Below are 72,089 nucleotides of genomic sequence, written 5' to 3'. Positions count from 1 at the left end.
AATCAAATTCAAACTTTTTAGCTGAAATTTATTCAACAAAACTGATTAACTTGCTCCAGTGGTGCCGGCTCTTCAAAGTTTGGAAAAAAATTAGAATAGTTTCCACCAAATTTGCCAGCATGGTGCCATAGCTTGATCTATTGTAAATTAGTGAACAACAGTTGAAGGGGGCCACCTCGAGTGCCCCCTGCTGCCCCCTTGCCTCTTAGTGTCCCCCTAGGTAATCCCACCTCCCCCCAGGGGGTGGTACTACCCACTTTGGGAACCACTGATCTAGGGTCAGGGTCTAGGATGATTCAACATGGAACTATAACGGTCTCAGTCCCTATGAGGCTATCATTCTTACCTGTAGCTCTAATATACTGCACATACCAAGAGAAGAAATGGGATTGGGGCGGGGGGGCTTAGGGAATGCCATGTTAGGAACTAATGCCCCTAGGTCTTGATGATGGCAGAACATGGCTACTCAATCAGAACAGCATACAATTAAAAAACCCAAATCCATTTTTCTGCTGCCCAGCAGATGTCCAGGAAATTTATCTGGTTGACATTGAAACATTGGCTGGGTTTGCCCATCACTAATAGGCACTAATAAAATTAATTCCAAACCTGAAATATCATAAATGCTTCCATGCAACTGCTTCTTTGGTCACACGCGACACTGACATATCTCTGCTTTCTTTGTTCAGATGTACATATGTCTGACATTGCTTTCCAACTATTTAAACACTGAACTGGAGCTTGCTAAATTCGCTGCTGACTCATGTAAAGTCAGTCCACATTTAGCAGATATTAAATAGGCATCTAGCCTTTTTTTAAAAAAGAAGAAGCAGACAACAGTTCCTAAATCAGCATCTGCACTAATAGCAATGACATGAAAGGGCTTGTTTGGGCTTATCGTTTCATTGTAAATAAGATCTAAGTGACAAAATTGCTATGGACGGTATATGAAACTGTATGATGACCAGGTGCAGGGATTCTCTTTCGGTGCTAATCCCCTCCCTAACTCCTCGCTGCTTGGCAGTTCAGCATCTCCTGGTGTGCACACTAATAACAGGCAGCTGTCCTGTCAATTCCCTCTGAAAAATGAGATAATAATGCAGGCAAATGATTAGCCTTTTCTGTCCCACATCTATATATTTTCTCCAGTTTTCCTGTAAGATGGTTCAGGTAGGTGGCTGACTCCTGACAACTCCTTCCGGTTTCAGACTGGAGAACCTCATTGTGATAACAAAAAGGACTGTCTTTTAAGCACAGCTTATCTAAAACATGCCGAGTCCCTCTCGGTGCTGTCAAGAATGATACCTGTGATTGCTGAGCATTCCTGCAAAGAAGGATTTTGGCTACATCAATAAGGCTGCCCACTCTAGTCTCCGCCTCCCCATAGAGATTAACAGCTGCCCCTCTGATCTTTTCGCTAAATGACAGATCATTTACAAATTGCACATTTATAGGTGATGCATAAGCAACTCCTGTTCACCAGACCGGCCCTATGATGTAACGTTTGCAACAGGATTTCTGTAAGGTGGGGTCACAGTTCAGGAACACAAAAAATATCCCCCACAGGGCCTCAAAAAGAAATCTCCACAGGATATAGTGGCCATATTGGCAACCAAGAGTCATGGGAAAACTCACTTTCCCAGCATTGCTTGCAATGGGCCCATGCAAAGCAATGGGTAGACCTGGCCTCCCATAGCTTTGCAAAGGCCCACTGCAAGCAATCCATTCTTCATCCGTTCTTCCATTGCTCTCCTTCTTAATAAGATATATACATAAGTAGGGTTGCCAGGTCCCTCCACGCCACTGGTGGGAGCTTCCTGGGGTTGGGGATTCAGGTTCATGGTGCGATGATGTCACTTCCGAGTTTACCCCGGAAACCATAGAGTTTTTTTGGGGGGAGTGCTAGAGTGTCCCCATTGCAATGCAGACACTTCTGGGATAAACCCAGAAGTGATGTCATCACACCATGAACGCAGATCCCTGTCCCCAGAAAGCTCCCGCCAGTGGTGTGAGGGGACCTGGCAATCCTACTTATGTATAAATCTTATTAAGAAGGAGAGCAATGGATGAATGGATGAAAAGAAACTGGGTGCTGGATTAGATGGACCTTTGGAAGCTAAAACATAATAGTTTCAGAGAGGTACATAAGCATAAAAATTCCTTAATACAGCTAGCCACACAGTCTTATTTTCTCACTTGCCACTTAGACCACAATTTCCACAAAGCTTAACTTCTCAACTTGCCACCCAGGCTAATAACTTCAACACAGAATACAGATTTATCTCACAGCACTCTACAGCATCTTACTCAAACTTAGGGTTGCCAGATAACTCCTGGCAACCAGCTGGGGTGGGGTGGGGTGGGCAACTTACTGGCAGCAAACTGAGGCCTAGGTCTGTCAATGGCAACATGGAAACATCACTTCCGGTGTGCACCGGAAGAGACATCCACTTCTTAACATTTCCAACATTTCCCTTTATAGTTTTTATCCATTTTCTCAATAGACTTTGGTGGAATGTACCATTGATAAAACACCTTGTACCAATTTTCTCTCAGTGTTTGGCTCGCTGTAAATTGTAATTCTTTTGTCCATACAGTTTCCCTATGTTGGAGATTCTCTTCCTCAAAATTTTGCATCCTTCTAATCATACATCTTTTGACTTGCTCTTTTTCTGCATCAAATTGAAGTAATAGCTCTATCAGGATTTTCCAATACACAGCAACATTACAATGTGCTACACAGAGGAATTATGAGATGGCTTGGTAGTGGAATTATGTTTTTAAAAAATCAGGGCTTGTGCGTATGGCAAAGCAAATCCACAACAAGCTTTCCTTAGTCCTGGCACAGTTAATGCTAACCTGTAGGCATACGGCCAGGTTTGTGAAGAATGACCCCCTAATTTGCTTGGACACAAAAGGAAAATTCACACTTCTAGAAATAAAATCTTTAAAAGCACATTTCATTCTTCTTTAACCAAGAGCAATGAAATATCACCGTAGTTAACTACAGATGTTCTGAAACCTTACACAGGAGTGAAGAAACGGAAAGGCATCTATAAGAAGCCCAGATGTTGAATTTAAAATATGCATCCTGTCACTGTGGTCTGTTGTAACAGATGAACCCAAACGTTGCTTTCAGCTTCTGAAGCCGATGGCCTTAAAACAGGCCTGTACCATTTCCATCTGTCCAAGCTGAATGCAGCCCACTAACTACACATTTTGACTTGCTAGGTGCACCTCCTTTTTCAGTTCCATATAGGCAGGGGAAAAAATAGAGAAATCATAGAGTTGGAAGGGACCAACAGGGTCATCTAGTCTAACCCACTGCACAATGCAGGAAATTAACAACTACCTCCCCCCACATCCCCAGTGACCCCAACTCTCCCCCCGCCATGCAGGATCCCACAGTCAAAGCACTCCCGACAGATGGCCATCTAGCCTCTGCTTAAAGACCTCCAAAGATGGGGACTCCACCACCCTGCGAGGCAGCACATTCCACCGTCAAACAGCCCTCACTGTCAGAAAGTTCTTCCTAATGTTTAGATGGAATCGCTTTCCTATTCGTTTAAATCCATTACTCCGTGTCCTAGTCTCTGGAGCAACAGAGAACAGGCTAGTTCCCTCATCAACATGACATCGCTTCAAATATTTAAACATGGCTATCATGTCTCCCCTCAACCTTCTCTTCTCCAAACTAAACAAACCCAACTCCTTAAGCCTCTCCTCATAGGGCATGGATTCCAGACCTTTGACCATTCTGGTCGCCCTCCTCTGGACACGCTCCAACTTGTCAACATCCTTCTTAAATTGTGGAGCCCAAAACTGGACACAGTATTCCAAGTGAGGTCTGACCAATGCAGAATATAGTGGTAGTATTACTTCCCTTGAGCTAGACACAATACTCCTATTGATGCAGCCCAGAATTGCATTGGCCTTCTTAGCTGCCATATCACACTGCTGACTCATGTTCAGTTTGTGGTCCACTAAGACTTCCAGATCTCTTTCACATGTACTTTTGTCAAGCCAACTATCCCCCATCCTGTACCTGTGCCTTATGTTGTTTCTGCCTAGGTGAAGTACTTTACACTTCTCCCTATTGAAATCCATTTTATTGCTTATGGCCCAGCTCTCCAGTCTATTGAGGTCATTCTGAACTCTGACCCTACCCTCTGGGGTATTAACTTCCCCTCCTAACTTGGTGTCATCTGCAAATTTGATTAGCATGCTCTCTATTCCATCATCCAAGTCATTTATAAAAATATTATACAGTACCGGTCCCAAGACAGACCCCTGTGGTAACCCACTGGTCACTCCTCTCCAGGATGAAGTTGTGCCATTAATGAGCACCCTTTGGGTTCGGTTGGTCAACCAATTACCAATCCACCTAACAGTAGCAGTGTCCAGCCCACATTTTACTAGCTTTGTTTCAAGAAGATAATGGGGGACTTTATCAAGGGCTTTACTGAAATCAAGGTACACTACATCTACAGCATTCCCTTCATCTACCATACTTGTCACTCTTTCAAAAAAAGATATGAGATTAGTTTGGCATGACCTGTTTTTGAGAAACCCATGTTGACTGTCAGTGATCACGGCATTTCTTTCTAAGTGCTTACAGGTCGTCTGTTTAATTATCTGCTCTAGTATTTTACCTGGTATTGGTGTCAGGCTGACTGGGCGATAATTGTTTGGGATTTCTCCCCCCCCCTTTTTTTAAAGATGGGGACCACATTTGCCCTCCTCCAGTCTGCTGGAACTTCTCCTGTTCTCCATGAATTCTCAAAGATTATTGCCAAAGGAAGCTTAATGGGTTCCTAGCAGATCACCATACAGGGCTGCTTTGGGCTCAGGTGCACAATTTGTTCTGGCCTGACTTACAGCCAAAGTGGACATTATGTGTGTGACACAAATCAGGACACGGGGGACTGAACTGAATTCCCTGTCGCAGGTAAGGACTGGATAACTTACCTTGAAAGTGCTCCATTCAGCTCTGAAGCACTGTATGAAGGGATTGGCTGCTGGCAGCTGTAGTTCACCCAGTGCCGTTCCAGGTGGTGGTGGGAGAAACTTTTTAAGGCGATGCCAACTGCAATGCTCTGTCACTTCTGAGGAAAACCAGGGAGTGATGTGGGGTAGCTCTAGGAATCGCAAGAAACTTAGAGCTACCCTATGTCACTTCCGGGTTTTCCCCAGAAGTGATGTAACAACACACTCAACATTGCGCCCCCCCATGTCCCCACCCCCAACCCTCCCATCGGTTGTCAGGTTCAGTTCCCCATTGGAAACCATAGAGTTTCTGGCAATTCCTAGAGCTACCCTTTGTCACTTCCATGTAGAACCCAATGTCATGCCTACACACCCTATTTCCCTACCCTCAACCCTCCCCTTGGTTGCCAGGAGCCCTATCAATACAGTCTACTCTGACTGGCAATAGCTAGGGTTGCCAGCTCCAGGTTGGGAAATACCTGGATATTTTGGGGGCAGGAGGGGTTTGGAGAGGGGAGGGACTTCAGTGCCATATGGTCCAATTGCCCAAGCAGCCATTTTCTCCAGGGGAACTGATCTCTATCACCTGGAGATCAGTTGAAATAGCGGGAGATCTCCAGCCCCCACCTGGAGGTTTACCAAAAAACCCACAGCAATGATGGCCAAAAGCTATTAAAGAATAATACTCATATACATTATAAGTGTGTATGAATTAAATTGAAAAATAAGAAAATCACCTGGAACAACATAAATGAATGAGCACAAATATCTTCAAATACAATACAACAACCTGAAGGTTCCCAGCTTGGAATATAAAGGTTTGTATTTTTAACACAGTAATTTCTTGTGAAAATATTAATGACTGATGAACTCTCAATAGTCCAAGATCCAGGTGAGTTGATATGAATCTCAAATCAAAGGGAAACAGTAGACAACTGAAGAACATAGAAGAGACGTAGAAGAAGGAAGAGCAGACAGGTATCTTGGACTAATGTATATGAGTATTATTCTTTAATAGCTTTTGGCCATAGTTGCTGTGATTTTTTTGTACATCTTGTAGATTTGCCGCACAAGTCGTTTCTTTAACCCCCAGGAGGTTGACAACCCTAAGGGTCGCAGGTCTTTCATATTACCTACTGCCTGAACTTTTTAACTGGAGATGCCAGGGATTGAACCTGGGACCTTCTACATACAAAGCGGATGATCTACCACTGAGTCATGCACCCTCTCACACACGTAACATGTCGCTGAGCCCGGAAGCTTTCTCTTCCTTTCATCTCATCCCAGTATTATCTACAACTCTTTCTCTCCTTCCATCTTTAGTCATAGTTCAGATAGAATCCTTGGGGTTCTGTGCACACCATCCCTAGAGTTGTCATAGATACAGGTAAATATAAACATCTGTTTAACTGTCTATATAGTGTCTCTACTGCACGGCATACCTTTCCCTAGCAACACTGGAATGGTGTAACTTTTACGAACCTGAACATCTTCCTTGCTCTTAATGGAATTTACCCCTCCTAAATTCCTTACATGGGGAGGGCAAGCCCATTAAAATACCATCTGCACGTACTACCAAGTCTCAAGACTCAGGAGCAAATAGAACAGTAGATTTGCGATAACTCCACTGCAAATGTAATCATCCCTTGTTCTGTTAGGGAATCCTTGGGGCTCAAGTCGTTCGCCTCTCCCTTTCCTTGCAAATGAAAATAAGGAAAAATAGTATTTTTTTTCTAAATCATTTTGCATCTAGGACTGTATTCTGAAGCGACAGCACTTGCCGGCTGGAGCTGGAGGCTGTGTTCAGATGTGAAAGATGCTATCAGCACTGGGAACTTGTAATGTATGGATGACAGAGGAGCGTACAAGTGAAGCCAATGCTGTAGAGACCCTTGGCTGCTCCAGAGTTCCCAGTTACATAGGCATGTAGCTAGGGGGAGCATTTGGGAGCATACCCCCTCTGATATGTCAAGCCCCACTACTAAATTTCCAGCTTTCATTTTTTTTGTTTAAAAAGCAAGTCTCTGAACTTTACTGCTAGGGTTGCCAGGTCCCTCTTTGCCACCAGTGGGAGGTTTTGGGGCGGAGCCTGAGGAGGGCGGGGTTTGGGGAGAGGAGGGACTTCAATGCCATAGAGTCCAATTGCCAAGGCGGCCATTTTCTCCAGGGGAACTGATCTCTATCGGCTGGAGATCAGTTGTAATAGCAGGAGATCTCCAGCTACTACCTGGAGGTTGGCAACCCTATTTACTGTTGAAGAGACAGAAGGGGAAATATGCAAGCAGTTTTTGTCTGATGGCCTAGAAGAAATGTAGGCAGAGAGCTACAAGCTTTTAACAGCAGTTAACCACCTCGTACCAAAATTACTCTTCTGCTGCATTGCCTATTTCTCCCTTTGCTTCTCTCTTGCTGATTTCAGTCATTCACTACCTCTTTAATAAACTAATGCAGAAAGCCTGCATAAATTCTTCAAAGCCAGGACAATTACAGACCTATACAGACAAGAACCAGGAAAGGTCTTAGTTAAGTATTTGTTGCATTGAAGTCAAATAATCTGCCGTGGATTTCGCTGTGTTGCTAAACATGCAATATTGGGTTAGACCAAGTTTTATTACTGTTCTATGCAATACTTTTTGTTCTCTTTTGATGGACACAGTGATATGTGGGACTACTGGGCAGAAAACGGAGCTGAGGTTGATATTATTTCAGGTGTAGGAGGGGCCATGGGCGGGAAGAAGCCAGAAAAATCACTTCCCAGTTTCACAAGCCTGATGTCTGGTTTTTATCATTAAAAATCATGCAAATCATGGTGCTTTAACTTGCCTGGGTAAAGGAATAAACATCTCTCAGTGTGAGCAGAATGCCTTTGGCGCACAAATTTACCTTTCTTCCTTTCCCAAGATGTAATAGCCATTGGCTGTTCATCTACCATTTCACACTTTGCAAAAGGGGACATGAAATTTACATTTTCCTTGACACTATAAAGAGAAAAGTTGCCACATCTCTCACACAATTGACAGATCTACTTGACAGCAGATAACGAAGTATCTGCTTCTCAGAAAGTGTCTTTAGCTGTTTTATCCAGGGTATATTTATTTCGTGCAGTATTATTTTGTGGACAGGCTAAAACAATGTGGACTAGGGAATCTACTTGATCTGGACAAAATGGGCATTTTCGTTCTTCTGCAGAGGACGCACAAATTAATAACTGCTGTCAAGATCCTATTCCTCTCCCCTCCCCAACCTGGGATTAGTGCTAAGGGGATGGAGGCATATGATGCTTAGACAGGTTTAAATTCCAGACACTCTGTCTATGCTGTTCCATGGCTGAATGGACAAAAACATCCATGTATCCTTAAGTCCCAGCATTTCACTACTGAAGTCTTTAGGAAGATCTAAACAACTTTGAGCATCTCTGAATGCTGAGACTGCAAATACTTTGCACATGTGCAGAGTGTTTTTCCTATACTATACACATCTATCTACCTGGTATTAAATTTTAGGTTGGAGTGAGTTGCGGGCATGTGTAATTTAGGAATCTTTCTTTATAGTAATTAAGGCAGTGAGATTAATTGCTATCTCCCCCACCCCATCCCCACACAGTTTTGAATCCTACCCCCACAATCTTATGCCTTACAACATGTCTCTCTCAGCCCCACCTACCTCACAAGGTGTCTGTTGATTCTCATTAACAAGTAGAGAAAGTTGACATATAAAAACCAACGCTTCTTTCTTCTTCTTAACAGAAGAATGTAGGGACACTAGTTGAATCAACAAAGGACTCCTAGTATGATTACAAGCAAATAATTTCCCCCTAGATAGCTGATGACATGCAATATTGCATATGCATGGCTTATATATGTACACCCACTCAAACTGAATCAATCCTAAAAGAAAGCAGTTCTTCTTACATGTCAGTAATTTTCAGCATGCTGCAACCAGGATATTTATTCTAGATTTGCCAATTCTGTGTTATAATGGCAACTTTCCAAAGGCTACTTAGCCTTAGCATCTCCACAATTATGATTTGAATAGCATAATCCACAGACTCCAATAAAGTTCACATTTGATTATGTTTAAGGTCTCACTCATGTAAAGCAGGATAAATAGTGGCTATTAACATAATTGAAAACAGTTCTGGAGAATTTTCAGAATGTATTGGAGTTGTTTGGATTGACCTCTAGTACAGAAGGGTTTGTGTTTAAGGTTGCATTCTAAGCACGCTTACCTGGCAGTAAGCTTATGTTCGTCTTGAAATTTCATTAGGCGACCTGTCAGTGTTTTGCATGACACAGCAAACATGCGATTCTTTTTTCTGATGATGCTGGCTTGGTTATTTAATGGAAGAATGAAATTTGGGGGGGAGAGAGAGATGCTTCTGTTTAAGGGAACATATGTTCATTCATGCTAAAAAAATTCTAAGTTAAAGCTCCCCCTTTAGCGTCTGCACCATGTGAGCACCACAGACATTGCACAGTTTGACACTTTGGGATCACTTACAACTTGCTCTGCTTTTCCTGGCTCTTCAGCTTTGTCCATGTTGGCATGGTGTCAGCGAGGGCATGCAATCGAACCCTGGATAGCGAGCTCCGTGAATTTCTTTTCACCTCTCCTTCCCGTGAGAAAGTCTTCCAGGGAGGAAGAGAGGTGCAATAGCCAGAGGCTCTATAAATTCCCATTTCAAAGTGACTTCCCGATTGTAATTCTGTTCTGATCTCAAGGTGTGAATTCTCTCTCTTGGTGTTGAGGAACCTCTAATGTTTTGCATTTCAAAGCTTTTACTTGTAAACATTTCTAGCTTGTGTACTCTATAAAAATGCCCTCCAAATGATTTTGCGCCATTGTAACGTTATGCCTTCTTAGACTACTGTACTCTCCCTTTTAAATAAATTCTCTTTTAACTCTCTGCAAACGTCTGGAGTAAAGTTGATGATTCTTGAAAGGCAACGGAGTCCTAGAGTCTGACACATGGCAGTCAACAGTGTGGTATAGTGGTATAGAGTGCTGGACTAGGCTTGGGAGACCAAGGCTGGAATCCCCCACTCTGCCATAGAAGCTCACTAGGTGACCTTGGGCCAAGCACATACTCTCAACCTAACCTACCTCACAGAGTTTTTGTGAAGATAAAATGGAGGGGAGAATGCTATAAGCCAGCATGGGGTAGTGCTTAAGAGCGGTGGAGTCTAATCTGGAGAATCAGCTTTGATTCCCCACTCCTCCACTTGAGCAGCAGACTCTAATCTAGTGAATCGGGTTGGTTTCCTCGCTTCTACACATGAAGCCAGCTGGGTGACCTTGGGCTACTCACAGTTCTCTCAAAACTCTCTCAGCCCCACCTATCTCACAAGATATCTGTTGTGGGGAGAAGAAGGGAAGCAGATTGTAAGCCAGTTTGATTCTCCTTAAAAGGTAGAGAAATTTGGCATATAAAAACCAACTCTTCTTCTTCTTCAACTTGAGTTCCCATTGGGGAGAAAAGTTGGGTATAAATGAAGTAAATAAATAAATAAAGAGCCATGTCTTCGAACCAGGGTTGCCAGGGCCCTCTTCACCACCGGCAGGAGATTTTTGGGTCAGAGCCTGAGGAGGGTGGGGTTTGGGGAGGGACTTCAATGCCATAGAGTCCAATTGCCAAAGCAGCTATTTTCTCCAGGTTAACTGATCTCTATCGCCTGGAGATCAGTTCTAATAGCAGGAGATCTCCAGCGAGTACCTGGAGGTTGGCACCTTACTTCGAACCCTACTTTTGCCATGAAACCAAATTATTAAACTTTGCATAGTATTGGCCTCCTATTCATTGATGCATTTCCCAAACCGTAGAGGAAGAGAGTTGGGACAAAGGGAACGAGGGCAAATGTAGCCGTGTGTGTGTGTGTTAAGTGCCATCAAGTCACTTCCGACTTCATGGCGACCCTATGAATGAAAGTCCTCCAAAATGTCCTATGTTTGACACCCTTGCTCAGATCTTGCAAATTGAAGGCCGTGGCTTCCTTTATTGAGTCAATCCATCTCTTGTTGGGTCTTCTTCTTTTCCTGCTGCCCTCAACTTTTCCTTGCATGACTGTCTTTTCCAGTGACTCTTGTCATCTCATGACGTGACCAAAATACGACAGCCTCAGTTGAGTCATTTTAGCTTCTAAGGTCAGTTCAGGCTTGATTTGATCTATAACCCACTGATTTGTTTTTTTGGCAGTCCACGGAATCCGTAACACTCTCCTCCAACACCACATTTCAAAGGAATCTATTTTCTTCCTATCAGCCGTAGGCAAGGACAAAATGTCCAACTGTACAATGCCTATGTGGCTTGCTTGGAGTGCCTTAACTTACAAGCTCCGTGTTTTTGGGGGAACATGAAGTGATGGCAAAGAGCCTTAACTCATCTCTTAAATGTAAGGTTCGGATGTTAGAATGAAAATATAGCTCAATGAAATAAGATGCAGGATTTTCTTGACAGGAAAAGCGAACAGGTTAAAGCAGGGGTCCCCAGCCTTTTTGAGCCTGCAAGCATATTTGGAATTCTGACATGGCATGGAGGGCGCAGCAACAAAATGGCTACCGCAGGAGGAGGAGCCAGCCACAAAGCGACCGCCACAGCTTAACTTCAGTAACACATTGCAGATCCTTGCACTGTGGGGGCAGCTGCTGCGAAAGCAACAGTTTAAAAAATCTGCACTGCCAATTAAATCTCCAATAGTCAATCAGAAGCCTTGCTGGGCAAAATCCCTACCTGGCCCCACCAACTTCCTAAAAACACTTGTCGAGCATGAGAAAAGGTGTTGGCGGACGCCTGGGTTAAAGAATAAAATTGCTGCATCAGGAGAAATCAGGGGAAGGTGTTTTATTGCAAGCATCCCACCTTTTAAAATGTCACTTTAAAGAGCCTTCGCCCGCCCATGATGGAGTACAAGGATTCTGAACACCTCAATTATAAAAATCCAGAGGAAGAGGAGAGAACAGTGGAATCTATTAGTAGGAAGCCTAAGGTAGGCAGTATATGAGTAGTCATTTAGACAAATTCCAGCCTATTTGAAATGTATCAAGCATTCTCTGCAGTCCCATGGGATTTATTATCAATCTTGAGTAAATACACTCTGCCCGAGCTCAAAAAGACTGACATTTTGAAATCTCAAAGTGCTCAGATCTCTAAGCCTTCAAGACTTTTCTTCTTTAAAGAAAGATAAAGCAAAAGAAGCAATTTGTCAAAACAAATATAGGTATCGGAAGAACTCTGACAAGAATACCATACATTATCTCTTTGGGAAGGAGCAACTTATTCTGGGCTTTTATTTTGTACAGGTACTCTTTATCCAAGGAACAAAATCTAGCATAGGAATTAGGTACATCTCTTGAAATTGTAGCATCACTAAGGAGCCCCTGAATCTTATTCTTAGATCTTAGCTTCTCTCTCTCTCTCTCTCTCTCGTTTAAATGGTATTCAAAGTTGCCTTCAAAAGGTCCTGTCTGGTCTTTTGGTTGCCATGGGCTCTCGCTAGGGTTACCAGGTCCGTCTTTGCCACTGGCGGGAGGTTTTTGGGGCAGAGCCTGAGGAGGGAGGGGTTTGGGGAGGGGACTTCAATGCCATAAAGTCCAATTGCCAAAGCAGCCATTTTCTCCAGGGGAACTGATCTCTATTGGCTGGAGATCAGTTGTAATAGCAAGAGATCTCCAGCTATTACCTGGAGGTTGGCAACCCTAGTGAAAAGTAATTCAGGTTTTCAGCTAGCAGAAGTTTGGGAAACGTTGTGTTTATGTGCTGTGCTGTCCTTTCCTGGTGGGTGGTGCTTCCCTGCTTGTAGAACATACACTCGGGGACTGTGTGAACCAGCCCAAAGTGAAGATGGCTGTTGTTCAAAAGAATGAAGAGAAACAAGCATATTTTGTGGAAAAAAATATGAAAGGAAAACCAAACCGCCCAGAACATGCAAAGCAAAGAGAAAACATTTGAGAAGAGAAAGCTTTAAAACCATCTTGTATTGTTTAAGACAAAAAACCACCAAGCTCTTGAGTCTTTGTTACAGAGCGTATTAAATCCTACACAGAACTGGCTCTGAAGTAGTTCAGTCTGCCATGGGAATCTTCAGCTCTTTGACTGGTAGAATGCCAAGCTTTTCAGATGGTTTTGTGGCACTATCACAACGGCTCCCTTGAGCCTTGGTGGGGAAGTCTGACGTTAAACAGCGAAATAATAATGAATTCACATTGCGGAAGCAGGAGAAGGCCTTGGGTCCAGTTGTCAGCAGGTTTACTTTGGCCTCTCCTGCTCACTCCCCACCACTTCAGTGTTCCATACATGCCAAAAAAAGAATCCCATTGATGAAGTGTGACAATGTTAACTGGCCTGCTCTGAGCATATACCGCAAATCATTGTGTGATTTCCACACACGATTTCAGATGGGAGGATGCCACTTAGAAGAAGCTAACTATGTGATGAGAGCCACTGTCCTGCCTTACCCCGAAACCAGGAACTTTTTGGAGTGCTGTTGCAACACAGCTAAGGATTTTGAAAGCAGACTTAGAAACACAGAGCTGGAAGGGACCTCAAGGGCGGGGTTTGGAGAGGGACTTCAATGCCATAGAGTCCAATTGCCAATGCGGCCATTTTCTCCAGGGGAACTGATCTCTATCGGCTGGAGATCAGTTGTAATAGCAGGAGATCTCCAGCTAGTACCTGGAGGTTGGCAACCCTAGGGGTCAAGCCCAATAAAGTTGAGGAGAGGCTTCATGGTCTCTTCATCAAAAGCCTGATGCACACACACACAAACAGTGAGCATCGGTCAGTCCCACAAATAAAGTCCATCAGTATGATAACCACTGGTTTTCCTGCCTTTACAATATTTCTTCTCAGTATTCCCATGACAGAAACAATATGAATTTCAAGGCCCTAACTTGGCTGAGCATATATAACAAGGCAATGGCACTGATTAAACTTGAATCCAGGCCTCCATAACTAGGGTTGCCAGGTCCCTCTTCACCACCGGCGGGAGGTTTTTTGGGGCGGAACCTGAGGAGGGTGGGGTTTGGGGAGGGACTTCAATGCCATAGAGTCCAATTGCCAAAGCGGCTATTTTTCTCCAGGTGAACTGATCTCTATTGGCTAGAGATCAGTTTTAATAGCAGGCGATCTCCAGCCACTACCTGGAGGTTGGCAACCCTACTCCAGGGGGACTGATCTCTATCAGCTGGAGATCAGTTGTAATAGCAGGAGATCTCCAGCTAGTACCTGGAGGGTGGCAACCCTATCCATAATCCAAATAAACTCACTGTCCCCTGATCATTATTTAGAGCATTTTTTAAAAACACCAACTGTGTATCTTTCAAGGCTCATAACCTAGCCCTCCCTGAGGTGGTAAAACGAAGTTTGGGCTATATCACTTGACGCTGTGTAGGGTTGCCAACAGCAGAAGGGTTGGGGGCAGGGACATGGTGTGTGTATGGGGGGGTATGTGGCATGACTACATCACTTCTAGGCTGTACCCACAATGGGTACAGAGTTTCTGGCGATTCCTAGAACTACTCACTATCACTTCTAGGTTGTACCTGGAAGTGACCTACTGGTGCAGAGGCTGGCAGTGATTTCCCCCCCTTTATTTTTCAGAGACAATCAGTGGGAAGCCTCCTGCCGTAGCAGAAGTCCTGGCAACCCTACCAATTCTGGGTTGGGAAATTCCTGGCGAGTTTGGGGTGGAGCCCAGGGTACCAGCTGGCTATAATGCCATATAATTCTCCCTCCCCCCCGAAGCAGCCATAAAATTGATCTCTGCAGTTTGGAGATCAGTTGTAATGTCAGGAGATCTCCAGTCTCCACCTGGAGGTAAATGTACAGCAATTTGAAACTCTGACCAGAAACTAAATTTTATGACTGCTTCATTCCCATAGTCTGGACTGACAACAGGCATGCCTCAGGGAGCTGGGCTTGGCTTGGGGGCCTTGAACAGTTGATCTTTGCTCTAAAATTTCTCCAAAAATGAAGAATTTTTTTTAAAAAAAAAAACTTCAGCAGAAACCCATTCCCAAACTCACTCACTAGTCCCCTATTGATAGCTGTAATGAAGCCACAAAGGTAATAATGTGCAAGCAATATTGTGACTGCAGAATCAGGCCCATTCCGGAGCGTGCCAAGCAAGTTACATCTTCAAAGCATGTGAGAGCCTTCATTTCATGTACTTTGAGAGCCCTTCAGAAAGATTATCCTGGCATATGGAAGCAAAGGACTTCAATTAAAGCAATCATCACGCTAATGCAAAGTGGCGGGATAAAGGCTGTGAATAAAAGCTAATGGTAAAATTATGTTGGCAATGGTTTTTAATGGAACATTTACCGCCTTGACTCATTTAAAACGACTACTTTCGCAAATTACAATATGTATATACGGTTGAACTATTGGTATTATGACTGTTCCTAATTTCACAAAGCCAAGAAGTGTTCTACTTACTGTTGGGAAGGTTCTTGCTGGAGACTTTGGTATCAAAAATACTATGCGAGGAGGAATGTTCTGCTGTACCTTGGAACAAGACTTCAAGAACTGTAGCAGCCCTGACCGAATGACAAACTTTGAACAGTGGAACAAGGCTTTGCCCACCATCAAGCCAGAGTAGGGTTGCCAACCTCCAGGTCCTAGCTGGATATTTCCTGCTATTGCAACTGATCTCCAGCCGATAGAGATCAGTTCGCCTGGAGAAAATGGCCGCTTTGGCAATTGGACTCTATGGCACTGAAGTCCCTCCCCTTCCCAAACCTGGTGGCGAAGAGGGACCTGGCAACCGCCAAAGAGGCTCTTACACAGTTAGAGCTGCCGCATGGGACATTTTAAAGTGGGCATCTGTTTCTACTGTGTCGTTTCCCTGGCAACGAAATTCATTCCTGTTTTCAGGAAATGGAAAGAGAATGTATAATATTACACTACATCATTCTTGCCTGAGGAAGCACAGGGGATTATAATATAATAAACACAAATACAGATGAAATCGAAAAACCAGCAGCAGAAAAACAAAACAGTGCCCAGCGCCAATCATAAGCATGGGAAAAATCCAAGTGTTTTAGCCATTGTTTCACACATTGTGATTGACATGCCCTGGGAACCTCCTCTGAGAAAGCTGGGACTTGCTGCGGTGCCCACTGCAGATGGGTACTGGAGCCTGCTGCCACACCACAGACTCTGGTGCTGCCCCCACCCACCAATTAAAGGCTGGTAACTACTGTGCTTAAACAAAGTCATGTGAAAGGAAGATTAGAAAGAGAGACTTCTGAATTGCAACTAATAATGAAGCTCAAGACTAGGCATTCTCCAGGACTTAATAGAGATCTGGGATTCCTGTCTCATTACCAATGCTGATTTCTCCACGCCTGTTACCCCTCTGCATATCACACCTAATCCAATCACGCCTGCGAATGTCATTTACTTGCTTTTGACATTTACATTGCCGTTGTGTGTCTAATTCACTCATCTCTATTTAAGGATAGATGGACTCACGTTCTAGCTGTATCTGAAGAAGTGAGCTGTGCCTTACGAAAGCTCATACCCCGTCAGAAATTGTGTTAGTCTTTAAGGTGCTACTGGACTCTTGCTCTTTTCTACTGCTAACATGGCTACCCATCGCCATCGCAAGTCACGCGAGTTTGCTTGAACTGCTAAAGTTTGCAAAAGCAAAGGATTCCGTAAAATGGTTTCCTGGAGGAATTTTTTTTTTTTTTTAACAGTTATGACGTTCAGCAAAAATCCTGAACTTTGTGGGCTGGATTCAGACTCACACTGCACAAGCAGAAGGACTGTTCTCACATAAAGGGGGGGCAATTTCAGCCTCTTCCTGCTGCAGCAACCATTTTCTGCAGATGAACTGATCTCTGTCGGCTGGCGATCAGTTGTAATAGCAGGAGATCTCCAGCTAGTACCTGGAAGTTCACAACCCTACATCTCAGTGGTCAGAAAATGTGCAAAGCTATGTCTTGTGGATTCAATGGTCCCTTGCCTGGGTGCCAAGGTCTGCATTTACATAAGATTGCTTCAGTATATTACAGGTAGAGTATCCCTTATCCGGAAATCCCATATCCAAACTGATCCGAAAACTGGACCCTTCGAGCTGAAATGCAGGCACATCTGTGCTGCCTGCTTTCAATGTTTCCTCTCACCTACAAAAAAATACAGTGTACACTGCATCGTAGGTGGAAACTGAAAACCTCCCGTTGTTAGTTTGTTGTTTCTCTTGTTTAACAGCTGGTACAGGTATTCTGGGGAGATAGTTACATCTTTGCTTTCTGATGGTTCAACGTACACAAAATTATTTAAAATATTGTTTAAAATTACATTCAGGCAATGTGTATAAAGTGTATATATGAGAAGGCAATTTCCTAGTTTCAAGCGTAGACACTTGGCTCCTAAACTGTAGGCTAGTGGGCTCATGTCCACAAAAGCTTGTGGTGGAATACAACGCTGTTAGTATTTGAGGTGCCACAAGACTCTTCCATTGTCTAAACACAGGAGTGACTGCATGGTGCAACATCTGCATGCCTTCGGGTTGCCAACCTCCAGGTGCTAGCTGGAGATCTCCTGCTATTACAACTGATCCCCAGCCGATAGAGATCAGTTCACCTGGAGAAAATGGTCGCTTTGGCAACAGGACACTATGGCATTGAAGTTCCCCCCTCCCCAAACCCCGCCCTCCAGGCTCCACCCCAAAATCCTCCCACCAGTGGCAAAGAGGGACCTGGCAACCCTAGCATGCCTGCTATCTTTCTCTATCTGCTTACTTTTTCTGGAAGGTATACTTGAGCCCTCACAAAGTCTGTGCCAATGGGGCATTCAGTTCTAAGTTGAAAAACATCCAATGTATGAAGCACCCCTTAAATAACCAACAGAAACAGCCACAATATTCTTAACTATTTCTTTTAGGCTCTGATTTAGGGATCTAAACGCCGCCTTCCCATCCAACACGTACTTAGGCACCGAGCCATTAACAAATCTCACTCATTTCACTGAAACTTTCCAAAATACGTTGCGCTTCTCTTGTGTTCCTTGAAGTTGACAGACTTCAAAAGAAAGGGCATGACTTGAAACTGCTACGTTCTAACAGACTACATTTTGGCGCTCATTAATTTTATGCTAATCGCCAGCCTTACAGACCAGTGAGAAAGAGTTAGGAAACGACTATCCTGTTTGATTTTTAAAAGGGCATTCAAACAGCAGTCCTGCTTCCCGCTCTCTCCCACATGCACACACAACTCACCGTTTAGAAATGGTCATATATAGAGATGGAGGGGGGGAAAGAGAAGAATCAGACCCAACCTGGAAAACAGAAGCTGGGTACCCAAGGTTGGGTGGGATAAATAAAATAAATAGATAAAGAAAATATAACTTATTTAAGGCCCTATGTCAGGATAAAAATTATTTTAAAGTATCATTAAAACAGCACCATGGCATATCCTAGGTTGATATACTGTAACCACATGCCAGGTGCATTTGGGCCTGTTTGGCCTTCCTCAGGCCGAAACGCTTCTGGCATGTGGTTACAATATATCAACCTAGGATATGCCATTGTGCTGTTTTAACAATATTTTAAAATAATTTTAATCCTGACATAGCGCCTTAAATAAATTATATTTTCTTTATTTTATTTATCCCACCCAACCTTGGGTACCCAGATATATAGATGCCCACAGAATGATTTTTTTCTGCCTCCAGTATTCATGAACATTTATAAATTAGGCTGCTTTCTGATCTGCATTTGGTTGGTATTTCCTCACATTTACAAAAGTTATTTTCAAGCAAACAGTAAAAATGGAATAACTTTTTGCATCGTTGCCTTTGCAAATTTAGTAGGGTTGCCAGCCTCCAGGTACTAGCGGGAGATCTCACATGAACACATGAAGCTGCCTTATACTGAATCAGACCCTTGGTCCATCAAAGTCAGTATTGTCTACCCAGACTGGCAACGGCTCTCCAGGGTCTCAGGCAGAGGTCTTTCACATCACCTACTTGCCTGGTTCCTTTAACTGGAGATGCCAGGGATTGAACCTGGGACCTTCTGCATGCCAAGCAGATGCTCTACCACTGAGCCACAGCCCCTCCCCTGCTATTACGACTGATCTCTAGCCGATAGAGATCAGTTCACTGGGAGAAAATGGCCACTTTGGCAATTGGACTCTATGCCATTGAAGTCCCTCCCCTCCCCAATCCCCACCCTCCTCAGGCTCAGCCCAAAAAATCTCCCGCCAATGGCGAAGAGGGACCTGGCAACCCTAAAATTTAGGCATATTACCTAAAGCACTTCTCCAGCAACTTGCCTACACACTGGGCATTACATCCAACCCCCTTCCTGGCTCTGAAATGGAAGCATAAGACATGAGTATTCTTGATGTGCTCTTGGGCACCAATACATTACCACCCCATGCTGTGCTCTTTGGTTAGGCACTGGGTGTTTCTTGAAGGAAAAGCTCAAGTGCTTGCTGGATCCAGCATGTGATTTGCTATTAACACTAAGTGGGACAGCTCTTACAGTCACATACTGCGACAGAGCAGCCTTGTGTTTCCTCATTCAGGCACATGCCTTTTTACACAGGCCAGCTCAGGACAAGCAAGGGGTCAAATACAAGGCTATGAGCCCTTGAGATACAGGACTCAGAAGCCCAGAGGGCAATCTTCCCCCGCAGAGAAGTCATGTAATGTACTGGTTAAGAGCGGTGGTTTGGAGTGGTGGAGTCTGATCTGGAGAACCGGGTTTGATTCCTCACTCCTCTACATGAGAGGCGGAGGCTAATCTGGTGAACCGGGTTGGTTTCCCCACTCCTATATGTGAAGCCAGCTGGGTAATCTTGGGCAAGTTACAGCTCTGCTAGAGCTCTCTGAGCCCCACCTACCTCACATGGGCCGTGACTCAGTGGTAGAGCATCTGCTTGGCATGCAGAAGGTCCCAGGTTCAATCCCTGGCATCTCCAGTTAAAGGGACTAGGCAAGTAGGTGATGTGAAAGACCTCTGCTTGAAACCCTGGAGAGCCACTCCCAGTCTGAGTAGACAATACTGACTTGGATGGACCCAGGGTCTGATTCAGTATAAGGCAGCTTCATGTGTTCATTTGTCTGTTGCGGGGAAGGGAAGGTGATTGTAAGCTGATTTGAGTCTCCCTTAAGTGGTAGAGAAAGTCAGCATATAAAAACCAACTCTTCTCCTTCTTCTAACCTTGAGAATTATCTTTTACAGGATCCATAGAAATTCCTTTTTTCGGGGTGGGGGGACCCCTCTGCCTTTAATGCCCAGCCCAGTTTGTGCAAATTAAGCCTTTGAACAGAAGAGCAGCATAAATATCTTCCCCACCCCCCATGCACGTAAATTCTATAATGTACAGCACAGACAGCTGATGTGCACAATCTCCCTTTCCCCCCGAAGCACAGGAATTGCAAGAACTGCAAATCAGATGAAGGGTCTGATTCAGTATAAGGCAGCTTCATGTGTTCAAGAAGCAGCAGCCAAGGCCACTTTAGGGAGGGCGGCCAGGTCCCTCTTCACCACCGGTGGAAGGTTTTTGGGGTGCAACCTGAGGAGGGCAGGGTTTGGGGAGGGGAGGGACTTCAACGCCATAGAGTCCAATTGCCGAAGCGGCCATCGAAGAGAAAGGTTGGACACAAGCGAAGTAAATAATAATTTGAAGGCTATTTCATTGATCCATCTATGCAAAAAACACACACCCAACAGCGATACATTTTAAACTGCCAGCCTTACATTCTTAGTAGCAGAAGATTAGTTACTGTCCCAGTTCTGCAAGAGGACCTCCATGCTCCCCTGCAAATAGTTTGGATCCCTTAACGACAGCAGACCAGGGTTTGGAAAGCGGTCGGAGGAAAGAGTACGGGGCCCTTTAGAGAAAGTGGCTGCTTCCCTATCTTTCTCCAGAGACTTCGCTCCCTATTCGATGGGTGCTTTGTGATTTGCCTGTATTAATCAGTGAGGTAATCCACGGAGAGCCCGGGTTGCAGAAAGTGGGTGGTCTTTGCGGATGGAGGCGCTCTCTCCTCGCCCACGGGGCCCGCCTCTCTCCCGTTGGTCCAAGCCAGCTCCTGCAGCTGGAGCCAAGGCAGGCCGCAGACTGTCCCCAGCCCATCTCTTCATTTCTCACTTGAGTGCCCTTCCTTTGGTTGCTTTTCAACTGCCCACTTTATATCGCCTTCATTACACCACCGCTCCGTTTGTCATGTAAATGGAGAAACTCGGGGAAGTTTTTCTTTTGGCCTTGTCTGCGGAAGAATACCGAGAGGTATTCAAAACGTATTAACACAAATCAATGGCACCAATAAAAGCAGGATCTCCTTAGCAACATAATCTTGATGGCAAAGGGAGAACTGAGAGCATTTAGCAAAACAGAGGTCCGCATGGAATACGCATTTGTCTGGAAGAATGCGGCACAAAGCCTAAAAGAGGGATGCTGAAGAAATCCAAAATTAACTCACACTGAACAGTTACTCTTTTTTTCAGAGGCGCACAATTGGCTACATTAAATCCATCATGGGCTTTTCTGCACAGCAACATTGTATCATACTGCTTTGCAAACTGAAATTACTACACCCTCCATGCTTCTGAGCAGCTCCAGGGGTGTTTTTTTTTTAATTATACATATAAAGAGGCTGTTAGGGATTTTTTTTTTAAAAAAGAAAGTAACTAAAAGGAGCCCTAAAGGGGGAATGCATTGCACAAAGATAGAAGTAGGCTGTTTAAATTCAAGACCCGGCTTATAGTACAGGGCAGCGCTGGTGGGTATTACGCGTTACGGCCCCAGGTTATGGGACATGATTGAAACGGAGGGAATAAAGAGAACTATCTAAAGGTTTAAAAACACTTTAAAGATAGCTTTGCCTATGCACTTACAGTTATAATGATGTGAACTGAAAATAAAATGTAGGGGCTATTACTCGCACCCTCTCCCTGTGGCCACAGCTTACATCTGAATATATATTAAATTCCACCTTCCTTTTGCAGCCAGTAAAGGCTAGGCCTGGGTATAGCTAGAGCTTAACTAAGAGGCAACTCCGAATTGTTAAGCTATGAGGGGAACAAACATTTAAGACCATTTACTGCTGACCCAATAGGGATCACAACAGGTGTAGCAGTTGCATGTGTGGGAGTTGTCTAAAGGATAGTGGACAAGATAAACCAGCCTTTGTCAAGGCAAAGATTATGGATTGCAGATCTGATTTCATTTTTAGACTGATCTTTCTAAACTTTTACTTTAGAAACAGCCTAAAATATGGTCATATATAACGTACATTTCTGTGATTGTTTTCTTAATATAAATTATAAAGACATTCCAACCTTTGTAAGCACACCTGTGGAAAGCTATGTTTTAACATATGGAATTCATTTTTTTAATGTATGTTTTCTATTTAAAAATTCTCATCAAAATTTACACCCTGCCTCTAACTTTACACAAACAAATCCGGTAAGAGGTTTTATTTAAAAAAAAAACCCGGAGGATTATGCCATCATTCTCAAGTTCCAAATTTGTTTTTCCTTTTTAAAAGATTTAATTATGAAAGCATTACAGTTAAACTATTGTGACCACAATAAATAAATTAATAAGAGCACATGACTGTCGGAATGGAAAGAAAAACAAATCTGGGTAAAACTGCTTCACAATTTTTATTGAGTTTGCTTCACATACAACCAGAAATTCTCTGAAGAGGTTTCTAAGTGGATTACATTCTAATGCTAGGTCAGGTCAAGGGCAAAAAACTCAAATGGCTGATGTTTAGAAAAATTTGTGGGATCCTGTTCAATGAATTTGTTCAGCAGTTACAACCCCCCCCCCCAATCATGCTTAAATATGCATACTTGATTTTTAAAAAATTATTCATCTTCCCCCTTGTCTGCTTATAAACATCTAACTACGCTTAGTGACCTTAAGGTATTTTTCAGGGGGGAAATGCCATACCCATGCGCATAGTTACTGAGATACCTGCAGCTGATGTTTTCACTGTGGGTGAAAACGCACGGTCGCTTTAGCCTCCTTTATTCCCTGTTTCAACCAGGATTCAGCCAGGATCGAACGCAGGTTCGGCGAAACGCATGCGTTCGATCCTGGCTGAATCGTGGATGAAACAGGGAATAAAGGAGGCTAAAGCGACCGTGCATTTTCGCCCTGTGCTTACATATAGCAGTAAAACTAAAACATATCTGTAGTCAATCCAAAAAAACACCCCTTAGTGGCCACCTCAGCTACTCATTGATGCCGCATAATTATCCAGGTATGCTGAGCAGATGCAGTTATTTCATATCCGCTTTCTGATGCACTACGCCTTAGAACAGACTAACAGGATTTCCGCAAATACATGTCAAATGCACCCTGTGTGCAGGTCATGTAGAAAAATCAACTCAATCATATACAATGACAACTCAGAAGGCCACCAGTGCACAGGGCTTCCATTGGCTAGAAATGAAAAAAAGGCTGAGCACCGTGGCTGAGATCCAAAGGCATGATTGTGTTTCACTCCCTGCCCTCCCTTTCAAACAACAACCCACCAGACCGTATGACAAGTTTCTTTTGAATCTTCCTTCCATCTCAAAAGTTGTTTGCCGTTCAGCCTGGGCAGCGGCTGCCCAAGAAACATGTCGGGCACATGGAACAAATCATCGAGTTCTTTGCATCCTGACCCATAAATGTACTCTTTCTTTTCATAACTGACAATATGAACAAACCGGTCTTCCATTGGCCCCGTCCAGAGAAATTTAGATGCACTTAAGTCTCGCTCCAAATCTGAAGCTTATAAGTACAGGCCAAATCAGTTAACAGCCCCATGCCACAATTTCTTTGTTCAGAAGAAAGACGCATTTCAGTGGCACTTGCTCCAAAGGAATAATGCCTGAGATGGCAGCCTAAAGCTCAACATAATTTACTCTAGAGTAAATAACTCAACAGCTCTTTGCATGTATTTCTCTGACCTATAGCCATTTATGAGACTATTGGAAGAGGGAAATCTATGCACTCACACAATTTAACCAGGGAATACACTCCACTTTCAAAATTCAGCCTTGTTGCCAATATTTGTGCAGTCTGGTTTTTCTCCTTTTGTACAATTCATACAACTGTCCATACTCTCTGTAGTCGCCCCCCTTTGGTAGTAGCTTGTCCAGTGCCACGAACTGCACCATCTGTGTGCATTCCAATAAACCTGAACATTTACAATCCTATACAGAATAAGAACATTGGAGTGGAAAAGTTGACTGGGAGAACTGGTGGGGACAGAGATCATGTAATATGGAACAGCCTTGCACTCTGATCTGGAACTTTCATCTCAGCGACACACACAGCTTTTCATGTTACAACCATGAGGACACCCTGTTTAAGGCAACTCAGCTGACCAATGACTTACACACTGGGGTGATGAGCATTGTTGCAAGTTTCTGACCCACTGGCCTTATCACTGAATGCAATATAGCATGAGTTGGGGGGCGAAAACGCACGGTTGCTCTAGCCTCCTTTATTCCCTGTTTCAGCCAGGATTCAGCCAGGATCGAACGCATGCGTTTCGCCAAATGTGCGTTCAATCCTGGCTGAATCCTGGTTGAAACAGGGAATAAAGGAGGCTAAAGCAACCGTGCGTTTTCGCCTGGGGTCACCATGTAGCAAGCCTCCCTGCCCCAACTCACATAGAACAAGTACTGCAGCAGCAGAAGCAGCAGAAGAGTTGGTTTTTATATGCCAACTTTCTCTGCCACTTAAGGGAGAATCAAACTGGCTTACAAATACTTTCCCTTCCCCTCCCCACAACAGACACCTTGTGAGGTAGGTGAGGCTGAGAGAGTATGACTTGCCCACGGTGACCCAGCTGGCTTCACGTGTAGGAGTGGGGAAACAAATCCAGTTCACCAGATTAGCCTCCGCCGCTCGTGTGGAGGAGTGGGGAATCAAACACAGATCTCCAGATCAGACTCCACCGCTCCAAACCACCGTTCTTAACCACCACACCATGCTGGCTCTCAGTAGATGGCCAGGGAGTAGAAAACCCAGGCAGTATCTTGACAAGGTCTGCATAAAATCATGCACTGCTTCCTTTTGGACCAAAGGTAATCAATTGACAAGTAACAGTTGACTGGTACCTCAAACCTGACATCTCATCCTAACCATCTGCACCAACTCATTAGTGTTTGGCACCAAGGTCACATCTCCACCATGCTACTGAAATGTCATGCTCTATCAGACTGAACTAGTTGTAGGCACAACCCACTAAACTGCGGCATGCTGGTTACCAACTCCTGCAGTTAAGCTGTTGGGTCATACTTTAAAGGGGTGACTTTAGCAGAAACACACACATTGGTAGCATACTCTAATGACAAAGCCCAATATGTTTGTATCAAAACATGACAACAATCCAGAAATGTAAGACTTCGAAGTGCACTTTAAGCCCATTAGTGCAGGCAGCCTAAAACACAAATCTGTGTTCCCATGTTTTAGGGTTACTCTGTGCCAGGGTGTTTGATTAAAAAGTGTATATCAAACTGCCAAAGACATTTTAAACTGTGTTGTTGCTTTTTAAATTAAAATAAGGTATAGTTGAGAGAGCTTTTCTGAATTTAAATGTTCAAGCACAACTGGATGGTTTAACACCCAGGTGGGGAAAAATGGGGAAAATTAAGAGCACATAGCACACCATGTTATTCCTTCCACCTAAGACAAAGAAACTTTCCCTGGCCAGCTGGTCTTCAATTGAATCTTATATTTAGATCTCATATGTGACACAAATAACCTGGAAAAAGCTGGGAACCATGATCAGATGGTCAGCATGGTGTTGAGAAAGGAGAGTGGTTTGGAATTTAGAGCTCATCACATTTGCCATATTTTTGTTCAAATTTCCAGCTAGAAATACCCTGCTACAAAGACACCAGCTCATTTTAATGGGCAATCTCTTTATCTTTGGTTACATACAGGAACACATATGAAGCTGCCTTATAATGAATCAGACGATTGCTCCATCAAGGTTGTATTGTCCTCTCAGACTGGCAGCAGCTCTCCATGATCTCAGGCAGAGGTCTTTCACACCCCGTTCTGCCTGAACTCTTTTAACTGGAGATGCTGGGGATTGAACCTGGGACCTTCTTAATACAAAGCAGAGGTTCTTCTGCTGAGCCACATCCCCCCCCCCCTGACAGCAACATAAAGATTAATGTCAAATGTAGCCAAGAACCAAAATACAGGAGCGTTAACACATAGCTGTGGCTCAATGGTACAGCATCTGCTTGGCATGCAGAAGGTCCTAGGTTCAATCCCTGGCATCTCCAGTTAAAGGGACTAGGCAAGTAGGTGATATGAAAGACCTCTGCCTGAGACCCTGGAGAGCCACTGCTGGTCTCAGCAGACAATATTAACTTTGATGGACCAAGGGTCTGGTTCATTATAAGGCAGCTTCACGTGTTCATGTGCTGGCCAATGCCGCCGGGACAGATTCAGCTAATCTAGAGGTGATTTCCTCTCATAGGGAAGGCAGGAAATTCAGGTGAGCAGAGTTTTGTAAGTTGTAGAATAATTGCAGTGGGGAACAGGTGTTTTCTTACTATCAAATGTTTAAGCTCTCCTGGATAGTACAGTCTCTGTAAATGGACAGGCATTATGTCAGCCATAAAGGCACATGCCTTGTCTACACTCTTTGTGACCCACCAAGCCAAACGCAGCTTTCCCCAATCACTATGGCAGGTTACTAAGACTTCTATAAATCTCTGGGTTTTGTTGCCTGCCAGTGACTGCAAAAAAAGAAAGGGTTGTTGTCAAGCATCGTTTGGGCTCTGGTCATCTTGCTGGATGCCAAGATATAAAAGCAAAAGTTGCTCAGTGAACAAGTTGTACGCCAGTCACAGAAACCTCATCAGTAGCCCACTATTGGCTTATTTGTTTGAACCATTTTGGAACTATATACCGAACTGGGAGAGGCCAACTAAGAGAAACATTTATCAGAAGTTCATTTTCCTGAACAACAAAGGCTGTTACATTTAGGTCATTTACACATGGGTACTTTCACTCACATTCGCCCCTGGTCTGCATCGGTTGTTCCTTAGAGTTCTGCATGAGTTTCCCGTCCATTGGAGATGACCTCATGCCCAGCCCTCACAATGTCTGGGTCTTCCCATTCCTCCGTTAACTCGGCTCTTCCATCTTCCCTGAGCAAAGCCAGGGGATTAAGTGCTGGGCACGCAAGCTTGGTTTCGCTCACAGCCAATTACAAAACAGCACGGACAGAGTTGGGGACTAAATTACTTCCAGCTTCCTGGGAGCTCTTTCTCAGCAAAAGCTTTTAAAAAACGAGGCTTGGATTTCTCCCCACCCCCTTTTCAGATTGCTGTTTTTGTTGTTGTTCTTAAAATGCTTTTTTATGCAGCACTTGGGTTGGGAGACAGGATTTTCTCCCACAGTAAGCTCCACAAAGTAACCCAATTGCAAAGCAGCATTTCAAGGGGCGTGGATTCCAATACTTCCTGATTTGAGCTTGGAGACTGCTGGTGCATAGATTCCCAACAGGAAGGTGTGGGTCCGGCGAGCAATGAACCTCAGGTAAAACGCCCATCCATAAATGACCATCGTGTACATACTGTGCTTATTTTCTTAACTAAATGTTAGAGCCCCTGAAATGATGTCCATATGAATTTGGGGGCTTTATTTGCCTCATTGGTACTGGTTTTCCCAGCTGCATTTTTTCTGCTTGCCTTGTAAACTACATTGAGTCTCTCCCTACATGCAAAGAGAGAATTTAGAAGCTGTCCTTTAAAGTATACATGCCTAGAGAGTTCTTACTCAAATTCTGTGCTTGTGGATCCTCTGGTGTCCCGTCCCCCACCCCTTCAGTGGCTAGAAAAGGTCTTTTGGTAAGCACAGTGTATACATAAATGGGAGGGAGTCCTCACCATTTAAGCAGAGATCACTGAAATGTGCAACATTACATTTTTACAAAACTGTGATGCTGGTTAAAAGTGTTGGTAGATTTAGAGCCTCTTCAGAAGACATCAGCTGGCTGCCTCATGCAGCCCAAGTAGGCAATTTTGGGTGCAGGTTAAAAATCAGAGGAGAGGTCTTTTGTGAGACCATCACTCCTACTCTGCAACTTGAAACCCTGAATATGATCTTGTATGCAGAGGAAGGACAATCTCATGCAAGATCACTCCTCTGATGTTACACTGCCCGAGCAAATTGAACACTTATTTGAACTGTTTGTCTAACCCAGCTCTTAAGTATAAAAGGGTTAGCTATCAAGCCCAAACTATTATTATATATGAGACTGGACCTTTAGAGAACACAGAAGACAATGTCACATGAACACATGAAGCTGCCTTATACTGAATCAGACCCTCATTCCATCAAAGTCAGTATTGTCTACTTAGACTGGCAGCGGCTCTCCAGGGTCTCAAGCTGAGGTCTTTCACGTCACTTAGTTGCCTAGTCCCTTTAACTGGAGATGCCAGGGATTGAACCAGGGATCTTCTGCATGCCAAGCAGATGCTCTATCACTGAGCCACAGCCCCTCTCCTAATGTCAACAATTCTTGTTTCTCCTGTGAAGGTTAGATGGACCAGAAGTTTGGTGAATGAAGGACCAATAACCAAAGGAATTTTCGTGAATAATATCAGTGGCCCCAAGATCAATAGCTTGCTTATACAGGACCTCCAACATGCAGACAACTGTATATGCAAGTCCTTACCCATTTACTTCAATAGAAGCAGCAACTCAATGTGAGCAAAGAATTTCAGAGGAAGATTAAATGGAGAAACTTGCGGCCCAGAATTCTGGACAAGGGTCAATGTCTACGCAGGCTCGGTGAGTCCAGCCATGCTGGTGAAGTATCTAGCTGGTTTTGTCATTTGTTTACCGATTAAGGTCACAACCCAACACAGATGCAGCCAACCAAAATAAGTTTGTTGGATCCTACAAATGGAGTTAACAGAAGAGATCTGTCTTTTCTCAGTACACACACCCGCATGCACTCACGCAGCTGCTTCTGAAGGTTGGGAGACTCTCAGGGACAGCGTGGGATGATACACGCAGGGCTGCAAGTAAGAGTGAACTGGCAGAAACCATTCCATTCATGGTAGGGTTGGATCCAGCCCAGTGACTTAAACAGCAACACTGTGTTGGGTCATGGCCTACCTCTTTATAATAAAGATGTGTCCAAAACATGAATATTTTAAGCATTTCACAGAATGTTCAGTTTTAAAAATTGCTTTATGCTCTCTTCCACCCTCTCTGCCGGGAAAAGCAGATAATTATCGCAGTGGTGGTGGTAAGTGCTGTAAAGTCAAAGCTGACTTATGGCAAACTTGTAGGGTTTTCAAGGCAAGAGACATTCAGAGGTGGTCTGCCACTGCCTGCCTCTGCGTGGGCTGAGAGAACTGTGACTGGCTCAAGGTTGCCCAGCAGGTTTCGTGTGAAGGAGTGGGGAATCAAGCCCGGTTCTCTAGATTAGAGTTGGCCACTCTTGAACATACACATGAACACATGAAGCTGCCTTATACTGAATCAGACCCTTGGCCCATCAAAGTCAGTATTGTCTACTCAGACCCACAGCAGCTCTCCAGGGTCTCAGGCCGAGGTCTTTCACATCACCGACTTGCTTAGTTCCTTTAACTGGAGATGCTGGGGATTGAACCTGGGACCTTCTGCATGCCAAGCAGATGCTCTACCACTGAGCCACAACCCCTCCCCTCTTAACCACTACACCATGCTGGCTCTCAAAGATTTGTGAAGGGGGCACCCGGATTTGAACCGGGCACCTCTTGAACTAGGGCAAATGTTCTACCACTGTTTAAAGCCCTTATACCATTAAAAAAATCCAGGCAATTCCCCCACGCCCCCAGTAAGGAACAACTAGTGTGGTCCAGCAAAAGCAAGTCCTATTGTTTTCAGCAGGAGACAAGTTAGGCATCTCCTTAATTGTTTGCCACAGAAATAACTGGGATTTCAAAATGGCTAGCTTTAGCTGGTTTGTGTCTAAGAATCCACGGATGAAAGCAAAGTAGTGGAAGAACTGTATTTTGTGACATGCAGAGTGCCTAGACAAAAGTTGACTCAAAATACGTTTCTAGAACATTCTTGCTACCACAGCCACAAAGGATATGCAACCTGCTAAAATCGGCGAACGAATGGCAAACACCAAACAAATATGAAGTCAACGTGTTCGATTAATGACAATAATGTGAAACTTGTATTTAAACAATTTAAAAGAAAAAACGGTATCCTTGCAGAGGGTAAACTTGTCATTAATACAAATATTAAGCGGGATGCATCTGTTGACTATTCACATTATTGCTCTGCTACAGGATGAATAGGCCCTTAACATATGTGATAGCTCGGGTATGTTAAAATCAAAAAAGAACACATTTTGAGAAATAACATTCATTATGTAGGCATTAGACATAATACATGAAGATATGCACAGCCAAGAAAGATGGACAGAAACTAAAAACTGGCCTGACCAAAGCATACTATCACATATCCATATTTTTTAAATGTTTTGTGCAAAAAAATAAAAAGCTTAACTTGTAAACTAGAAAAAAAAAAAGAACTCAGGATGTAGTATTTACCCAATACATTCTGTAAGCTATTAGTCAAATAACCCATTTTTGATTTATACATCTGGCGGACAGATGTAGAAGTCAAGACACAAACTTGTGGCACAACATTCCCAGTGATTTAAATACAGACGCCCCAACCCAAGGGAGAGTTTAAAAATAAAAAGTTAGTTGTACTCGCAAGTCCCACTGAAATTACCACATTGTTTTAAATAGGAATTGAGAGCCACTGACTTTCAATGGACTGGGGTCAAACACTAACATTTAAAAACCTCATTCCAAAGTAAATATTTTAAGAAATACATTTCTAACAGCCTTGCATTCTTATGTACTATTAGCTCTGGTAAACGATAAAAACAGTAAAGCTGTTAATATGGCATTAGCCACAATTAGGGTTGCCATGTTCCTGTTGGGGGCCGGGGATCTCCTGCCTCCAGCAGGCCCTTCCCACCGACGTTTAGCTGGGTTACAGGGAAAAAATGGGGGGAAATTGGGGGGTGGGGGCAACCACCAGCATACTGACATGCTGGCATCACTTACAGCACAACCAGAAATGACATCAGCATACCAGTGACAGTCTAGCATTCAGTCAAAACTCTATGGTTAAGCAATAAAATTTTGGCCAAATGCTAGAGTGTTGCTGATGACATCATTATGTTGCTGATGAGCCTTCCCTCCCCCCAACAACGGTGAGTCTCCTGCTGGCTGCCAGTCTTGTGCTAGTAACCCGAGTCAACAACACATACACATTCACCCTTTCAGCCATTGCAGATCTAGCCTTGGTCTATTTCTTTTAAACCTGTGCTTAAAAGGCTAGGAGGAGACGTGCTTTGTGCCATTCCCTCTTGATCTCTTAGCAAAAGTTAAGAGACCGACCAACGTTACATCTGCACCACCTGCTATGAAATACTAGCGATATTTTTTAATGATCCTGAGCAGTATTTAACCATTGGAGACACAAATCTATGACCAATCTTTCTAGTGGAACAACAGCGACCCAATTTCAAGAGTCTTGGTGGACGAACATTTTCAGTGCAGACAGGATTTTCTTCATGGAATGGAGAACTGATGTCTGGATACCAACCAGCGCTGCCGCAGATCACCTCCCAGGTAGTTGCTTGATGTTCCAGAATGGAGGAAGAAGAACTGATACGGACAGATATGTCGGCAAAACATGGAAATATCGAAGAGATGATGCAGGTGCATAGGTCAGAGTGATTGCCAATTCTCACAACTTACAGATGTGTATCTTGGGGCTAAAATATCTTCTCACTTATAGCTATTTTTTTGGTTGTGTATTTATAGCTATATATGTGTGTGTATACACACACACACAAACACATAAACACATATATGTATATATAAAGACTAAAAATCAGGATATATGGGCAACAGAGGAGGGACAGATAATAACTTAAATATCTATGACATTGCATGAAATGATTTTTGCAATATTTGACAAAATGCACTTTAAACATGCTGTTATAAAAAAACCACAAAGAATGAAAAACACCACAAGAGGCTGTAGAACCAACGCTTGTATCACCACCAGTAGAGCACCAAGCAAGGCACCATTGGAAAGACAACATACTTGGGAAAGTCTCTAAGTAAAGCAAATGCTAATCTGGTCGGAAAATTGGTGTCTTTGGTAAAAATTCTATAAGGATGACCTGTGTGAAAAAAGAAAACACATACACACATTTAGTGAATTATTGACAGCCTTGCTGATTTTAATTTTTAAATATCTCAGCAACTTCTGTATGTTTCTGGCGTATGTTCCTGATTTCTGGGATCCAAACAGCTACTTAAGGCATAAGTTTTCTTTTCTTTTCTTTTTGTTCTAATCTTTGAATACAGAGCCCCAAAAACCTGAGAAACTGCTTTTGAAGTTTATCCCAGCAAGACAAACTGGCTTGCCCTGCAACATGGAAAGAAATGCCAGGAGGTGATGACCCCCCACCCAAAAAACCACATGGCAAGCCTTTTCTGAAACCGAGTAAAATCTCAGCAGGTAGTCTGTGTTATGACTCAGTGGCTTGTTATGGGGGGGGGGGTTTACCAGACAAACCCAAAAGCCCTTCGGTGCCCCAGAAATAACTACGGCCAGTATCTAAAAGCTAGACATATAAGAGGAGGAGGCAATTTTACCAATGAAAAGGAACAGCTCCACGAATAACTCAACTGGAACAAGATCAACTTGAACAGAAATAAACCAACCTTACAATTGCAACAGTACAAAAGAGTCAGAGTCCAGTAGCACCTTTAAAGACTAACAAAATTTCTGGCAGGGTACGAGCTTTCGTGAGCCACAGCTCACGAAATTTCTGGAAAGAGTACGAGCTTTCGTGAGCTACAGCTCACGAAAGCTCATACCCTGCCAGAAATTTTGTTAGTCTTTAAAGGTGCAACTGGACTCCGACTCTTTTCTACTGCTAGTGACAGACTAACACAGCAACCCATCGTGATCTAATTGCAAGTGTTTTTCATTTCCCTCACTCAGGTATTTAAGAGCTACATGCTCCACAGTAATACATTTCTTATCAAAGAAAAGCTTCTTCCAAGTTTACCCGTGAACAGAAAGGATGACTGCCCTCTGGATTTATTTTAACAGGAAGAGGAAAGGTTAGCAATACTACTTATTCAACTATCTACAAAGAAATTTCTATTCCCAAGCCTTGGGGGGTCGGGGGTGGGGGTAAGAGTGCTGTTAACTACTTGCTCTCATAGATTAGTCTATCTTACGGACTTTTGTTCAAACAACAATTTGAAAAATTGCGTATTAGCGAAAGACAAGCCTTGGCAATTCAAGTCGAACCTGAGATACCGCATCAGAGCAAGAGAACTGTATTCCTGAGTTCAGAACTGGAGAAGATAAAAAGATACACCCACTCCACCTTCCCCAGAGACATGTGGAAAACCGGAAACACCAACATTTGTACTTTGTGACAGCAATTCTCCTGCAAATAGCTTGTGTGACCAAAATGTTTCCTATGCTGTGAGATATTGTGCCCGGTTAATATATAGTTAGCTTTGAAGGTACAAACATTTCAACTTTTTGGCCAATATGACAATGCTTAAACTGTGTACTTGAGAGTCATCTGCAGGAGAAATATATGGTCAAATATATAACGTGGGGAGTGACTCCACTGTAACTCTCCGTGGTGGAACCAGAAGGCTATAATACATACAGGATCAAAGAATTTAAAACAAAATCCTATGTGTGTGTGTGTGTGTGTGTGTGTGTGTGTGTGTGTGTGTGTGTGTGTTAAGTGCTGTCAAGTTGCTTCCGGCTCATGGTGACCCTATGAATCAGTGTTCTCCAAAATGTCCTATCTTTGACAGCCTTGCTCAGGTCTTGCAAATTGAGGGCTGTGGCTTCCTTTGAGTCAATCCATCTCTTGTTGGGTCTTCCTCTTTTCCTGCTGCCCTCAACTTTTCCTAGCATGACTGTCTTTTCTAGTGACTCTTGCCTTCTCATAATGTGACCAAAATACGATAGCCTCAGTTTAGTCATTTTAGCTCCTAGGGTCAGTTCAGGTTTGATTTGATCTATATCTCACTGATTTGTTTTTTTGGAAGTCCATGGTATCAGTAACACTCTCCTCCAACACCACATTTCAAAGGAGTCTTTCTTTTTGTCAGTTTTCTTCATTGTCCAGCTTTCACACCCATACATGGTAATAGGGAATATGATGGCATGAATTAACCTAATCTTGGTGGCCAGTGACACATCCTTACACTTCAGAATCTTTTCTAGCTCCTTCATGGCTGCCCTTCCCAGTCTCAATCTCCTTCTGATGAAAGTTTACTCAGAAGTAAATCCCACTGAACACACTTTGGATTTTCTCTCAAGTATGCACATTGAGAGTGTCTAGTCAAATATTAAACATACTGGGTTGCATCGAACTGGCTTTTCAGTAGTGAATGTGTAGGATGCGTATCCTCTGACTACCCAAAAAGGCAAGGATCACAGCACCTGTGTGGACAAAAGCCAAATGGGGCAGGAGTTGCAGTAAGGAGGAGAGCTCGGTGAGATGGGAATGAAAAAGCTGGCTGCATCCAACCCATTAGGCTGAATCCAAACACTGTTTACCCACTTATAAGAAGCATTTTCAGTAGTGGAACAGAAATGTCTGGCCTCCCTTCTCTAAGAAGAACAAATTAAAACTTGCTTGTGGCCTTTTCAGTTCTTGTACATTTTCCGAAGCCCTGAAGTATTCTGTAATTGAAATCTTCACACAGGCCAGCCTCAAAAACCTGTGTCAAATTTCCTTTCTTGTCTCCAATTACTGCAAAGTTATCATGCAGTCTCCGATCATAAATTAACATGTTCACTATAATAGACGATAATAAATTAACATGTTCAGTATAATAGATATTAAAAAGAAACAGTTTGTTGAATAGAGCTACTTGCAAAAAAAATGCATTTTGGGGAATCTTTTATGTTTTAGACTAGGAATAGGCCTTAGTATTTCCCCTTTCTTCACCGTGCTAACAGAAGAGATGATTTTAAGATAATTTCTAACTATTTAAACACCGTTTTAAATCAATCTTTTAACATACTGCCTGTAATGCATGCATTGTGTTAAAGAATAGACAAGATATATAATTAAAAGGCATGGATGTATTAGAAACAGCTAACGCTAAGAGGCTTTTGGATGGTTAGTCATTTAATTGTTAACCCCTACTTGGATCTTTTTAATTCTTCTGTGGTCTATTAGTGAATGTCACAATGGTTATTTTTTTTAAAGTAGACAAATATGACCTTCCCTTTTCCTGGAAGGATTTAAAACGAGCAGTAAAGTAAAATGATGTAAGATTACAAGAGGTGATTGCTGGGCGTGTGTGTGTGGGGGGTGGGTGGGGGAGAGAATGAGTATGCAACATATCAAGTCTTTTTTTCAAGCAAACTCCTGAATTCTATACAGAAGATGAACGCCCAGGGAATAAGAGCCCACACCAACACATTTCCTCCCCTACGAAAGCTGACTTTTAGAAACGCAGGAGCAAAGCTAGTAAAAGTTCGAGCCGCTTTCAAAAGTGCTGAGGTATGGGGGCAGTTAAAATCTACAAAGTCTAAAGGTTCCCTAAGCTCCAGCAGCTTAGTTGAAAGGTCTCTTTCCATACACCAAGACTTGATTAGCATTATATTGCACAGCCCACATCTAACTCACTGTGTAACCAAAGCTGCAGTTATTTCTTTTTATACAGCAACTGAAAATTTCACACTCCATCAACACACATTCAAGCTATTTTATCTTGGCAATTAATTTATTATTTTTTCCAGGACACAGTGAAGCCTTGTTTTCAAGTCATTCATAACTTTATAAATCAGCCCTGTGCATGAAACCATACATCTGTGAACCGTAGAAAATCCTCGCCACTCAGGCGATTAAGCCCTTGACACCTTTGCTGATTAATAATCATGGAAAGAATAAGATCAGAAGCAAAATAAATGATCATTTAATAGAGAAACGCACAAAACAGCCCTTTAACTTACATATTCCATCATGTTATTCGATTCACATTTCCTTTTGCTCAGCCTCCAATGCAAGCACAGCTAGACAACGGGGAGAAAAAGGAGGAAGAAAAATGAGCTGTATTTTATCGCCAGCACAGAGACTAGCCCATTTGTCCACCTTTCATAATTTCGTGTTCAACAAAAGCATCTGTTTCCATACTGTGCAATTCAGGCCCCAGCAGTACGAAGCTGCTCCCCGCGGCACTCACCTTGTGGTATAACCTATTGTTTTCCCATTCTAATAACTTCTCAATCGATCTTCGTGTCTGGAAGACAAATGAGAAAGAATTTTATTCTTGAGTAGGTTCAGAAAAAAGTTTGTTTTGCAGCTGCTTTTGTGGGGGGGAAAGGTGGGGAGGGGAAGAGAGGTACCCAGGACACTGACTGAATACAGGGTGGTCCGCTGTGCTAGAGTTTCCTGGTGTAGCTAAGATAGAAATGGCATATTTGCTTTAACAAAGGGCATTATTGATACAATAATACTTAAATGGCTAGCTGGCAAATTAACGTATCTATAAACGGGAAGGTAGTACTGGTACTTTAACATGGGTTTCACATAACTCGTGGAACCTCCTATCTGGCAGACATTACAACCTATAGCCTTAGAGCAGCCTTTACATCGCTGAGCTTCCAAACTATGCCCACAGAACTTCTTGCAGGTTGTTGCTCAAAACAAACAAACAAAGAAAAAAAAAAACCTGGCTCAATGTATTTGCCTATGTGGTGGGGCTGTAGATCTCCCCCATTATGTTTTGGGCCATTATGTTTTGGCCTGCCCTTTATACATCGAACCCCGAAATAAGTTTTTGGCAAACATTCTATTTGCATTACAATCACTATCTGATGCTGATAAATTCATCTATTTGTTATCAGATACGGATCCCTGTATTTCCCAAAAAATGGCACTTTATGGCCTGGTGGCCAAGAAAATGAGAGATAAGCAAATATAAATTGTGAAAAGCTGGATAGAATTGTACAGGCGCATTTTTTTTAATGATACTGGATTTTAAATTGTTGTTATATTGCTTTTATATTGTAATGGCCTATGGTCTTATACAATAAATCCTACTACTACTACTACACTACATAACTCGTAAAAACACTTTTACAGACATAGTCAAAGCAGTGCTTTTAAGGCACCTCAAACCCAATTATCCTGTAACAAATCAGTATGGGACAGCTTCTACATACGGTTTATAAAAAATACCGAACAGTATTCCAACCTTAATTTATATAAACACAGTGTCACTGATTCACAGATCAAGCTCCAAGGGTCTGTATGTATACTTTTGCATCTGAATTGCCACACAAATGCACTCTGGAATAGTTTGAAATCCATCGGTTTCTTGAATCTAAACTCTGCCGTTTTAATGGAAACATTTAAACCATCTCGCAACTAAGCCTGCCTCTTGGAGACATAGCCAGTATACCCCTATTTAGCTGTATTAACATGCTGGAACTGTACCCTGCTGTTTATGGTCACTTGACTGCCGTATCATCGGACGCTCCCCAGTGAAACGGGGATTTACTGGTCCTTGTGAACGAGGGGATAAATCAAGACACCAGGTGTTGCGATGAGACCGGAGCTGCAGGTGCAAAGGCATGGATCACTGAGCCTTGTGGAAAATTCAACTCCGTACAGCTGCAGCTCCCTTACAAGGCAAAGAAAAGTCGGGGGGGGGGAGGAGGGGGGAGAAGAGGGGGGTGGGAAGCATCTTGCCCTTCCAACTTCTGCTACACAAGTGGTGCTGCGAACGGCATGTCAAGGGAGGGAAGCAAGCCAGCTCGCTGGACTTGAGAAAGACTGCTACTTAAAAGTATTCCGCTTTGCCTATGTTCAGAAGGCAAATTATATATATATATATACACACACACACACGGATAAATCTATTCTTGGCACCATTAAAAAAAACCTTTTCCATTATACTTCTGAAACAGAAGAGACTCCTAAAAAACTTTGAAGCAGCTCTTAACAGCAACCTCTAAATTATCACATTGTACTTTAAAAGTTCTGTTCCTTCTCTCTCTCCCTTTCTTTAAGCGCTAAAGACAGTGCCTGCCCTCTAACAATGATCGGCAGACCTCACTTGTTTCTTTATAAAGATAGCCTTTTCGAGTCTGCTCTCCTTTTAAATGAAAATAGGGCAGCAGTTATGGTCACACTTTTGTTAATTTAGTTGCCAGTCAGCCCCAAATCAAAAGAAAAATAAGGCTGCAGAGTGTAATTAACATTCAGTTCAGTCCGTTTTCCGTCCCTTGTCTAGCCCCCCAAGCTTTGTTAAAATTGCCATCTGAATGCTGAAGGCTGTAGGGAAATCGATTTGATTCTAATCGCACCATGAAAAGAACATGATCTAACTGCTTTCAGCCCTCCGTAAATCTGTACTAGGTCTTTAGCACAATGCAACTTCCAATTTAAAAAGCACTGAATGTCTCGTCAATGACTTTGTGAAGGGGGGAAAAAAAGAACAAGGGGGCAGACATAAAAATTCCAATAGTTGTTTAAGCATTAAAGCTCATTTGCATCACAGCAAACCTGAAAAGGGCTGACCTCTCAAACCGCCTCTCAGGTCTATGAAGTTGTAGCCTTGACAAGCTCACATTGACAGAGCTCATTGACTCTGAAAGGCTACTCTATCAATGGTGAAAAATGGGCAATAGGTTCTACTCCGAGCAGGCATCTGCCTGCCCACCCGCTGCTAGACCAATGGCAAAGCGGATTCAAAAAGAAACGTGAAGCTACCTTGTAATCTTCCTCCCCGAGAGCCTTTTAAATAATAGATTAAGGCGGCTGTACAATTTAAATTTCATTGCTTTCATGGAGGGGGAGGAAGGGGGGGAGAAATACGATGGAAAAGAAACCAGCTTCCTAAATACTGGAAGAATTAAAATACTTTACAGGCCGAACAAGGCAGAGGACATGTAATGTGACTCCCCAGAGGCGGCATTCTTTTTGGTTGTTGTGGTTGAAATAAACATTTAATTACAGTTACTCTTAGGGGGGGGGGACTTAAATATGAAGCTGGATATGCTACTTATTTTTACGTCAACATTTGCTGTCTTTTTTCCAAAAAGGGGGATTAATATTAAACAGGAAGCATTCAAGTAGAAGACAATTTGTCTCCTTTCCTCAAAGTAAGATTGTTACCCATACTGCCTCCACAAAGTCTAGTGTTGGCAACATTGATAATGCAACTCAATCCCCCCTACCACCATGAATACCATAATTTTGTAAACCATGGTTTGTTGACACAGCTTACAACATTAAAAAAAAATCCTCAACATCTGCTGTACAAAATGTGAACGAAAGTTTAAATAAACCATCAGTGAGCACCTCTCAGCCGAGTGGGGGAGGGGGGGTTGAATTAAAGAGTGTCCCCGGTTCTATACCCCAAGCTTCCTTGCCCCCCACTTGACAGGTGAAAAAAAAAGGACTTGCACGTGGAACTTAATTAATCACCGCACTTGAAGTCTCAATGATTTACAGTGTGCAGCAGGTGAGAACAATCAAAACCTGACTCTCGATCTGAGTGCACCGTTTCCAGCACAACCAGGACGACAACCCTGCAGATTCTATCGAGAGCATGCAGCGAGCCTATCGAGGGTCTTGTTTGTTCAGAAAAAAAAGCAAAGCTCAAGTGGAATAGAGCTTATTAGGAGGATTTAAAACTCGCCATGGTAGTCGTTACTTCTTTCAAACCAACATTTAGCCAAAATTAAATTTCAATATTAACACGTACATACACATGTAGGGAATTAAGCTTGATTATAAAGACCACCTCGAAAAGTGGAAGAACATGATAAAGTAGCTACACATAGGTATGATACACATGTAAGCCTATGAATGTTTACACAAAAGTAATCTGAAGAAACTAGTCCCAAGCATGTATTTACAGACTTGAGTCCTCCTCACCACCATTTATACTCTTGTGTGAAAAGAAGAGAATGCTTAATGAGAAACCAAGGGAAATGAAATTGCAGAAGCTAAAAACGAAATGTTTAAATCCAAACCCACAGTTCTATAGTGAAGGTAATCTTAAATTAATGCAAAAGGTTTAAATCAGATCACAAGACGTACAGCCAAAGATCTGTCTATTAAAATCCTCTTTGCAAGGGTCAGTTTGAGCTGGCAACTGTTTTCAAATTTGGTACAATTCATCCTTAGGATGCAGGTGGGTAATCATTCAACTGTGTCAGCTGCCACCGTTGAACATATATTCAATGTCAAGTGTGTTAGGACAAGCCAAATGTGGCATGCTCCATTCCCTAAGGCTTCCTATAGAATAGTCATGCTGTTTTGTTTGTTCATTTGTAATGTTTCTGTCCCACCTTTCAAGAGCACTCAAAGCGGCTTACCATAATAGAAATGAATACAGTTAAAACTATAAGATCAATAATCATAATTACAAATATAATCATTAGAACTAGAAGGACCAAAATAGTTGAAAACAGCTAAGAAAGAATATTAAGAGCCCCGCAGTGCAGAGTAGTAAGCTGCAGTACTGCAGTCCAAGCTCTGCTCACGACCTGGGTTCAAGCCCAACGGAAATCGGTTTCAGGTAGCCAGCTCAAGGTTGACTCAGCCTTCCATCTTTCTGAGGTTGGTAAAATGAGTACCCAGCTTGCTGGGGGAGGGGGGTAAAGTGTAGATGACTGGGGAAGGCAATGGCCAACCACCCTGTAAACATAGTCTTCCTAGTAAATATCGGGATGTGACGTCCCCCCATGGGTCAGGAATGACCTGGTGCTTGCAGGTAAAAACCTTAACCTTTAAGAAAGAATAGTAAACAATGCACTAGGAATAACAATGAATCCATGATAAAAAGCCCTCTGGAATAAGCACACAACTTTCAGTGGTAAGTAAAAGCAATGGGTCTAAGTGTACATCCAGGAACCCAGGGTTCCACACCTGGGGAAGGGGACTGTAAAAGTTGTATCCCAAATACCCACCAACAGGTTCTGAGTAGGTAGGCAGGTAGGTATCATGGGGGGCTGGCATAGAGCTTAGGTGGATTCCTTCCTTCACGTACTTTGGAACAAAGTCATTTAGGGCTTTTAAGTTGAAAGACAACACTTAGAATTGAGCCCAGAAACCAATTGGCAACCAGTGCCATTGACTAAGCACTGGTCTTATATGTTAATCATGACAGATATCAGGTTCAGCTCCTGTCATCAAAAGCCAGGCGGAATCAAGAGGCCTTGCAAAAGATGTTCAGAGACACTTTAGACATTATGCATTTCCTACAGGGAAAGCATTGTTGGTTAAGAAAAGGTATGATTTGGAAGGCTTTGATAACAGATATGGATGGCATGGTTACTTATGGTATGATAAATTAAAAATTCATAAGACCTTTCAGCATCATGTTGTTAAATCTTCATTAATTAAAATTTGGCTAAAATATAAACATCTTTTGGAACCCAAAACACCACTATGGATCTCTACGCAAGAGATGTTGACACTGAGACCATTGAGACCAGTACAATTATCTAACAAGATTTATTGGTATGGAAGGATAATAAATGTGCTCTAAAAGAACATGGAGAATTGAAGGAATATATCACTTGGTTTCAATATCATCATCATACAGTCTGTATTTATACAAGATATGAAGTTAGGTTTTACTAAAGATAAACCACTTTTTCAACAAATGCTGTTAGACAATAATGAACATTTAATATCAAAAATGTATAAGATGCTATTGACTTTGTATACGGAACAAGATCTTGTTAAACCAACGATGATAACTTGGGCACAAACCTTGGGACATGATATCCATATGCATAAATGGGAAAGACTCTGGTCAAAAGATATGAAACATATGTGTTCACAATCACTGAGAGAGAATATATACAAAATGATCTATAGATGGTATTTAACACCAAAGCAATTAGCCAAAATGTATGGAAATACATCACCAAAATGCTGGAAATGTCAGGAAGAAGTGGGTTCTTTTCATCATACTTGGTGGCTATGTAAGAAGGGAAAGAACTTCTGGGATATGATTTACAATGAATTAAGGTTGATGTTACAACAAAATATCCCCAAAACACTGGAGATGATGCTGTTAAGTATAATACCAGATACCATAGTGACTCAGAGATCGTTTTTGATGTATGCCACTATAGCCGCTAGATTGGTATATGCTAAGAGATGGAAAATGACTGAGATACCAAACAAGACTGAGTGGATAGAAAAAATGATGGAACTAGCTGAAATGGCAAAACTTACAGCATTAAATCAAAAAGAAGAAATTGAATTTGTGACAGAATGGGAGGCATGGACAAAATACTGTATGAATGAATTTAATTGTGATATTAAGGGATATATTTTGATCTAATTCAGACTTGTTGAAGTAGATATGGGTGATTTATTATACAGAATTAGACAATAAATACAAAGAGAGTAAATAATGACAATAAAGAGACAGAGGAGGGGAGAGCGGAAGTTAAAGAAGCATATATTAGATATGGTAAGAAAACGTTGTTATATTATATAATTGGTTAATGGATAAATGTAATTGAATATGAATGAATTTGAAAAAAATATTAAAAAAGAAAAAGAAAAAGTATGAAGGTAGGGCGATTGGCAACAGGGGAGGTTTGACGTAGCAGCATCCAAACGATACCATACTATTCTCCGGATTACACTGCAACTATGCACAACATTCTTCCACTGATATATAAAAAAAATCCTGTCTTCCAGGAGCAGCGGTAATTCTCAATTCAATTAAACAGAACAAGCGAACATATATTTGCCCCTACAAGACCAGTTAAGATCATTTGGTACAAGTCAGGACTTTGGGTACGTTGAAAGATATGGCAAGCTGATGAGCGAAGTTGACATTCAAGCAATGAGAATGTTTTAGGTAGCAAGATGTGAAACTCTCATGTAGATAGGCAATAATGGCACGTTTCCATCCACTACATGTACTTTTCCTAGGAAGCTGTGACTGACAAAACTTATCCTCTACACATACATGCATAAAAACCTATATACGTATAAGCATCCCAGGTAGCTTTAAGTCGTTTCCTACAATGGAAGCATTTCTGTGTATAGGGAAGAACACGGCATGTGAGAAAGTCATCAGTCTTGTAGATCTGCCAAAGAGAACACTTCTCTATGAAAAAGATGAACGGCTTGGTTACCGGAACTTAGTCAACTGCAAGGAGATATGGAGAAGTGGCAGGTAACCCTCTGAGAAGGTGAAGTCCATCAAGTAGGGTTTGCGATGAAACAAATGTTGAGAACGAGCCGAAAATTATATTTATAGAAACTAAGAACATAATAGCATAGGAAGCAAACAAACTTCATGCTGCAATTTTGTATCTGTTCACAGCTGCCAGAATTCAGATGCTATGAAATGACGAGAAAAGTCATGCGGGCTATGAAGTTCATGAAAGATACAAGACTGGAGTATAGAGGTTTAGTTTTACATTCCAGGAGTTCCCTGGTGCATGTAATGGTAACATGCACTTAAGCTTAGCTAACCACATCTGAGGGAATTACAGAAGGATCCTAATCAGTGCTCATAGTTATAGGAAGGGGAACCAACAACAAAAAAATTAACTCCCAACAACTCATGCCAGTATTCATTCTCATTTCAACATATTACGGCAATATATCCCCTCTGATGGCTGTGTTTTTCAAACGTTTAAAAGCTTGAATGTTGTAAGGTATTTACAATGGAGTTCATGAGGGAAGACAAAGAAGAATTAGTTTTTATATGCTGACTTTCTCCACCACTTAAGGAAGAATCAAACTGGCTTACAAGCGCCTTCCCTTCCCCTCCCCACAACAGACACCCTGTGAGGTAGGTGGAGCTGTGAGGTCTAAGGGAGCTGTGACTAGCCCAAGGTCACCCAGCTGGCTTCATGTGTAGGAGTGGGGAAACAAATCTAGCTCACCAGATTAGCCTCCACCGCTCATGTGGAGAAGAATCACACCCTGTTCTCGGGATCAGACTTCACCGCTCCAAACCACTACACCACGCTAGCTCCAAGTATCCTCTAGAACAGGGGTGTTGAACACAATTGTTATGAGGGCCAAATATGACATAAATGTTACTTGGCCAGGCCAGGCCATGCCTTGCCAGCCCACATCGAGAGCGAGGGGGCGGCTGCCTCAGCTGGCTCGCAGGCCAGGTAAGAACTCTCAAGGGGCTGAATCTGGCCCACAGGCCTTATGTCTGACAACCCTGCTCTAGAAGATTTACTGGATATTATGCACTCCCTGTCCTCTGCAACACACACTTTGGCTCTTCACTATGCCACAAAACTGCTTTGGACAAGACTGGAGAGAGCCAAAGAGCAGAGAGGCGCTTCTGCACTGTTGGTCACCTCACTAAGACCAGCCATAATGTCATTCTGCACCACTTATGGTGTTTGTCTATGGCAGCACACTCCTTTCAGTGATCCTGCATATCAGTGTCTGCAGACATTGACACATTCTGGGGTAGCCTAACTATCCCTTTGAATATAACCTTGAAGTTCATTTCCGTTATTCTACCAGCTCGGCAAGTCTTTGCTGAAAAGTGCATGCTCTCGTGTTGCAAAACACTCTCCCTGGCAATAACATTGAGACTCAAAGGCATAACAAGCTGCTTGATTGCGGCAACTCATCCGTCAAGCTACTTTCCTCTGTTTTTCTGCTGACTACGCTTTAAGGGACAGGTAAAGACGGTCTCGTTTTCCCGTTGTCGACAGTATGGGTTGTTTCCTATGCTACTGTTTTAACTTGGCATTTTTACCGGATTTCTGATTATACTGAATTGTGAGCCACTTTAAGAACTATATTTTAAGGCAGCACACAAGTAAGTAAAAGGAGATTTCATCTGTTGGTAAATTTCATCTGTTGGTAAGCAAAAAAAAACTTTTGAGACAGATAAATTAAGATGGAGCTAGGAGGCAATCCTAGGGTTCCAAATGCCATAGGCTGGATCTAAATGGGACTGCTCCATTAATGATAGTGCTTTTCTCCTGTGCAAGAAGTCTTTCCCTGATTCAGGAGACCTGAATATGGAAATAGCACACTTGCAGAGGGAATCTGCAGACAGGAGACTATACGTAACCATTCTGCCACAGATTAAACCCAACACAGACTCCACAGCATTTTATGCATTTTGTCTCAGCCGGACTCAGAGGCAGGAAGTAAGCCAAACTAGAAGAACGGGGCCAGTGGGGAAGAGGTTGATTTGTTCATGGAAATAACAGACACAGAATTGGTTAAGCAAGCTCTACCTAAGGATTCTGTCCTACAAATGTCCCTTTGTTCCTGGACATGGGGGGGACTGGGAACACACATTTGCCAATCTCTTAAAAAAAAAAAACAAAAAAAAAAAACACAGCAACTATAATGCATATACTCTGAAAATAAAATTATGCAACAAAATTCTTTCAAATTACTGCATTACAATAAGATGGCACATAAGGACTGTAGTACTTTAAAACAGAACATTTAAGAATGGGAATTTTGTATAACATTTTTATAACACTTGTGCACAGTGCGAAGTATTTCACAATGAAAACCAATTTGTTTTCACAATGCTGAAAGATGGTCCCTGAGGAAGAGCCAATGGGGATCAAAATGTATTTTTTGCATTAAATATTTTCCCCCAGGAATGTTTGCATTTTTTGTTGTGGTATAAAGCTGTAAATTTCTGGGAGCTATTTGCAGTCTAGTATCCAGAAAAACAACAAAAGAGGGGGGGAAACCAAATGGAACTCAACCAGAGTACTGATTCCAGACCGAAGAGGTTGAGCTGAAAAATGCTAAAATTACAAATATATAAATTTTAATAAGGTGCACATTAAAGTTAAAAACATAGGCCTCTAGCATAGGTAGAACGTTTACATTTGATGTATACAAACATGAACACCTGCGATGTACAATCTTATATTGACCAAAGTAGGATCCAAAAAAGGACCAGATGCATTTCGGCCTAAGAAGGTCTTCCTCAGTGGTCAGTAATATAGTTATAGTTTAGCACACATCCTGATAATATAATTATATCATAAAAAACAGTAAAAAATGTATAAAAGCCCTTCTAGTATAGTGAAGCTCCCTGTATGTCTTATTTATTTCTTATATACTAGAACGTGGCTTCCATGTCTCACCTTCTGTTGCATGTCGGGCTCTTAAGGATGTGTATACATCAAGCAGTGTAATAGCTATTTGCATTCTAGTATCCAACCACAAGCCAACAGCAATCACAACGCGCCAGCACCTTGTATTACAGTAGGAGGCTTTTAACATCAGCAGTTGTAGAAAACCTTTGGGCATTGGATCAACAAAGTACAGAAGCCAGTAGTGAACTTGCAAGGTTTAAATGGCGAGCCACATAACAATAAGCGCAGTCTCACTTACTCTTTTACTGAGGCAAATCACTGGCCACATACTACAACCTAGAGTGCAGCAGCAGCAAAGGCAGCCACAGAGTAGCCATCGTACGTTAACTGGAAGATTCTTCTTAAGACAGCTGTTCACTCTGCTGATGCTGGCTTTAAATTCCTCAGGTGCAACCTGTAAAAAAAGAAAAAAAGAACAAGTCATGGAGCAGTGATAACTATACTTCTAATGTTTGATGAACATTAAATGCTTTTTTTTTTGCCTCTACAAAGCAAAATAAGCTGACTAAACTATACATTTTGCCAGCTTGAACAGATTTGATTTCACAGCTACTTACTTTTCCTGTTAACGATGAAGGAAATTCTGCTTCAAATTTGTTGCTCAGCCCAAAACTAGACAAAATAAAATGAACACGTGTTATCAGACTACCTGAAGCAAGAAAGAGATTTTCATATTTTAGGTGGCAATCACATATGCTGTAGTACGATTCCTTCATGTGTAAACTGGACACGGCAGGAAGCTGCATTCATGGTTCCACTGCAAGAATTCACAAGCACTGGAGAGTTTGGATGGTACCCTACCACTATGTGCAGCTAATGGAGGTGCATTCCATTGGCATACACATGTTCCATGGAAAAGCCACTGACCAGTGTTAACACAGAACCCTTAGCTGTGACAACGATTGGATATAACCCTTTGTCTCTTTTTCACGCTCAAAATCTTTATTTCAGTGAACACCAGCACAGCCAAAAGAGGACAGATGTACGAACTTTGTGAAGTGGCTCTAAATGGAACACAGTTACTGACCCATTTGAAAATGGGACTATCAGACTGGAGAAGGAGTGTATATCTTAAAGTTCTCTTAATTTGCATGGGTTATTGGGGTGAATTTTGAAACTCGAGAAACTGCAAGCAAAGATTCCAAGAGAACAATTGCTTCTCTTTTGCAGGCTCCATATACATCCCACCCAACCCCCAATATTAGTTGGTCTATTAGATTCCGGACTTTTATTCATTTCCATTGCACGAGATGCTGCACCTACAACAAGCATAACTGCCAGGCTCTCCCCGTACACTCTGCCAACCACAAAGAATCCCACCCTAAGTGCAGTAAAAGGAAGGACAGCTCATGATCCCGTTATTCAGCTCATTGCATTTCTATTGCTTAGAAATGGGTGGGGAAGCCTCCAGAGATGTGCAATTATCTGCCAGTGTGGTGCAAGAAGGCAGATTATTTGCACTATGCCCTTCCGTGTGCAACATCTGAAGGGGAAACATGCTCCAGCATACATACAACAGGGAACAGGAGTCAACAGCAACTCAATAATACATGTTTACTGCCCACCTGTGCTTTCATAGGCAGCATTCTCCACCTTGAAACAAGGAACACTGTGTGTGTTTGTGTGTGTTAAATCACAAGCAAAAAAACACACCTTACTATGCACAATATGATGTAGTCAAAAATCACATAGAACAGCCTCTAATACAATTATACAATACAACCGTGGTTCAAAAATGTTATCAAAGGTGTATTAATATAAAGAAACCTGAGTGTATCACATATGAAATATCTACTACACTACTATTTAAGATGTCTTCGTACATAAGATTCAATCATGACAGGTGCCAATTATAGTCCATAAAGTTTGTACAGAGTCAAGCACCTCAAACCAAGGCAACCTCATTAATCCTGGGTGGATAAATTCCAGACATAGGCACAATACAATGTATATGCAGAGCAAAATGTTCAGAACGAAATAGGGTACAATCCTCCAGAGGCAATCCAGCCGTTTCGTAATAAATACTTCAACAGTTTCCTTTTATCCGTATCTTCTGCCTTCTGTTGTATACATATCACGTCATAAAATGTAGCACACCGCTTACAAGGATCTAATGTGTTTCCATATTCACATCGGAAGCCCTTAAGAAGCCCTGGTCTATGGTAGTATCATAGTCTTTGAAATACTCTCTCAAGACACTCCATGCTCATCTCTCCTTACCTTAGGAAGCAATTTACGGTATCCTGCTTAGTCTGATTCTGAGCTGCTTTTCTGATTACCTTTGTTGTTAATGTTGTCGTTCTACTATGCTTTGTGTTGTTTTACTTTTATGATTTGATGTTACTGAGTTTTATTGTAAATGCCTTAAGGTGGTTACGTTCAGAAGTGCAAGCAGTATATTCTAGTATAAATAAAATCATCCTTATGGGTAGACACAATGTGGGAAATGAACTGCACTCATACACTTAGCCTGAAAGGCACCAGCAATGATGAACACAGCCTAATAAGAATATTCTAAAGAGTCCTCCAACCATTCTACTATACGTATACTCTAGAAGGCTTACTAAAGAAAACTGGCAGCTGGAGACACGACTTCTTTTAAAAAAAATAAAGTTCTAGAAAGTTCTAGGTTCTTTGGTATATGCACACCTATAAGCATATAAGTGGATGGTTACATAACATCTCAAGAATGCAGAGATCTCTAAAAACTAGGCAATGAACACCTAGACTAGACTATTCTTACAACATACCAAATGATAGGAAACAGAGTTACTGTATGCATACCCATTTCCCCCTGTTGTTTCCCTACCCCCTCCCCAGGTTCTATCAATTGGGCTATATCCCTCAGTCACACCCACATTGTTAATGAGGCTAGGAACAGAACATCTGAAGAAGCAGGCCAAGGAGCTTCAGCACAAGCTCTGGAAGTAATCATGTCATCCTTAACCATAAGTGACTCTGCAAGGTCAAGCAGCTGCCTTCAAAATATCTTAAGCTCTTAGGGCATGTGTTATTCTCTCATCTTGACCTCCCCTCTTTCTGGTAGTCAAAAAACTCTGACCTTTTGCTCCCAAGAACACAATTAACTGTGGAGAAGAGATTATACCATAAAAAAGAATCATAATGAACCATGATGGCCTGATAATTAGCCACTAATAACTCCCATGCAGAGAATAGGAACACAGGAATTCCAGACTAGCACTCTAAAAGAGTGTTAATATATTTGTGCAAGACTTCAGGAACTGATGACACTTTCCAAATTTAGTTGTCCTATCAAATCCAGAATGACTGCACAGAACTTTATGACGTTAGAAGGAAGCTTATTATGCAGCTCAGAACACTTTAGCTAAAAAAGATGCTTAGGGGTCCTCTCATTACTTACAGGGATGTACGTGTCTTAAGGTAATTCCATAACATCAACCAATATAAAAGATGAAAAACAGTTTCGAAAAATAAAATTAAAACTGGTCCTATGAAACCGAGATGTCATTTTAAAACTTGCTTTTTTAAAAAAAAAAGCAATCTTTGATATTATTTCTTTGTTTTTAAATGGCACATCTCAAAACTAAGTCATGGCCTTCTAAAGATAAGTTTTTAAAAGTACAGGGAAAGGTGTTTTACTTTTCAGAGCAAGCATTTATTGTTGCAGCAATTTTGAATATTTAGAACTATTGACGCAAGAACAAGGAAAGGGAGCCCTTCATAGACAAAATGCACTACAATATGAGAGGTGGCAACAAGGAGAATAAGGCAACATCACCTCCTCTTTCCACTAGCAGCTTATGCCTGGGAAAAAAGAGGTGGCTTTCCCTGGTCCTTCCTTACCACAGCCCCTTCTACCATGATACATCTTGCCCACTGGCGTGCCCATGGAAAATTTCCTGCCCCACATCACCGGGACACTTGCTGTTACCAGCGATTCCAACAATCCCAAGAGATGCTGTGATACAGGTGCAAGGCAGGAGAATACACATACAATTTAAATGTTTATTTGGTGACCAGGCAACTCAAGAGGATCAACCCTTTGAGGGGAAATCAAGGAATGCCTTAAAGGTCACAGGCCCCTCCTTTGTGCACTGCCATTCCTACTTCAAGGCAGTCTCTTAATTTGATAGCTAAAATGAGTCTGTACTCGCAAACACTATTAATACAATTTGGAAAAAAAATTACCTTTTAGGTATCTTTCAAGTTTTATGGGAGGAAACGTTTCACAAAAAATGAATAATGGATAGTAATGTACACAACTGACTATGGTGGTGAAGGAAGTTTTCCCCATTCTCTTCTCCTAAGTAAGGTGAACAGGTTAGTTCCAAAGAGGGAAAACGCTAGTCATTTCCCCCCTTATTACAGGATGTCCTGAAAATCCCATATGGGTAAATTCAACAAGGAATTCAGTCTTGCAAAACTTTCAGGTGTCATCCCTCGCACCCTTAGGAATTTGATCATGAGGGGACCGAATAACTGAACATATAGCTGGCTCCTTCACAAGACCCAAGTCCAGAAAAAAAAATTCTGCAGGAAGATAGCGAGCAAAACTCTGGTGGGTAGAATTAGCTATAAGGCTGGCTTCCAGTAACAAGGCTGTTACCAGCAGTACCTCTAAAGGTTAATACTTCGATAAAATGTGTAACATGGAGCGGTCATATACTAACCTGATCAGATACAGGGAATTCCCCTTCTGTTTGCAAGGCCCACCTGTTTTGTGAGCAGTTATGTTGGCAGGGTATGAGCCCCATGGCGCAGAGTGGTAAGCTGCAGTACTGCAGTCCAAGCTCTGCTCACGACCTGCTCCATTTCAACCCCAATGGAAGTCGGTTTCAGGTAGCCGGCTCAAGGTTGACTCAGCCTTCCATCCTTCCAAGGTTGGTAAAATGAGGACCCAGCTTGCTGGGGGTAAAGGGAAGATGACTGGGGAAGGCACTGGCAAACCACCCCGTAAACACAGTCTGCCTAGTAAACATCGGGATGTGACATCACCCCATGGGTCAGGAATGATCCGGTGCTTGCACAGAGGACCTTTACCTTTATGTTGACAGGGTATATAACCCACAGCTTTTACAACTGTATTGCAGAACCACTCCTATAAACAAAACTTTAAATCAATAAAAAAAAAATTGACCATACCAAAGCTGACATAAAATCAGTCTCAATGCTGATTTAGAGACCGCGATAATTGGCCTTGGTAATGTTACTTTTCAAAATTATAATAAACTTATTGTCTTACAATACAAGCATTTAAAAATGGATAGTTTTAAACAATTACTTCAAGAGGTTTCGTATTCAAATAAATTAATTTATTCTAATATTTGAAAATATGGATCACATTAGACAAAACACTATTAAATACTGCAGTGTTACAGAATGACAGTTGGGAGTTTTTTATTGAATTCGGAAACAGAGTGACAATCAATTCCAGACTGCGAGAAAAGAAACTGATGCAACCAATTCCAAACTATGATATAACCAATCAAAAATTAGTGCGTAAGTCTAACAAAACATATTTACAAAGTACTGTTTCAACTGTAGGTAAAGGTAGTCCCCTGTACAAGCACCGGGTCATTACTGACCCATGGGGTGACATCACATCCTGAAGTTTATTAGGCAGACTATGTTTATGGGGTGGTTTGCCACTGCCTGCCCCCAATCGGCTACACTTTACCTCCAGCAAGCTGGGTACTCATTTTACCATTCTTGGAAGGATAGAAGGCTGAGTCAACCTTGAGCTGGCTACCCAAAACCAACTTCTGTCGGGATCGAACTCAGGTTGTATCCAGCTGTACCCAGCAAAATTTTGTAAAAGAAAGCTGTAATTCTTATAGGTCAGATCTGAATGCTGAAGCATGGAAAGTATGAACCAGGGTACAGATGAAGCTTTAAAACTTGGTCTCTTCATTCTATCCAAGATTCATGTTGCTACCCATTTTTACCCTAAAGACAAACTAATGTTTTCCACCAGCAGAATCCCTTTAGTTTTACCTAGATAAACCTGTTGCAGAATCTGACAAGATATCAAGAATTAACATGAGCACACAAGGAGTATCAATATCAGCTCCACATTTCACTGTGGTGTATAGTCACCCCTAGACCATTATAATGGCTGCATCAAATATTACAAATGGTTTGTACACAATGGGCTTGATGACCCCAGTTGGTCATGCTTGTATGCTGCCTATCTTTCCCTTTTCTCGCAATGCATGACTGAAGAACTTCTGATCTTTGACTTAGTCAATCTAACACAAGCTTGTTGTAAGGGTCAAATCGCAGGTGCCTAGACAGAGTGCAGTCTGTTTCTTTCCCCAACTACAATTTCTTCAGGTTTCTACATTTGGCCCTCACAATGAATTGGAGTTGGTACCAAAACCAGGAAGATGCACAGAGAGGTGCAAAAGCATAACAAAGCAGATTTCAACACATCACAACAAACCTGTTTGTTGATGACAACTGAATAGACCCTCAGTAGAATCCCTGTATCTCCAGACACTTCTAGCTACTCCCATCAATTTCTTCAAGAGAACTTATTAGAAAGTATACTTCATGCAAAAATTCATATTCTATAAACCATTGTTTTCCAACCCTTACAAGCCCAGAACTCACCTTTAACCCACAGACAGCAGAAGGAGACCCACTGAGCTGCAAACACATAACATCACCATCACATGACACACAGGCGTTGCCAGAATTATGATCTCCCTAATGCAAAGCCAGGACCAAAAGGACTAAGAACAGGAAGCACAAACACAAGCACCACTTCCTCTGGGTACAGCTCTAGGGCAAATAATTACTTATTTGTAAATTTATTCAAGAATTCATGCAACATCTTCATAGAGTAGATTAATGTGGGCCAAAATAGTATATCACTTCCCCAAGATTACACTTTTAAATGCATCTGTTTGGGGTTTGGAGAAAACACAGAAAAGGCATGATGGAAAGAGGAAGGCAAGAAAGAAACGTGAATATAGTTACACTCAACATGCATATCAATCTTATTCTTAGACTGTTCAGAAGAAGGTGGTGGTTTTTATGCCCGGCTTTTCTCTACCTTTTAAGGAGTCTCAAAGCGGGTTACAATCACCTTCCCTTCCCCTCCTCACAACAGGAGCCTTGTGAGATAGGTGGGGCTGAGAAAGCTCTGAGAGAACTGTGACTAGCCCAAGGTCACCCAGCAGGCTTCATGTGGAGGAATGGGGAAACCAACCCGGTTCTCCAGATTACAGTTTGCCACTCTTAACCACTAGACCATGCTGGCTCTCGTTCATCCAAAAATAAGCCTCTTGGCATTTTAAGAGGGCTTACTCTTTAGTATGTGTGAGACTGCAGCCTTGAGGGTCAGAACTTTGTAGACTGCCTGAGGGATTATACAGGACCCCTCCTCTCTGAATTGCCTACCCCACCACCACCCCAGTCCATCCACGCCCCCTGCAGTCCTCCAGTGCATTGCACGCACTTGTGGAGCAGAGTTTCCCCTCCCCAGGAAAGCTCTCCCTTGCCACCTGCCCTTTCTCCCACCTGGCCAGTTCAGTGGTCCGCAGTCACCCTTGCCACATGGAGTCCTCCAATCCACAGAAAGGGCCTTCTCATTAGCAGCACTATATCTTGGAGATGTCCTGTCCTTGTAAGGAGAATCCATCTGATAACTGTTCTCCACAAGTTGTTGAAAGCAGTCTTCTTTCAGAGGGCCTCAGCATGCATGTCTGAATGTCTGTTCTTTGATACATACTTTTGTTTTAATCTGCTGGAGTTTGTTAGCATTGGTGTTCTATGTTGACTGGCTGGTTTCTTTTAGATACCGTATTTTTCACTCCATAAGATGCACCTGACCATAAGATGCCCCCCCCCAGCTGGCCATCGGATCCCTACGCGTCGAGCGGGCTCTGTGCAGCCCGCCTCCCAGCTGGCCGTCGGGGAGGGGAACGCTGGCTCACGCCATCCCTACGCCCTCAGCTCTGTGCGCCCCACCCGCCTCCCAGCGCACCCTCCTGACGCGCCCAGCTCTGTGCGCCCCGCCTGCCTCCCAGCTGGCCGTCGGGGCACGCTGGCTCGCACCGTCCCCACGCGTCCAGCTCTGTGTGCCCCGCCTGCCTCCCAGCACGCTGTCCTGACGCACCCAGCTCTGTGCGCCCCGCCCGCCTCCCAGCTGGCCGTCAGGGCGGGGAACGCCGGCTCGTGTTGTTCCGGCGTGCCCAGCTGGCTGGCGGGAGGGGCGGGGGTCCCTCCACCCGGCTCTGGGAGTCCCGGATGGACCGGGCTAGGGTCCATAAGACGCACATTCACTCCATAAGACACACACATTTCCCCTTACTTTTGAGGAGGAAAAAAGTGCGTCTTATGGAGCGAAAAATACGGTATTTATTGTGGGTTGGTATTGTCTTGTAACCTACCGAGATCCACTGGAATCAAAGTATAGGCTAGAAATGTTTCTAATAAATAAATTGGTGTCCCTGTCCTTATTGAAGTGCTTAAAATATGCATTGAAAACTGTAAACAATTATACAAGATAGTGCCAGAGGTCTCCAGGGTGGCTTGTTTTGGAGGTTGCTGTTAATGTAGAATACTGCTTTTGTCTCTGGAGGAAGAATGATCTCTGGACATAGTGCTGCAATATTCTACTAGCGGTTGATGCAGATTACCAAAGAGTTGTATTTATTTCTTCACCAAAGTATCTTCTGGGATTTTATTCTCGATGTACAAAGTGTGCTTCACATAGTACTTAGTATTCCTCACACCTGTGTAGAGATGTGATGGCCTGGAAAACTTCAGGAAAAAACTGTTTTTTTCCCCCTGTTTTTATCAGAGGCCCTTTTTTCCAGTTTTTCTAGCAGAAAAATTGGAGATTTTGGGGAGCACTAAAAATAAACACCTCCTATGAAATATTCTCTCTTTTAGAATGAGTTAAATGCTTTTAAAGACATGGTGGGCATGCTGTAGACACACATCTCTTAAACCCAAGATGCATTTCTGCACCTAGGATACCTAATCTTCATGAAGGGAGCATGCATGGCTTTCATTGCTTCTCGACAGTTGCCTGCCTTCTGTTGTCCTTTTGACCTGATGTGGTGGGCTTTGTCACCTCTCCCCTCAAACCACTGTGACACATTTACCCACAGACTAGGTAATGAGTAGCTTATTGCCCTATCTTGCAGGAGGGAGAGAAAAAAGTCAGAAGGAGCTGGGGCAGAAACAGCACCAAAGCCTTAGCAGGGTGGCTGTGGGCCAGTCAACACATGCTCAGCCTCGACCCTGGCAAGTATTTGGATGGGAGATCTCCAAGGAATACCAGGGGCGTGATATGGAGGCAGGCAATGGCAGTCCACCTCTGAACACCTCTTGCCTCGAAAACACTATAGGGTCGCCTTAAGTCAGCTGTGACTCGATGGCAAAAAAAACCCCAAACCCCTCTTGTGTTAATCTTTTATTTTCCTAGGCCTCTCATAAGAAGGCTGAGGCTTGGCTTTGAAATTACCTGCATTTTCTAGTGAGGTTGACTGGTTTATAGAGCCCCAATGCAAAAACATTCCATTTTAAAAAAAATTGGTTGTTAAGATTCTGGTAGTTGAGGTTTTTCCAGCTTACTGTTTCATAGGATATGGACACTGTGCTGAATTTAAATGGACATATAAATATGCAAGTGTAAAACGTCTGGGCATGACTAGAGTCATGCCCAGACTTGGCCCTTGGCTTTTACCCTGAGGCTTGCAAGCTGGAGCCTACGGCAGCTGATCCAGAAAATAAGGATCTGCCCAGGATGCATGTGCATGTTTGCTATTTTGCTTGTATAAATTATATTGAGTAGTTTGGCTTGTTTTGGACGTTTTGATAAGCTGCTTTAGGATCCCGTTGGGGGAGATAAGAAGCATAGAAATACTTAAATAAATAAAACGTACAAAAAGAAAATTCATTCTAATGGTCAATACGTGGGTAAGTAAAAAAGTCTAGTATTGCTTTCAGCAAATGCTCAGGCCTGAGTTTTGGCAATCCTCAGGGAAGGTAATACCAAAGTAGGGAGCAGTAATTGAAAAGGCTTCTCTTGGTGCTCTAGGCATTTGTATCTGACAGAAGGGTAATATGAAGAGCATCTCATAATGCTGAGGGGTGCATTCTCTTTATTGTGTGTGTGTGTGTGTGTTCACAAATTATTAAAAGCTATTAGAGTAAAATAGTACCACTTAATATAAAACAGCTTAAGAACTCAAAGGGTTCTCAAATGAACAGCAGGTTCAAGGTCACTCAACTGTCAGCATGTGCATGGTGACATCAGTGAATTTATTTTCCTCCAAAGGTCAAGGAGGAGGTAGCAGAGTTCTGTAAGAAGGGAGTTCCAAAGAGCCAATGCCACAACTGGAAGGCCCAGCCATATGCAGTGGGCTCCCATACTGCCTGAATAGTTGAGATGGGAATTAGGCCTCCCCAGAGGAGCTTGATCATTTTTAGGTTTCATAGAGGCAGATGTGTCCACTGCATAGACAGGAATGCAAGTCATCTGGTGTTTTGAAGATAATAGCTGCCTGAATTGGGAGCCTTCAAAGACAGAATGGGGAACTTTCTGTAAAGAATGGCATGAAACATTTCCTTATGGAGATTTGTATGCGGTCTGTGGTCTCTGAGTTCCTTGGGCTAGTCACACTCTCTCAGCCTCACCCTACCTCACAGGGTGTCTGTTGTGGGGAGGGGAAGGGAAGGTGATTGTAAGCCAGTTTGGTTCTCCCTTAAGTGGTAGAGAAAGTCGGCATATAAAAACCAACTCTTCCTCTTCTGGGTTGCAAGCCCCTATAGAGCTGCTGTGTTTTTTAGCTGTTTTTTGGAAGAACTTGCTTCCAGTGCCCATATCTAAAGGGCCATCTCTCCCCATGTGTGGTAGCATGCTGGACATGGACCAGAGCTCATGCTTTTTTCATTTGAGCTTCCAGCCTGAGGTACCGGCTGGCTCGGTGAGGGAAGTGCTTGTAGCATCACTGTGGAAGAACCCCTTGAGGAGGAGTGGCGGATGGTGTTGTCAGGTAACTTCATCTTGGCTTAGGGCGTATTGGCAGCCAGGTTCTATCAAAGTGGCTTCAGGATCACTCCCTCCTAATAAGGGAGTGTCAGATGCGTGCCCTGGAACCTAACTCAGCATGATTGCCAGGTGATGCTCATACTGGGAGGCTGCACCTAAGCAGGCTGTAGAGTATAAAAGAGGAAGCAATGGCAGGGGGGCTTCACTGGAGACCCCTTGCTGCAGGAAGTCCCCCCCCCCACAGCAGCTAAAGGCATCTAAGAAACTGACTTCAGGTATATTGTGGCTTGTTCTCTTCCCTGAAATTAAAATGTATTTGTGTTGCCATTGGTACCTCGCCTCACTGAGCTTCTTTTGGCCACCCGAATCTATTAAAAAGAGCCCTTGCCTCAGGCAAGAAAACAGCCTCTGGAAAAACAGTGGACGAAATCGCACAGGAGGTTTTGCCTTGGATTTGCCGCTCTCTAGATGCACTTTTCCCCCATTTGAATTCTCAAAACTCTGCATGGAGGCTTATTTTTAATTTGGCTGGGGAAAATGTGCATTGAGAGTGCGGCAAATCCAAGGCAAAACCTCCCATGCGTTTTTGCCCAGAACTGTCTCCAGAGGTCATTAGAAGGTGCCGCAGGGTTGTTTTGTTTGCTGAGCCTTTTGATAGGGTACAAGCCACCAACATTGCTAAGGGCCAGGGAGAGGGTTATTTTGGTTTTTAGTTGTGTTTTTGAATTAAATTTGAATTTGTAAGGTGTCTTGAGCCATGGGGAAAGGCAGAATATAAATGCTTTAAAAGAACTATTGAGAGCAAGGGCACCTTGTCTCCTGTCTCTGTTTACATGCCCGCTAAGAGGAACAGCAGGATACCGAGGGGAGGAATTCCTGGCAAGGCTTCCATTTTGGTGCTCTAATCCTAAAACAGCCCTACCTTGCCCTCTCCCCTCACCTGCCACAGCCTGGCCCAGCCGTCCCTACCTCACCAGTTGGTCTTCTAATGTTTTCTGTGCTTGTGCCATTGAGTCTCCCCTCCTTATGGATGCCTTTCCTGCCTTCTCTCTTTCTCCTCCTGCCTGGCACACCCGCCGTCCATACCTCCAGTGCTCCATCCGAGTGCTTGTGGTGCACAGCCCCCCCTCCACAGAACTGCTCTTCTCTTATGACCATCTTACTTCAGCCACTGAACGTACGTGCAGAATGACCACCAATGAGGTCCAGCAGGACTACAGAGGAGAAGGTGATCCTTCAGATATTGCAGTTTGACACCTTGTAAGGCAACAATCAGCACTTTGAATTAAGCCCAGAAATTAACTGGTAACCAGTGGAGATTTTTTTTCCATATTCTGGACCAGTGGCAATTTCCCACACCGTACAGAACACATTAGCAGAACAGTCTGGATGTCACTAAAGCATGAGTAACCGTGGCCAGATGCCTAGTCTAATCTAAGAAGTGGTGTAACCAACACAGCCTTCCTGGCAGCAGCTGACATCTGACCATGCAGGAATAGCAAATGAATTCACAAGCACTTCTGTACTCCACTGTTTTCAAGTGAAGCACAATCTATTATGAAAGCACAACATCCTCTCCCCATCACATAAGTACCTCTACCTTGTCAGAATTAGGTTTCACCTTGTTTATCCCTATCCGGTCTATCATGGCTACCAAGTTCTACTTCAAAATTTATGCTGCCTCCTGAAGAATTGATGGAAGGGAGAGAGAAATGGCTATAATCAGAATACTACAGCGAAACCCAAAACTCTGGATCACCTTCCCCAGTGATTTCATCCAAGGTCAAGCAAGCAACTTCATCCTTTCCTCTCTTCTATCTGAAGAAATCTTTCCCCGAATGCAGAGTAACGATCAAGACTGTGCAAGAGGAACTATCGTTTGCACCAGTTATACACTGATGCAAACACTTCAGAGTCATCAAGTCTGGCAACTTTATAAACAATTCTGCTGACTAGTATCACCTTTAACTGGGATCTCAGAATATAGTAATCTATCACAATTAAACTGAAACCAAGAACAGATCCATGCTTAATTATCGTACACACAAAGTAACATACCCTGCTGCGTTATACCAACACCAGATATCTGTACATGCAGTTAAAATACCCATAACATACAAATGGATCACCATTTGTAACCATACAACTGATCATTAAATGGTAGAGTCATTATGTACTGCGGACCTAACATTGTTAAAGCATACCTGTGGACCTTTGCCAAAGCAAAGGCACCCAAAGGAGAGGGGGGCTGCAACCAACCCTAAAAGACCAAAAACAAAATGAAGTGGAGACAGACATATGCATGTTTGTCTCTCTCTGTCACACGTACCAAACTATACAATACACAGTACTAAACTAAACAATAAATTATAACTATCAACATAAACATCCTTTGATAAATAAAACAGAACATATAAAACTATCATACTATCAATCAAAAGATAAAAGTCCAGATACATTCTTAAAAGTAGGAGCCCTGTGGCGCAGAGCGGTAAGCTGCAGTACTGAAGTCCAAGCTTTGCTCACAACCTGAGTTCGATCCCAACGGAAGTTGGTTTCGGGAAGCCGGCTCAAAGTTGACTCAGCTTTCCATCCTTCCGAGGTCGATCAAATGAGTACCCAGCTTGCTGGGGATAAAGGGAAGATGACTGGGGAAGGCACTGGCAAACTACCCCACAAACAAAGTCTGCCTATCATCATTCCTTTATTGGCATAAAAAGATAATACAAAAAGGGTACAAAAGGAATTGAAATATTAAAAAATGCCCTTTATGGCATAGTTAAAAGACAGTTACATCAAATAGCACTGTTTGTTGATACTGCCGTCTAATTAAATGTTTGGTGGGCTTTTAAAACAAACTTTAAAAACTGTGCCACCGTCTCCAATATATGCAAAGTCTGTCTAGTAAACGTTGGGATGTGACGTCACCCCATGGGTCAGGAATGACCTGGTGCTTGCACAGGGGACCTTTACCTTTTTACATTCTTACAAAAACATCTTCATCAGTTGTCAACCATAAACTATTTTGAAAAGATACAACAGACTCCTGTTTCAAAAACAGGAATAAACCATACAAACTAAGGCAGATAATATGCCCGAAATAAAACTACAGCGTTAAGAAACCTTGTTGAACCATGCTCAAAGAGTGTTCCAGTTTAAAAGGTGATTTTCAAGAACTTAAAAATCAAGAACATAATCTTAATTGTTGCTTATGTGTATAAAGATAACTGTATAAAAATATATATTTATCAAGTGAAAAGATGTTGAAAAACATTTAAATGGCCTGCCTGGGGAAGTCAGGAAGGATCCCACTCTCATGGCTTTCCACAAACTATGCAAAACTGAATTATTCAAGAGGGTTTTTCTACACAAGCAACAGACTTCCACTGTACTAAATGATCCAGAGAGTTACTTAGAAAAATTATTAGGGACTGGTCTATACTATTGTGCATAGCTTGTTGAAACTAGGATTCTGCTATGGAATTTTGCATCATTTAATGTGCCATGTTTGCTTCAGTTCTGTTTTTAGACTTCTGGTTGCTGTAATTAATATTAATGGTTTGTAATTTTTAAGATGTGGTTTGTCTATTAGATATTTATTGTAAAATTATGTTTTTATAGATCCCCCTGATGAAGCTTTAATAGCAAAATGTGTAGGGGCTATACATGGCAATAAAGCTGTCACCAGTCACCTTGCATCTTTTTTCTTTCTTTTCCTTTTTTGGTTTGCTGACACGTTGCTTGGTGTAGCTCCATGTGTCTTCTCTTTTGCTTTTACACCCCTAATCGTATTGCATTGTTTACTGAACGTCCCATCCATCAATTTATTGACTCACTCTGCATAATCTGCCTTGAGTCCAAGTATGAAAGGTGGACTACAAATAATGTAAAATAAATAAATATCTTCTGATTGATAATATGAGCGTTTCCTATATAATGATTATTTTGCTATAATCTATTAAAGGACATTTATGTATTTAGTTGAGAATTCATAGTTCGGTGCTTACACACACACACACACACACACACAGTACAACCCCTTAATTTTATTTTGGGGCTTCTCCAAAGCAAGCAAAAAATTGTGAACACATGTTTAAGCTGTAAGCAAATGAATCTATGAATAAATTAAACTGTCTTGCACTTTATAGACAAACTATAAGCAACCATTATAAGATGACATCCAGACCTTTAGCCAGATGACTGACCTCTGTGGACACTAGTAATTATGGCAAATGTTCTGTTAAGAAACATTTCCTAATACCCCGTGCTTTAGTAAAAGCAAAGTGGTCCCATGAACTTTCTTCAAGGAGACCTAGCTTGAAGGTCAAACTCTGCCTTGAATTCTTGCTATGGCTTTGGGAAAAAATCATACTCTGGGAGCCCCATCTTTTCATCCGCAAAACTTAATAGCAGCAACAGGTCACATTATTTTGAGGGCAACCACAATACGATATCAAATTTAAAATGCTGGGCCTACTACTTTTCAATATTTTTATAAATGATCTGGTCACACCTGTCAGGGATGCTTTAGGCCAGGGGTGGGGAACGTCAGGCCCGGGGGCCGTATAAGGCCCGCGAAATCATTTGGTCTGGCCCTTCGTGGGTCCTGGCAGATCTCTAGCTCAGAAGGATGCTGCCCTGCCTGAATCTCTTGGGCCCAGCTGGGGACAGCAGAGCTCAAACGCGAGTTGCTCTATGTGGAAGACACTTGGAGCCGTCTCCAGTCATGCCTCTTGGCTAAACGTTTGACCAAATATAGCAGGCTAATTTTTAAGTTGATAATTTTGTACAGCCCGTGAATGATGTTATAAATATCCAAATGGCCCTTGGCAGAAAAAAGGTTCCCCAGCCCTGCTTTAGGCTGATCCTGCAATGACCAGATTGTTGGACTAGATGGCCTGTATAGCCCCTTCCAACTCTACGATTCTATGGTAACAGCCACAAAAGCAACAACTGGGTGGATAAAAATTGATTTTTCAGAGAACTGGATTTTCTTTAGTTTTGTTTACATTACAATGTAACTTAAAAAAGAAAACAAGGAGGTTTATAATGAAAACTAAATGAAATACAAAAATGTGAATGTCCATACTATCTCAAAGTCAGAAAATTTTTACATGAATCCAGGGGCAAAAAAGTCTGACTCGAGGACAAGGAATATAAATATGATATAGTAGGTGAAATATATATTGCTACAGGTTTTCCATTGGATCCAGGTACTGGCAAGATTCAAAGGCATTATCCAGAATTAACCACCCTGCACTTCAATTAGAACATAGGTCCAACATATAATCATAGAGTTGGAAGGGGCCATACAGGCCATCTAATCCAACCCCCTGCTTAATGCAGGATCAGCCTAGAGCGTCCCTGACTAGTGTAAGTCCAGCATCTGCTTAAAGACTGCCAGTGAGAGGGAGCTCACCATTTCCCTAGGTAGCTGATTCCACTGCTGAACAACTCTTACTGTAAAAAAAAATCCTAACATCCAGCCATTTACACCCACAACTGAAACCCATTATTGGGAGTCCTATCCTCTGCTGCCAACAGGAACAGCTCCCTGCCCTCCTCTAAGTGACACTCCTTCAAATACTTGGAGAGCAATCATGTCCCCCCCTCAACCTCCTCTTCTCCAGACTAAACATTCCCAACTCCATCAGCCTTTTCTCATAGGGGCTTGGCCTCCAGGCCACTGATCATCCTAGGGTCATCTTCATTTTGTACTTCTTTCACCTGTGCTCTACAATGCCTTAAAATATCCCATTCTAAATAAAACTATACGGGGTCGCAATATGTCAGCTGTGACTTGATGGCAAAAAAGAGAGACTGTATTTAGTCGCAAAACAGTAGGTTTAAATTGTTATTGCATTCAATTAGTATGTACTGTTGTTCATGAATTAAAACACAGGAAATATGATTCAAGTCAGTGATTTAAAATGGTATTTTTCCATGGTGAGTTCATGAATGATCTACATAACAACGTAACTCAATCTACACTGAGATGCAAGGGAATGTGACTTTTTTTTGCATTACTTACTACATCCCTCATCATTACCAGAAGTGCTCCTCCTCAGAATCAGAATTAAAAAGATACTGTTACAGTGACATAAAATGAGCTCCAGTTAGGAAAAACAGCAAGCAAGCAGTGCCCTATTATAAAGTTAATCGAGCCACTCCGGGCATGCCTTTCATATTTGCTGACTGCTGTATCTTCAGGGGAAGTCTTCATACCACAAGGAGCCAGCAGAATGCTGAAACTTGTTATTACATGAGTAGGTTGAGATGGTGAGTAATAGAAGCATACACGCTCAACTACGGAACAGCTACTAGTCATGTGTAAAAACACTTATCAAAACCCAAGAGCTCTACTTCCTGAGGAGTCACTGCTCGGCTTAACACTTCGCATTTTAATATTAGTCACTATGACCCTCTTCTATTCAAGTTTCCTTGTTGCCCAACCAGAGATAGCATTTGTACAGACTGCAAGTATTAAGACAGACAAAACATTTGAAGAGGATCTAGAAGACACAGAGTAATGGATTTCAGATGGGGTCGAAACAACATCCTCCTCTGACCTGTAAATTCAGACAAGTCATCGTGAAGGTTGGCACTAGAATTATACTAGACCCAATGTGGTTTAGCACGTGGACTAGATAGGACGAGAGAGATCCAAATCTGACCCCTTCCTTGCCATGAAAGTTAGTAGGTGACCTTGGGACAGGGTTGTTGTGAGAATGAAATGGAGGAAAGGAGATCCACGCATGCTGCCCTGAACTCCTTAGAAGGTGATACAAACACATCAATTAATTAATTAGTTTCCCAAAGCAGCTACCCAAGAAGTGGTGCTGCAAAACACTGTGTATGCAGGGATGCCAGTGTCGTGCCAGAAATGCAGACTGGACAGCCTTTGCCTCAACTATCAATACCCTTGTACATGTTTGTGTGCGTGTAAAGTGTCATCAAGTCGCAGCTGACTTATGGCGACCCCTTTGGGGGGTTTTGATGGCAAGAGACTAACAGAGGTGGTTTGCCAGTGCCTTCCTCTGCACAGCAACCCTGGACTTCCTTGGTGGTCTCCCATCCAAATACTAACCAGGGCTGACCCTGCTTAGCTTCTGAGATCTGACAAGATCAGGCTAGCCTGGGCCATCCAGGTCAGAACTAAATCTAATTTGCTTCGAATAGCTGTTTAAGAGACCATAACAGCCTCTTACCCACCCCATCTAAGACAGTAAGGGCGAAAACGCACGGTCGCTTTATCCTCCTTTAATCCCTGTTTTAGCCAGGATCGAACACCGGTTCGGCGAAACGCATGCGTTCGGTCCTGGCTGAAACAGGGATTAAAGGAGGATAAAGCGACCATGCGTTTTCGCCCTGACTGAGCTCTCTTAACAGAAGTACTGCAAATACAGCGGGACTTAGGTCAGAGATTTCGTTTGAGCAACTCAGAAGTGCGGTAGGAACACAAATTTTTTATCGTTGTACGCAGCACTCAGCAGTGTGCATGCCCCTCTCTCACTGGTTCCCAACCGGGGGTCCGTGGACCCCCAGGGGTCCGCGAGAACTAAATTAAGGCCCGCGAAACAAAGTTATCAACCCATAATAAATTAATATTTTCAATTAAAAGTTCTCTATGATAAAAACATATAGCCAAATATTATTCTAAGTTTAATGTTTAACTAACAGCTACGATTAAAGTTTATTTTCAGATTCTCGCAATTTTTATTTTGAGCCTTGGGGTCCCTGCACCGAGCAAAAAAGTCCTAGTGGTCCCCGGTCGAAAAAAGGTGGGGAACCTGAGTGTAAAGAGTCTCGCTGTCTGTTTGCAAAGCTGAACTGCAGGAAGACACACTGGGGGGGGGGGTCTGGGCGCAGGAGGGACCCGGGAAGGGGCCCGCCAGCTCCAGCCTGGAATGGGGCCCACCCCAGCCACGGGTGGCTCCCCCTCCCCCACGGGTTGCTCCCCCTCCCCCACCTGCCGGCCCTTACACAGTGACATGGCCCGAGCCGCGCACCACCACCGGGTCTGGCGAGGGCTTCAGCAGCTGCTCCTCCAAGGCCCGCTCCTCGTCTTCTTCTTCTTCGTAGATCTCGTCGAAGTCCGCCATGGCCGGGGCCGGCTCCTCGGCAGAAGCCGCGAGGAAGGACGCCGGGCAAGCCGAGGGCCGCCTTCCTCTCCTCTCCTCTCCGCTCCGCTCCCCCACGACCGGAGCCGCCTCTCAGAGCCGCCGGCAGGAAGCGGCCGTCATAATCCCGGGGAAGAGGATGGACCGGAACTGCCACGATCACAACATCCGCTCCCCGGCGCCGCGGCAGCCACTGGCTGAGGAGCCGCGGGCGGAAAGCCCCGCCCCTTTCGCCGGCCGGCCGCGCATGCGCGCCGCTCCTCCTCGGGTCGAACTCCTGGCAGGGGAGGTTGAGAAAGGAAGCGCGAGAGCTGGCTCGGCGGAGTGCGCGTGCGCAGCTCTCTCTCTCTCTCAGGTGGAAGTGATGCATAATTCTAAAAATCAATAAAAATATCTAAAACAAAAAAAACAAACATCCATGACCCTTGAAGGGAATTCGGGTTGTGACTTGAGAGTTTTGTGGAGGTCCATTACTAGGGTTGCCAACCTACAGGTGATGGTCAACAAAGAAGATGGTAAACGGCAGCTTGGTTATTACCAGGAGCACCAAACAATATAGTAATGCACTGTTATTATACTGTATAAGTCTACCTATAAGACATATAACAAGTGCACCGTATATACAAACAACTTGCACTAATTGGCAAGTTGTTTGTATATACGGTGCACTTGTTATATGTCTTATAGGTAGACTTATACAATATATTAACATTGCATTACTATATTGTTTGGTGCTTTCTTACTGCTCTTCTTTGTTTACCAATCCATTTTGCAGCAGGCTAACCTTTGTTTAACCAACCTCCAGGTGATGGCTGGAGATCTCCGGCTATTACAACTGATCTCTAGGCGACCGATGTCAGTTCACCTGGAGAAAATGGCCGCTTTGGAAGGTGAACTCTTATGGCATCGAAGTCCCTCCCCTCTCCAAACCCTGCCTTCCTCAGGCTCCACCCCCCAAAATCTCCAGGTATTTCCCAACCCGGAGCTGGCAACCCTAACTCGGTGGCATTATACCCCACTGAAGTCCTCCCCTCCCCAAACCTCATCCTTTTCAGGCTCCACCCCCAAAATCTCCAGGTATTTCCCAACCTAGAGCTGGCAACCCTAATCCATTACTCCCTAAGGTTGCCATCTGGATTGCAAATAAACAATACAATTGAGGTTTGGGTTGCAAAAATCTGAAAACAAGCAGAAAATCTGAAAACAGAGCTTGAAACTAAGCTGAAACCGCTAGATCAATCATGGAAAGAAGGCCGGTGGGCTCACCTGAGTGGCAAATTAAATGTTTCTGGGTGGTGATTGTCTTTCTGCTGGCTTTTCTGCTCAGATTTATCATATGTTTGCTATTTTATGGCCTGGATATAAGCCCAATGGATCTCGGGAGGAACAGACATGCAGCACCAGACAACTGAATCCATGAGCAACCAAATGGCTGAAGGACCAGATACCTCCAATTTGGAAGAAACTAGCCAAGATGTACTGATCCAAAGCAACTTTGATGTATAAAATGTATGCTCAAAGCTGTTCTTGTCCTGCCTCTTCATTGATCTGCATGACTTTTTTCTATACTGATCCAAAGCAAATTTGATAATAAAATGTATGCTCAGAAAGCAAGCAAGCAAGAAAGAAAGAAAGAAAGCTGAAACCAAGCCTAATCATTAACATGATGCATTAAAAGTTGCAGGAGTTACATAGTAGGATCATACACATTAGGATCAATACACAGTATGATCTATACACAGTAGTAAATTCCACAGTCCTTATCTGAAACATTACAGTAGTAATGTTCTGAAACATTACAGTATAGGACTATTGTGTAAAAAAGCTATCCGGAATAATTCAATTTTGCATAGCTTGCAGAAGGCCAGGAGGGTGGGAGCCTTCCTGACCTCATCTGGTGGGGGCTGCAGCAAAGAATTTACGGGCAGCTGTTGATTTTGCCCGTTTGCAGGGTGGCACCTGCAGAAGGTCCTGCTCAGATGAGCAAAGCTGTCATAGCGGAGCAGAGGGGGAGAGGTGATCCTGGACAAATGAAAGACCAAAGCCATGAAGAGCTTTATATGTGATGACCAATACGTTGAATTGAATCCAGTAACTAATGGGCAGCCAATGGCGCTCCTGGTAATAACCAAGCTGCAGTGTTCTGTAGCAGCTGAAGTCCAGTTGACTAAGAGGAGGCTTATGTAGAGTGTGTTGTAGTAGTCTAGTCTTGATGTTACCGTGAAGTAGATCTAGGTGGCCAGATCGGCCACATCAAGGTTGAAAGCCTATTTAGGATTGCGGTATTAGGAAGGATTTTTAGGGCTGCAATCTTAAGCATCCTTGTGAGTGAAGCCACAAAACAGACTATAAAAGCAATCCTAAATGGGTCTACTCAAAAGTACATTTCATGTTGTTTAAAGGGGCTTATTCCCAGGAAAGTGCCCCTAAGATTGTGGCCTATGGCATTACTTCCTACAGAGTGAATCTGCATAGGCTAGGACAACAAGGTTACAAATCTATTAGTATTTATTATTATTTTAGATATTTATCCCATGCTTTTTTTTTGCCAACATGCTATACAACATTATTCTCTAGTTCTCTATTTTATCCTCTTAACAACAACCCTGTGAGGTAGGTTAATTTTCCATGGCAGAATGGAGAATTGGACCTGGGTGTCTCAGTGTTGCATCCAATGCACCGTGCATGCTTACTTGGTTGTAACTGAAGTCAGTGGTCCTTAGTTTTGAAGAAACAGGGATAGGATGGAACTAAGAGGAACCAGTGTGGTGTAGTGGTTAACAGTGGTGGTTTGGAAAAGTGGACTCTAATCTGGAGAACCAGGTTTGATTCTATGGCATTATATTCCACTGAAGCCCCTCTTCTCCCAAAATCCCACCCTCCTCGGACTCCACCCCCAAAATCTCCAGGTATTTCCCAACCATAGGTACGATGCTATCTTTAGGGGGCAGACTGATTTCTAAGTGAATGTAGTATTCTGACTAACGTCCATGCCCCCAGCCCCACCAGTATTCCGCACTTGCACTGGTGGACTCTAGCCAGCACAAGGGCATAGCTACACCAACAAATATTGTTTCCATCAGAGTATCTTTATACCCTGCCAGAGCGAGAGTATGTAGCAGTGATCCTGTTTTATCCAGCAAATGTAAGTCAATGATAGGGTTTGTCTGTTAAAAGGAAAGAGGGATACAAACCTGAGTGTACTTGATTTAACAGGAAAGTATTCCTTCATTTTAGTGTAGTCTGGATTTTACATCCAGGTTCTCTTCCATGATTTTATCTGAAAGCATTCCGTGATTAACTTCAACAGGAAATGCATCATTTATAAAGAAGGGGGGGAAATAGCAAGAAGCTGTTTTCCTGACTGTAATTATGAAAGCATTAGGAAGAATCAGGCCTTGTAGCTTAATGACTGCTAAAACCGTGGATGGATGCGGCTGGATGCCGATCTGAAGGACCACATGATACAACTCATTACTGAGGGTTGGATCTCTTAATCCAGAAAGAATTTGTAACATGCCGGACTTAAAGAACTACTTGTGTTCCGCATTAATACTTTGCCAAGAAAAATTAGTGGATTTGGCATGAGTTTTCCTCCTGGTCCTTAGTACAACTCATTAAAACAAGGAACATGTCGTTTGTTTTATTCACTGTATACAGTGAATTTAAAAAAGAATCAGTTTAAATGTTTATATTCTGCTTTTCTTGTGACTCAAAGTGGCTTACAAATTAAAAATATACAGAATAAAATTAAGCCCCAAATAACCCTCTTCTCCCCTAGCCTATGTGTGTTATGTCCTATCGTCACTTCCGATTTTAGCGACCCTATGAATTAATGACCTCCAAAATGTCCTATCTTTGACAGCCTTGCTCAGGTCTTGTAAACTGAAGGCTGTGGCTTCCTTTATAGAGTCAATCCACCTTGGGTTGGGTCTTCCTGTTTTCCTGCTGCCCATGTTTTCCTAGCATTACCGTCTTTTCTAGTGAGTCTTGTTTTCTCATAATGTGACTAAAGTACAATTACCAGTTTAGTCAATGTAGCTTCTAGGGATAATTCAGGGTTATTTGTATTTTTGGTGTTCCCATTCTATACACCATGAGAAGTGCCTCTATATTTTATCTTCACGACAACCCTGTGAATTAGATTAGGCTGAGAAAGAGTGACTGGATCAAGTTCTCCCAATGAGCTTCAAGGCAGAGTGAGGATTCAAACCAGGGTCTCACATATCCTAATCCAACCATTACTCATTTGTTACGAGGACTGGATATGACATAAATGTCACTTGGTCAGGCTGGGCCATGCCTCGCCAGCCCAGATTGGGACTTGGGGGAATGGCTGCCTTGGCTGGCTCACAGGCTAGATAAGAGCTCTCAAGGGGGCAGAATGATCCGGCCCATGGGCCGTATGTTTGACATCCCTGCATTACATCATGCTTACTTCCTTCTCCTTTGCAAATTCTTGTTCTCTTAACAAAGACACCAACACATATGTGTCATGTGCAGAAATCTGTGCATTGGGTATAGAGATCTTTGTACCCCCACTGCAGGAATCAAACCTATCACCTTGAGGCAGGGAATGATCTACCTGTAGGTATGTTTCTAACTAGTGGGCAGGGAGCTGGCTGGCTGCTGCAGCTTGAATAGCAATCATGCCATTAGTGATCCCACAAAGTACTAGGCCAATATTATGCTTCTTGTCTGTATTTTGGGGCTAGGGATGAGATAATCCACCACCTAGCTCCTGCCCATGCAATGATTCCATAAACACAGAGTAATCAGATAGGTCATCCCGCATCACTAAAATGTCAACACAAGCTGGAGTTTCCTAAGTGCCCCTGTATATCCTTAGCATACCCACAGAAGTCAAACAAGTTAGGAATAACAATTAGTCACTAATAATAATGAGCACTGATTGCCTGGAGAGCTGAAGACTACAGAATCAAAACAAACATACAGACATAGCTACCTGGTTTCATTTACCTGGATACCCCTGCCCCATGAGTCTTTGTCAAAGTGGGAGGAGCAGTTTGCTTGTTTTGAGCTGTTGGGTAGCATACTGACTGGTAACTTGCTTATATACGGCCTTAACAAAAGTTTCCAAATTATTTTTCAAAAACCATTTCATTTGCAGACAGGAGAAATGAACATACCATTATTTCCTAAGAAAAAAGTGTTTAGGAAAACTTAAGCTGCTGGACAGAGGCAACGTAGCTCTGCAAAAGAGATCTGTGTGGATTTGATTTTTCTCTTAATTCAACATGCTGCTACTTATGATTAATGTAGTACAGGAATTCTGAAACATTATATGTTACAGTCTTCCCTGGGAGATCCATTTAAGAACTTCCAAATTACTTTTGAATTTCTTCCTGCTACTTAACCTATACTAGTTTTTTTCCTGTTCTCCAGTACAGCTGTACTGAACTAAAGACAGACTCACTGATGTTGTGGCATCATTATTCACAGCTAATTCAATTGATGGATGAATATAATAGAAAATACAAAAAATTATCTGGTGAGAATCCCACTTCCTCTTCACCTGCTCTGCTTAGTACACCTGCATTGGAGTACAGAAGGAGCTGAGTTTTAAAGGCGCAACCACCAAAGCAAATTACAAGAGCTTCAGTGTTTTCTTCTGTTATTTTCATTGTAATCATCCAAAAACAAATGGAGAAGGGCTGTGGCTCAGTGGCAGAACATCTGCTTTGTGTGTAGAAGGGCTCAGGCCTTGGCATGTCCAGTTAAAGTGTTCATAAAGGTTTTTCTTTACCACTGTGGAGAGCCAATCAAAGTAGGTGACAGTAAAAGAACAAATGAATTGTCTTAAGGCAGCTTCATACGTTCACATCATGGACCTCATGTGGTTCCCTGACCAGCAACAAATATTATTTTTGGCCTACTAGTACTTTGCCTTGTTAAAATATTGTATTCATTGTTAAAATATTGTACTTTGCCTTGTTAAAATATTGTATTCATGCCATCATATTCCCTATTACTATGTATGGGTGTGAAAGCTGGACAATGAAGAAAGCTGATAGAAAGAAAGTAGATTCCTTTGAAACGTGGTGTTGGAGGAGAGTGTTGACTGCCAAAAAAACCCACAAATCAGTGGGTTATAGATCAAATCAAGCCTGAACCGACCGTAGAAGCTAAAGTGACTAAACTGAGACTATCGTACTTTGATCACATTATGAGAAGACAAGAGTCACTGGAAAAGACAATCATGCTAGGAGAAGTTGAAAGCAGCAGGAAAAGAGGAAGACCCAACAAGAGATGGATTGACTCTATAAATGAAGCCATGGCTCTCAATTTGCAAGACCTGAGCAAGGCTGTTAAAGATAGGATGTTTTGGAGGACATTGATTCATAGGGTCACCATGAGTCCGAAGCGACTTGACGGCACTTAACACATACAACACAAATTGTAGCACCCAATTGCCACTTCTACACATTCCTCCATGACTGTGAACACAATTCTTTTACCTGTCAACTCACCATGATAAATTACATCATAATATCTTCCTCATTAATAAGACAAAATTCAATCTGGAATAAAATTACAAAAGACAACAACCAGTTTCAAAACTGTCAAAACATTCCTGTCTATTATTTGTCAGAGGAGTCCATTCACATTGGGGAATATGAGTATCTCTGTACCCCCTTGAAATCTAAGACATTTCTATTTTTTAATTAAGATAATGTTTTAGAGGCAACAGACAAAACTCTTCCAGGCATATGCAAATTGACCCCCCCCCATTACGTTAAGGAAAAGTAATTTTCTCTTGGACTGAATAGATTGTTGTAATTCTGTGGGACGTAGGC

The 72,089-nt window shown here is 42.7% G+C and overlaps 1 protein-coding gene across 1 annotated transcript; it reads right to left on the bottom strand.

Annotated features, from left to right (window-relative positions):
* Nucleotides 1-31,929: 31,929 nt before the first annotated feature.
* On the bottom strand, nt 31,930-65,253 carry CHIC2 (cysteine rich hydrophobic domain 2). Its single transcript, XM_056855564.1, has 6 exons — nt 65,135-65,253; nt 46,719-46,773; nt 46,400-46,555; nt 36,246-36,302; nt 36,016-36,075; nt 31,930-32,185 (listed from the first exon to the last, which is right to left on the bottom strand). Exons 1-6 carry the CDS (start codon nt 65,251-65,253, stop codon nt 32,135-32,137), a joined length of 498 nt encoding a protein of 165 aa, XP_056711542.1. The 3' UTR covers nt 31,930-32,134.
* Nucleotides 65,254-72,089: the final 6,836 nt, after the last annotated feature.

Source organism: Euleptes europaea, chromosome 9 (assembly GCF_029931775.1).
Source record: "Euleptes europaea isolate rEulEur1 chromosome 9, rEulEur1.hap1, whole genome shotgun sequence".
Lineage (NCBI taxonomy): Eukaryota > Metazoa > Chordata > Lepidosauria > Squamata > Sphaerodactylidae > Euleptes > Euleptes europaea.
This window is presented reverse-complemented; position numbering and strand designations above follow the sequence as displayed.

What these genes read in the sequence shown, in the direction of transcription:
- CHIC2 (XM_056855564.1), bottom strand. Translation starts at nt 65,253, where the DNA reads ATGGCGGACTTCGACGAGATCTACGAAGAAGAAGAAGACGAGGAGCGG. An exon ending in GGCTCGGGCCATGTCACTGT is followed by an intron (nt 46,774 to 65,134) that starts GTAAGGGCCGGC and finishes TATTTTGTCTAG; the next exon opens with TTTTGGGCTGAGCAACAAAT. An exon ending in TGATTTGCCTCAGTAAAAGA is followed by an intron (nt 36,303 to 46,399) that starts GTAAGTGAGACT and finishes TTTGTCTTCCAG; the next exon opens with ACACGAAGATCGATTGAGAA.